The sequence below is a fragment of the Carassius gibelio genome, chromosome B16 (assembly GCF_023724105.1).
Source record: "Carassius gibelio isolate Cgi1373 ecotype wild population from Czech Republic chromosome B16, carGib1.2-hapl.c, whole genome shotgun sequence".
NCBI classification, from domain to species: Eukaryota; Metazoa; Chordata; class Actinopteri; order Cypriniformes; family Cyprinidae; genus Carassius; species Carassius gibelio.
In genome coordinates, this window is record NC_068411.1 from 26293049 (window position 1) to 26352936 (window position 59888).

Here is a 59888-nt window from a genome sequence, read left to right on the forward strand (position 1 = left end):
TTATATTTATAAATTCTTACCAATCAATTAATTTTCAATTAAACACCTTTTCCCATACAATCAGATTGCTAAACTTATAGACAAGCTAAAAAATTATAACATTATCTTAAAAATGTATAGCTTATTTGTTGAAATAATGAATTTATATATGTGTAGAGGTAAAAAATAGAAGTATTGTTGCTATATATGTTGCTGAAATTATATTTTCAAAACAATTCACATTTTTAGCTTTGTCACATTATTGTCATGGCAGTTAAGTACCTATAGTATTTAGAAAAATGAATATAATTATAAATATATATACACACAGTATATACAGTATACAGTGTGTGTGTGTGTATGTATATATAATTTGATTTATTTCAGATTTTATATTTATTTGTATTTATTTCATTTTATAGGTTTTTAGTGTTTAATAAATATTGTCTTTGTGGTGATTTAAATAATAATAATAATAATACTAATAATTGTTTTATTTTAAAAACGTTATTTGGAATGATAGTTCTAACAACACCCCCCCCCCCAAAAAAAAAAATAATTTGTTTGTTTGTTTAACTGAAAGTAACATCAAAAATACAGTTAACTGTAATGTTCATAAAATGGCCATTATTCTCTTCATTCTAAATATAATTTCACATTTTTGTGACCAGAGCATATTTCCGTGTGACACTCTCACACTCTAGCCACCTGAAGTTGAACTCAAAGCCCGGTCACCCGCCTCGCCTGGGCCTCCTCCACATGTGCCGGGGAATTTAGAAAGCTGCAAAACAAGGGACTGTGTGCCATCCATCCATGCAGAAAGCTCATAATCTTCTAATACGCACTAAGGAAGGAAAGATTAAAACATTTGGGTGTTGACAAGTGACGGGAGTCTCTTCTAGTGTGTAAAGCATTCCGAAGGCTTCACACACCAAGGGGTTCAAGATCATCCCAGGCCCTCCGCTTTAATTAAAGTAATTGGCTTTCCACATTTCTGTCTATAGACGATCAGGTATACCTTTGACTAAGAGGCTTAAAACGAAAATATTTCGCATAATTAGCTGCTATGCGCAGTAGGACTCCATCGGCTGGATCATATGTCAGACAAATGATTGATTTCAAATCGAAATCCTCTGCGTCTGCGCCACCCTGCTACTTAACAGTTTGTTTTCTGCGCTTGTTCTTTTTATTAACTAAAGAGGAGCAGCTGCGACTTTTTGGAAAACCTTCTGTGTATTGTGTCGGGTTTGAATGAAAAGACATCTTGTAGGAGTAATTGCATTACAGGCCCAGTGTGTCTCAGCTGTGGTGCCATATGTGTTTCTGTGTGTGTAGGGAGGAGGTTCTGTGCTATTTCAACAAATAATATTGTCGTAGGCTGCTGACAGAAATATCTTTGCTTTTGCGGCATCAGGCCCAATGTTAATATCTTCTGGTAAATTATGTTGGGTTTTTACTGCTCTCTCCCAGTAATTACCCTGTCTCTCGCAAAGCCTGTTGCAGTTCATTTCTCTTTATGCTCACACCCACTGACGGCCTGTGGCATAAGCCCATCACATGACAGCATGTTCTGCACATCGGTCTAATCATATGGAAGAGATGATCACAGGGCAGGAAATCGCTGAACGGGGCCAAAGGAAACAATCTTTCTGCACTGGACTAAGCCAATCATGTCCTCTCCAACCTCCAGCCAAATATTACCCACAAAGTGCTTTTGATATATCTCTGATTAAATGCTTGAATGAAAGCAGCCTGCATTTATTACCACAATGTGTGTATTCATCAGAATGTTTGATGTATGTAAGTGCCACAGATTGTAGCGAGTCTGGTAAAGCTTAGTTAAATTTTATGGAATAGTTCACCCAACAATTAAAGTCCTGTCATAAGTTATTCTCACACCTCCAAAGTATGTTGTTTTGCAAAACACAAAAGGTGTGTGTATATGTATTTGTGCGTGTGTGTGTGTGTGTGTGTGTGTGTGTGTGAATATATTGTTTGTAATATAATGATAATAATAATAAAATGTAATTCTTAAAAAAATGAATTGCTATTTTATGGCAATCAAAATCATTAGTAAAAATAAAAGGACTAACAAAGAAACTCATTCATGATTCAGTTTCACCTGACCCCTAAAAAAAAAAAAGAATCTAATGATCTCTTCATCTAATAAAGTTAAAGATTGTTTGATTATTTGATAAACTGTCTTGATGTAGTTTTGTTTTTTAATTATTTATTTATTTATTTTTTGTACTTTTTAATTATTTAAAAAAAATATATTATGGTATATTATGGTAGTGAGAATCAATATTAAAATAATAGGTCTAACAAAAAACAAAAACAAAAACTATGAAAGCTAATTTAGGTTTTACCCGAAAGTCATTTTCAAAATTATTCATTCCCCCATTCCAAAACAACACTGACCCCTAAAGAATGATATATTATAAAAAATTATAAATAAATGGAAATATAGATCATCAGTTAAAGATTGTTTTAGTATTTGATGTTGATTTAGTACTTAATGTTGAGTTTATTTAAGATTTGAATCATAAAAAAAAAGTATTGTGTTAGTGAGCAGTGAGAATCACTATTAAAAAATAAAATAAAATGAACAAAAATGAATTTAAATGGGCTTTCATTGTAGACAAAAAACCCAAAACTTGTTATATACAGTATATTTTGAATAAGATAATAATTAATAATTTTAAAAATATAATTAAAGGTAGTGAGAATCCCTATGAAGAAATATAGTTCTGACACATTTAAATTTACTTTCATTGTATAGACAAATATATATATATATATATATATTTGTACTCTGTAGAAATCAACATATCATATCTATGCATACAAAGAAAGGAAGTATGGTAGCATTTGTCAAAAATAAAGATGATAACAATGTTCACGTCTTCTCAAATAGACACAATTTGAAAGTTATCTTTGCATCTGTGTATTTTAGCTGAACCTTTATGATGATTTGAAGAACATGAAACCACCATAAGGACAAGCTGCTTTACAGAACACCCTTTCCTCTTTGCTCAAAAGCCCATAATGGTCATCCTGATATGTATCTTGGGGATAAAGCAGGGACTGCAGCAGGTGACTGTAAGATAGTGAGAGGAGAGAGCAGCTTTAATCCTGAGAGCGCTGGATCGGGATTAAAGCAAGGTCTGCAGCTTTACGTCACTCTGAGCAGGTGTGTCTGGATAGACCAGAGCAGATAGGGACCTTAAAGGAATAGTTCATGCTAAAATCATCATTCTATCATTATTTATTCACAAAAGGATCGCTTTTGAAGATCATAGTTTAATAATCAAATGAATAATACATAAAGGGTGTCGTAAAGGGAATTAGGCACAGACACACTTTTCTTGTGCTTTGCTCAGACAGCTGATAAACTCTCAGTGTGATTGATGCTCTGTTCTCTCAGATAAATGGCATCTGTGGGGCCCAGGAGGGCTCTAATTGAATTGGTTTCCAGAGAATACTAATGGGGCGTAATGTTGAGATAACTGAAGCCCTAAGAATAAGTGATCATTGACAGCATGTGTTTCTTGCCAGTAATAAACATGTCACGCAGACGGGCAGTCAGTAGCTGCAACGCAATTACCTCACTGCACCACACACACACACATACACACACACAAGATACACTGCACTCCAAACACAAAGATCTTATAGAGAATCAAAGAAACAAAACCATTTCAGAAACAAACTTGTCCAAAAGTGTGCAAAAATAGTTTGGGGTCAATAAGATTTGTAATGTTTTTGAAGAAAGTCTCTTATGCTCACCAAGGCTACATTTATTTGATCAGAAGTAATAAAATTAATATTGGGAAACATCATTATGCAGATTTGGTGCTCAAAAAACATTTACTGATTTCTTTATCAATGCTGAAAACAGTGCTGCTTAATATCTGGATATTTTCTGCTTTCATGTTAGTTTTATTTAAAGTTTTAGCAATTTTGTTTTGTCACTTTTTATTTTTTTATATTGCTATACAGTTTTTTTATTCATCTTGAATTTATATATTTTTGTTTCTTATACACACACACACACACACACACACACACACATATATATATATATATATATATATATATATATATATATATATATATATATAGGTCATTTTTGTCATGTTTATAATAATTTTTAAGTTATATATATGTATATACACACACACACACAAACAGTATATTCACACATTTTATGGTAACATTACAACATTTCTTTTGTTGTTCCATAGTTTTTATTACCTGGATTTGACTGTACTCATGCATTAAACTCTTTTGACACTCACATTCATACTTATAAACTTAGCTCAGCGAGTGAGTGAGAGAAAGTGAGCCAATTTTCACTGTCCCATGATTATACTGGCACGTCTTTAGCCCATCTGGGAGATATTTGTGCAGAGTTTTGGGGAACCTTCAGGGCACAGAAAGCCCTTTACATAAACACTGATCCCTGATTCACACTTTAGCCAGCCAGGCCTTTCATACATGTGGTCAGTGGGTGGCTTTGCTGAATCTCCTTTTGATAATAATACATTTTATGATCAAAATGAACTCAAATGTTGTGTCATCACCTTTTGTGTGTGTTTCAACAGAACAGATTAGAAGAAGAGGGTTATTTGGTGATGTATATATAAAAAAAACATTAGCAAATACTACGATTTGTCATGCATTTAATTATGCATCACTTTTAAATCTAACACAAAAATGTGAATAAATAGCCTCTCATCCAACATGCCTTCCTTCCAAGAGATGACGCAGCTGCATCTGCTTGTTGGCTTTCATGATGGGCCAAGTGTACTGGCAACCCGAGCGGCTGGACAGGAGGTGTCATCAGCTAACAGCAGAACCTACGCTCTCACCCTCCAAACGGCCAGATCTCAGCTCTGTTTGGTGAAAAAACAAATTCCCTCAGTGTGGCCACAAGCTGTGCTAACACCACAGACATTTCAGTGGCACCCCTAACCATAACTTTCAAGATGGGCAGCAAGTCTCGTTATTTTATTTAGGTTATGTCTAGCACCAATGATTCACTCAGAGGCCATGAAGGGCCGTGGTGAGATCGGTACAATGGCAGAACACAATTCATCGCTTGGCACCTGAGACCATCATAGTACAGGACTGTCTGCATCAGCTCAGCTCATGCATTATTATGTGAATTAGACTCTGATCTGATCATTATCACCTAGCGGTATGTGAGATAAGAAAAAAAGAAGTCAAAAAGTCAAGTCAAAGAGATTAAGAAATTTAGTAATCTAATATAGCTATATATATATATATATATATATATATATATATATATATATATATATATATATATATATATATATATATGTATAAATTCTTAATAATTATATATTATATATACATTAATATTGTTAAATTGGATAATATAATTGTTAATTATATATAATTATTTTAATAAAGTAATTAACAATTTTCTAATAACTATAATAATATTTAATTATTATATATGATTATACTGTTTTAAATAAAAACAGGTTTTATAATATAAAACATATTCTATTTTGGATCATCTTTTTTTTTTTTTTTTTTCTGTGGGAAGCAGACAAACTGTGTAAGTCATTGTATCTGTCAGGTTCTCATGCATGCTTTCCAGTGAAAGTAAAGTTTCTTTCTGATCCCAAGGTCTAGAAGTAAAAAGGAACAGTGAAAACAAACTGTTCCCCCTTTAGATGCCCTGCTGAGAAGTGTGCTCTGGCCTTGTTTCTTGAGATGAAGAGAAATGGTTGTGATGTCACAGCCCTAATTCTCAGCATGTTCCAAACCAAACAGATTCCTGTTGCTTTAGTTCCATCAGATCCTTGCCCACTTCAAGAACTCAATCCAACTTATTGTGGTACCATCAAAAACGACACAGTAAACCCACCACTTAATATAGGAGCACACTTTTCACACAAAGTTTTTGCACACTTGAGCCACACTTAAAATGTGTATTTGAATGCATTAAAAATAAATGGCCAAATGAAACCAAATGTCCTCTGTAAACAAATGATTCTAGACATTTTCTCAGACCTAAATGTACCTTTTTAAGCAATTTTACTATTACAAAAACAATCATTTGAGTGGCTGTAGACTCTAAATGTATTGTTTTTGGTCATTTAAAAGCCAACACACATGTGAAATAACTTGCTATTTTTTAATGCAACAACATTAATGAATTTTAAGTGTGTAACTTTAATTGTCTCATTACTTTTTGGTGCAACTGTAAGTTTTACTAACCATACTTTATATATATAAAACTTTGCGTTTAAATCAACAATTTAACTATGAATTCATATTATATAAATGACTTATAGCCTACTTTCAAAGTGTGCTAAAGTCGTCGTGCTCACAGGCTCACAGCGACATCATGCGGTTGCTCTCATCTTAACACATGGCTTCGAAGAAGAGACAGGATTCTGATTCCCGAACAAATGACTCTTGTGAGTAGGATCTTTTTAGTGAATCAAAACATGAAGTCTGATTCAGGAACGAATGACTTGTAAGAGTCGGTTCATTTGAGTGAATCCAAAAACTGCGCGCGACCACTTGTGTAGTTAAATTCTCGAACTCTTTAGATCCTGTTCTTTAATGAACGAGTCAATGAATTCGTGTCCTCGTATCATATTTCTATATGGAAAAAATATTAAGATTCGTAAGATATATTGCTATTCCGAATTCAGCCATTTATTGTTTGTTCAGTATTTATTTAATATATAGTTAGGTCCAATTACTGGATTACTTTTATGCAGCCTAAAAAGATATTCAAATCTCTTTAAACGTCTATGTAAACATACTTTTTAGTATGAACGATATTATTTGGCCAAAGTATAAAGTATAAAATATACTGTATTTTTGTAGGCTCACACTGGCAGCTGTTAACCTTAACATAAAAAATAAACCCATTAATAAGTACATTAAAATGCTTAATTGTATGTACAGTTAAGTTAACGTTACTCATAAACTTGACCACTTCAACGTCAATGCAAAAGTGTTAAACACAAGTGAACCCTACAGCTGTTCTGGAATTACTAATAAATAGCTATCTAATCGAAATACATTAACTGGACAGTAAAGAATGTGAATTTGTAATTTTTCTTGACATTTGCCCACATTACTAACCTTTTTGTAATGAAGAAAGAGAGAGAGACAAGAGTTTGCCTTGGGTCAAGCCGTCCTCTTTGTTGACTGAAGACTCAGTCGCCGTGGCAACTCTTTTCTCAACTGCCACTTAGTATGTAGAAAATGCAACTTTGTTCTCTTTGATATTCACTTATGACAATATATGATAAGTGCTTAACTTAAGACAAGTTATGCACATCAACCATAACTCCTTCAAAACTCCTTCAACACTACTGACAAAGGGCATCTCAGGAACTGCACTCCAGTGGTTTGAGTCTTACCTCTTATCACATAGGTCCTTTAAAGTATCTTGGAGAGGTGAGGTGTCCAAATCGCAACATCTCACTACTGGGGTGCCTCAGGGCTCAGTTCTTGGACCACTTCTCATCTCTGTCTACATGGCATCATTAGGTTCTGTCATTCAGAAACATGTCTTTTCATACCACTGCTATGCTGATGACACTCAACTCTACCTCTCATTTCATCCTGATGATCCAAAAGTAGCTATCTCAGCTTGTCTAACAGACATTTCTTCATAGATGAGGGCCATCACCTTCAACTCAACATTCCCAAGACAGAACTGATTGTGGTTCCAGCAAACCCATCAATTCATCACAATTTCACCATCAATTTAGGCACATCAACCATAACTCCTTCAAAAATAGCCAGAAACCTTGGAGTTATGATTGACGATCAGCTAACTTTCTCAGATCACATTGCTAAAACTGTCTGGTCCTGCAGATTTGCTTTATTCAACATTAAGAAGATCAGGCCCCTTCTTTCGGAACATGCTGCACAACTCCTTGTTCAAGCTCTTGTTTTTTCTAGGCTGGACTATTTCAATGCACTCTTGGCAGGTCTTCCAGCCAGTTCTATCAAACCTTTTCAATTAATCCAGATCGTGGCAGCAAGATGAATTTTTAATGAGCCGAAAATAATACATGTTACACCTCTGTTTATCAATTTGCAGTGGCTACCAATAGCTGCTTGCATAAAATTCAAGGCATTGATGTTTGCATACAAAACCACCACTGGCTCTGCACCCATTTACCTAAATTTATTACTTTAGACTTGTGCCCGAAGCTTGCTTCTGCAAGTGGATGTCGCTTCATTTCACAGACTTTTAAATTAAATGAGCTGCCCAACTTAATCCAAGGAGCTGAGTCCTTTTTTCTAGAATAATCTTAAAACACATCTCTTCCATCTTTATTTGACCCCCCAACTTTAGCACTCACTATTCTAATTCTGTTCTTAAAAAAAAATCTAACTACCTTTCTAATCTTTTTTTATTCTATTTTCTTTTTATTTATTATACAGTTATATAAAAAAGACATCTAACGCTAGCTTGCTCTATCTGTTTTTTTTTTTTTTTATTGTATTATTTAAAAGCCCTTGCTATGTGTACTGCGTCTAAAGGGGGGGTGAAATGCTCGCTTTCACTCAATATCCTGTTAATCTTGAGTACCTATAGAGTAGAACTGCATCCTTCATAACTCCAAAAAGTCTTTAGTTTTATTATATTCATAAGAGAAAGATAGTCTGTACCGATTTTTCCCGGAAAAACACGAACGGCTGGATTCGTGACGTGTGGGCGGAGCTAAAGAATCACAAGCGCCAGTAAGCTTTTGCGTTGAGAGCGTTTGGAAGCTGTGACATTACCGTGAGGAAAAACAAACCATGACTAACAGTCAGATTCAGCATATATTTATGATCCAGAATCAGATCCAGAGGCTGAAAATTAACAAGAGCAGCATCAGCAACAACGTCTCTATGTGGTATGTACTGAAACTGAAAATATTTGCTTAGCGGTTTTGGAAAATGACTAAGTTCCACTTTGTCTCTTTTTTTTTATTTTTAAGCTGTACATGTGGAAAGTGCAGTTTGATGACAACATCGCATGTTGTTTACTGTGCGTTCACACCGCCGGCGTCTAGAGCGTCAAAAATCGCTCTTGCCGCTCTGATCACGACGCTGCAGAAAGATTCGTGAGCGCTCAGACGCTCTGACGTAGATCGAATGCTTATTTTGAATTTAAAGCGGCCGCAAAGCAAACAGCTTGTTGATCTCGTGCAGACTAACCACAAGGAGGGTAAAGTTATAAGTTAACCTCATTAAATATTGTTGTGGACTAAATATTAAGATCCTTTACTTAAAATGAACAATCTCAGACACCTTGGTCCACGTATCACTTTTAATCTATTTTTTATGTCCCTGTACGTAAACAGGGACACATCATAGATTATTGCAAACCCGAAACAGCAATAATCAACCTGTCCTCCATTGTGATTGGGAACTAATGGTCGGAGCTGCGTTCTCTGGAATCCTCTCAAGCGGTGGACTTCTACGTTCCGATTGGTTGCTGCCCAACCGCGTCATAGATCATTACCATAAAGTTGCCCTGATTTCAACTCTCCTCGACGCTCTCAACGGCCAAGTCGCGCCGCGCCGCTCCTCGCCGCCGGCTCACATTGAAAATGAATGACTTCCGGCCACTTTGACGCTCTCGACGCTGGCGGTGTGAACGCACAGTTACTTGATGTGCTTACACGCCGATAGCTAAGTTAACAACACAGATATTTGAAGCAGTTTTACTCACCGCATGCGGTTCCAACACATGATCGTGACCCTTTTTCGTTGGGATTGCATCATCCTTAAGAAATAAACTATGTGCAAATCCGGTGTCAAACTGGGCCTTGTTTGTAAAACAAGCATCTTCGAAATGCAGGGAACAAACACAAACACTTGCACAACTCCATTGATGCTCTGTAAAAATAAACTCCATCCACTGGTCCCTTAATGCGTTTTTTTTTTTTTTTTTTTGGTAATCTGTGCAGGGTTGTCTTGTCCTGGCAACCAAAAACACACTTCTTTTGTGACTTTTCGCAACGCTCTCGCTCTGATCAGTGAAGTCTGTTGTGCTCTCAGTGCTGTGCCATATGGGAGCGCGCGCTCTTCCGGCAGAAGTGCCCTCAGAACCCATATAAGGAAATTCTGCTCCATCTAACGTCACACAGAGCCATACTCGAAAAAAACTTTCAGAAACTTGTGACAAACCGGAAGGAGTATTTTTGGAACAGAAATACTCCTTCAAACGTACAACTTAATTTTTGAAACTTTGTCCATGTTTAGCATGGGAATCCAACTTTTTAACAGTGTAAAAAAAACTCAGTGTGCATGAAATAGCATTTCACCCCCCCAACTGAGACTTGTTATAGCACTTATATATCATTGCTCTTTTTGGTTTTTGTTTTATTACTTCCAATGTACTCATCTGTAAGTCGCTTTGGATAAAAGCGTCTGCTAAAAGACTAAATGTAAATGTAAATTGTAACGGGCTAATTTAATACGTTGTCATGGTTCCTCGTCCATCCAAGCGTGAGCGTCGCGTCCAGAAGGGGGCGATGGCGACTTCATTCAACAGATCAGTGAAGTCCCACAGCGCTCAAACTGTGCAGGACTACAGATGTGAGGCTCTCGGAAGAGTCAAACATCTGGTTTCATCGCGTATCTACGCTCCTGTCGCTTACCTGCTACAGACAGAAATATGAAAACATGGCAGTTAAAGCCAGAAAATCAAATGCCAAGGACCAGAGCAGCGAGAAGGACAGGAGTCAGTCCGCGTCGGGGAAAAGCAAGCGTGCCAAAGATGGGAAGGGCTCGGCTTCCCAGAGTAAAAACGGACTTTTTCCAGGGTTAATTAGAAGCAAAGTAGGTTTGAGCCCCTCCGCTTTTGCAAGAGGAATATCAGTGTTGGTTCTCGGTAAGGCTTTGTTTCTTAGCCGCTAACGTTAGGTAGCTAACGGTTATTCACATGATTAGCATCTAGCATATTCTCAGTATTATAGAATTTCGCTCGTAAACAACAAAGTTGAGTAGAGCTCATATATCCTTTATCGATTTTATTCCTGACTAACTCCAAGTGACCAGTTTAATCTTCAGGTTTTTGGTGAATGCTCACGTTTACTAGCAACCAATCGAATTTCATTCATTTCACTCATTAATGCAACATTAATTCATTTATGGTTTGTCAGTAGATGTGAACTATCCACAGACGTTACTTGATTAAAATAGTGTAGCAGAGTTCTTTCTTTTTATTTTTTTCTAAGTAGGCGACTCTTAGCACATTTTGTAATAGCCACTGGTTCTGTATGGTCAGATAAGAGTCCTTCAGTGTGGCCACGTAGCGATCTGTCTCTGGACAAAGTCACATAACCTGATGTGTTTATTTCCACAGCTATTATTGTGGGATTTTTACACTGGTAAGTAGCTATACATCTTTAAAATATGAACATACTATTCCTATTATTGTGACTAAAATAACTAACGTTATCCTGTGTTCTTAGGTATCATCTCTCACATCTGTTTGAAAATGACAGACATTTTTCACACATGTCGTCTTTGGAAAAGGAGATGGCCTTTCGAACAGAAATGGTTATTATCCCCCCCCCCCCCCCCATATGATAACTACATAATTTACTGTGTCTAGAGATGTTAAATTGGGAGTCATTTTGCTATTACTTTGCTGTTGTCTTGAGTTTACTATCTATATAGCTCTCCTTCACCTTGCAACTAATTTAGTTAAATACTGAGCTTGAACTTTAATTGATATCTTGCTGATTTAGATCATTGTCTCACAGTGGCATATGCTATTTTGTCTTTTAAGGGACTATATTACTCCTACTTCAAGACCATCATTAAGGCTCCTTCTTTCATGGACGGTCTTTATAAAATCATGAACGATCGTCTCACTGAATATCCTCTGGTGATAAACACTCTGAAGAGGTTTAACTTGTACCCTGAGGTGACATGAGCTCTTTGGCATCTTCTGAATATCAGTGAAATCCCTTTATTTCACACTGTTTGCTTGAGTTCTAAAGTCGACCATCTTTTTTGCTCTCTTGTACTGCAGGTGGTCTTGGCCAGCTGGTACAGAGCATACACTAGCACAATGGATTTCTTTGGGATCCCTACCAAGATGTGTTGGACTATCAATAGAGGGGAGGGTCTAGATCCGGTGGAGAGCTGTGAAGGTATTAGAGAAGCCAAACATCAAATAAGTATCCATTATTTGACCCATACATCTATGTGTTGTTTAATCTTAGAGCATTTGCAGTTCAGTACATTGTATAGCCCCACACATGACATTCAAACAACTTCTTTTAGTTAAATTGTGGCCCATGAATTAAGTATTCATGACTTGTTAATTCATTCCCTTGTTCTTTATATAACAGTCATCTTTATTTTTATTTTAGAAATGTTTTCTATATTGTAGTTGTAATTAAAATTACATGCTTTAGGAATAACTCTTGAACCTCTTTTTTTGTACTCCCTGACTTTTTTTTGCAATTTTCACTCTTGGCAACACACTTATTATGAGGGAAGATTTTAAGTTTTATTGAGGTGGAGAATAAATGCTGTTTCATTCACTGTGTGACTGGCAGTCAAGTGTTTTTCATTTCACATGTATTTTACTTACTCGAGTGGCTTTTCCACAGGTCTGGGGGATCCTGCTTACTTTTATGTCACATTTGTGTTCCTGTTAAATGGGGCAATGATGAGCCTCTTCTTCATTTATGGAACATATCTGAGGTAATTCAGCCTAGAATAAACATCTAGTCCTTTAATCGATACCAAAGAAAGTGCAAATTTGAGTTTATAATTGGATTGCAAATATGTTGATTCTGTTGAAGCATCATTTCAAAAGTTAGATCATAACGTAATCGTTATTTTTTGGCTGTTCTTGTAGTGGCAGTCGACTGGGTGGCACTGTTACAGTTCTGTGTTTCTTCTTTAATCATGGAGAGGTAAAGCAGACCGTTTTCTTAAGCATCTTGGAGAATTTTTATTTTAGATTTTTTTTTGTTTTTGCTACTTAAGAGTTTTTGTGTCTCTTTTACACCCTTGAATCCCAGAGTACTCGGGTCATGTGGACACCACCTCTGAGAGAGAGCTTCTCCTACCCCTTCCTGGTTCTGCAGATGCTTCTGCTCACTTACATCCTCCGGTAACTTGCTTTCTTCCCTAAGTTTGCATCCCAAATCATAGTAATTGAATGTTTATATCCAGTCTTTCATTCACGTTCACTCTTTTTGTTCATACTTTGAGATGACTTAAGATCTTTTAAGTATAATGTGGTCAATGTTTTGTGTATTTAGGCTGCATATGTGTACATTGTTTATGATTATACACACAACCTTGGGTTATTCTGTGCAATTAAAATGTATTTTGCTTTAAGGACAAGGAACCCAAGCAAGAATACCATGATGGCTCTGGGGATCTCCAATATTTTCTTCATGCTGCCATGGCAGTTTGCTCAGTTTGTCTTGCTTACCCAGGTGAGTGATGGAAGAGACAAGAAGATCACAAACATGCTGACCCAATCACTTGTTTAATGCTGATATTGATAGGAAGTAGAGAAAGAAGCTAAATGTAACATCCACATTAACAGGGTGAAGTATTTTTACAATTTAAAATAATGTTTCTATGATAACGTAATTAAGTTGATTTTCATTCTAATATGCTAATTTAGTCCCTTAGAAAACATTATAAGTGTTGAAAGAAAATATTCAGAATTTCAGAATTCTTATACCAATATAAAGTTCAAAATAATAATTTATTTGGAACTTAAATTTTTGTTCCATGTTTTCACTGTTACTTTTGATTAATGTTATTATTCATTCTTGCTGATTGAAAGTTTTCACTTCTTCTTTCAAAACAAAAAAATCTCGTACAGACCTCAAACTTTTGAACCATGTTGACAGTTTCCTAATAGACACGTAATGCAGTTTCGCTCCAGAGACAGTCATTTGTAATGATATTTTGCCTGAAGAAGACCTAGAAAAGCCTAACATGATTGCATGCCTCAGGAATATTTTGCAATCCAATTTTAAATTTGAACTGTTATGAGAAAATTGTTTTGCAGCAGGATAGCAAGGATGTTATGACAATAATCTTTGTGTGTTTTACAGGTGGCATCCCTTTTTGCTTCATATATCCTGGGATATCTGAGTCCGACAAAAATGCAGTCTGTCTTAGTAACTCACATGGTAATGTAACGACTTTATTAATAGAGCTACAGTATTGCTCATGTTGTGTTTCTGATTCACTGATGAACTGACTGTTCCTCACAGATCTCCTTAGTCGTCTGTTTTTTTTTAATGTTCGGGAACTCAATGCTCTTGACATCCTTCTACGCCTCTTCACTGATCTCCATCTGGGTGAGTTGCTGTACTCATTAGCTACTTGCTCAGGAAAGCACACTGTGGTATAGTCGGTTCCTAGGACACCATGCTGGCTAAATGGTTCCATAGTCTGACCAAATAAGTATCCATGACTAAGTACAAAGTACATTCAAATAGATGACCTCAAACACAAACATACTGTGAAGAAACATGCCAGCTTTACTGGCTGGTCTGCTTTCATTTCAGGGGGTAATTGCACTCAGGGGTTGTTTGGTTGGTATATTCAAACCTGGACTCTTCACATGGGTAAGAGCACAAGCAGAACTGAGTAGTACTGTCTGATGCAGCAGTAAAATGTGCCTGAAGTGACTTTTTGTGTTTTTGTTAGGTCATGCAGTGCCTTGCATGGGTGGTCTCCACTGTCATTCTGAAGTTCATGCTTTCAGTGGTCTTTGGGGCATCAGATGATGTGAGTAAAATGAGAGCAGTGCTATGAAGATCAGTTAGATTTAGGGCTCTGTTGAAATGTAAATGTTGTTTTGAATTCTAGGCCCACATCAGCAGTCTGATCAAATCCAAGTTCACAAGCTACAAAGACTTTGACACGATGATGTACACGTGTGCTGCTGAGTTTGACTTCATCGAAACAGAGGTGGGTAATGTGATCTATTTCCTTGCAGTCAGTCATCATTTTCCCCTTAAAGCTCCGTTTTTATAAGACCTAATGTGTTTGCAGACTCTCATCCGGTACATCAAAACCATGCTGCTTCCAATTAACCTGCTGATTGTGGGTTTTATCGCTGGAAGGGTGAGTTGTTTTCACTTGGGTAATGGATGATTTACCCCTCCTACATTTTGGTATGCATGTCCTGCTTTGATCTATTTGCAACAATATTCTAGAGTTACAGGTTTCTGTCAGTTTGGTGTTTATCCGTTGGTTTAGTGTCAGAAGCATTTTTGTAGAAGTAATCGACACACTAAAGTTCCCTCTATTTCTTCCTCCTTTTGCTTCCTGAGTTCAGGCTATAAAGGACATTGTGTTTCTCAGAAATAAAACTGCAGAAAAGTCAGAGGATGATGAAATGGAGCAGTAAGTATTCTATATCTACTGGCATGATTGTTGTGAACATGAACCGTGAACAGGATATGTGGAAAATGTTACATAAAAGTACACAATAATTTTTTTTTATAAATTATATTTAATCAATACTTTTTTCCTTTGTTTTATCAAAGCCTCTTAGGTTCACCAAGGCTGAATTTATTTAGGCAAAAATACTGTAATATTACAGTTATATTACAATTTATGTACTTGCAAAATTATTGCAGTAATTATTTTTCTTTCATTCTTTCAATAAAAAAAAATCTTATTGACCCCTAACTTTTTAATAGTAGAATATATTTACATTTCTTTGAATAATAATGGATAATAAATTCCTAAATGTTGTTCTTCCATTTTTCAGGAGCCAGATGTTGGCGAAGGGAGTGGTAAGTGTCTGTAATTTCATGTGTAACTTTTTATGCTTCATGCTTTTTTCCCCTTAATTAATGTATATATTGCACTGTACATTCAGAAAGTATCATTTTTTTCAATTTCACGTTGCAGCCTAAAACTACAATTGTTTAAATTCATTTTGTTTTCATTAATCTAAAGAAAACCTTGAGAAAAAGTGAAAACAAAATTTTAGAAATGTCTGTAAATTCATTAAAAATAAGAAACTGAAATATCACATTTACATAAGTATTCAGACCATTTGCAAAAACACATGAAATTTAGGATCTGAATGCAAAGTATGTGACCCATGGTGTACAAGTGGCTGTATTTATCTTGTGTTGTTTGTGTAGTTGGTGTATCACAGTCTGCAGCTGGTGGCGTTTGCAGTGCTGGCTGTGCTCATCATGAGGCTGAAGCTCTTCCTCACTCCTCATATGTGCATCATGTCTTGTCTGATCTGCTCCAGACAGGTGACCCAACTATTCATTCTCCATAACTCGCCCCACAATTTCCATAACGCAAGGATCCTGATTTGAGGAAAAACTCTTAAAATGTGGTGTGACTAATGTTTCGATTTCACCTGCAGCTGTTCGGCTGGGTAGGAGAGAAGTTTAAACTTCAGCTGACGGTCGTGGGAATATTATCCATCATGGCAGTCCAAGGAGTCGCAAACCTGCAGAGTCAATGGGGCATCATAGGAGAATTCAGTAACTTTCCTCAAGAAGAGCTCCTGGAGTGGGTCAAAGACAACACAAGCCCTAGTGAGAAACTTTTGCTGTTCACAACACCTCACTTCATGTGACCAGTGTCTGACTCCTGCATCCATGCAATGTTCCTGTAGATGCTGTGTTTGCTGGTGCAATGCCCACCATGGCGAGTGTGAAACTGTCCACAGGAAGAGCCATAGTGAACCACCCACATTATGAAGACGCAGGATTGAGGTACACCTGATTTAACATACGTGTTATATATGTATTACAGTACAGTATTGAATTCTCACAATGTTTTGTCAATGTAAAGCATTTGATTTAATTTTTCCTTATTCAGAGAAAGAACAAAGATGGTGTATGCCATGTACAGCCGAAAGCCAGCTGAGGTAGTGAAGCGAAACTTAATAAAGCTGCAGGTGGACTATTTCATCCTTGAAGACTCGTGGTGCACCAGACGCTCCAAGTAAATGCTGCATACTTTAAATGAAAACCGCTGTCTGATCAGTTCATTTATCTCACATGCGTTTCTTCTTCATCTCCAGGCCTGGTTGCAGCATGCCTGAGATCTGGGACGTGGAGGATGCACAAAATGCAGGGAAAGTGCCACTTTGCACTCTCATGTGGAGGGATTCACGTCCTCACTTCTCCACCGTCTTTCACAATGACATTTACAAAGTCCTGCGAGTTCCCAAAACAGTGAGAGATATGAGATAACAGAAGTTATCCCCTTACCTTACTGTTTTCCTGTCTTTGATATGTGCGTGTGTGTGTACACAGCAAGGATTATTTTTGTAAAGGTCAGATGTGTTTCTTGAGCCCTGGACTTGGGTGTCTGTTTTGTTTTGATAAGCTGTTAGAGATGTTGGAACCGCTGTGAGAGTCGATAAGTATTGAATCACCCCTTTTTACTGAAAGGATTAGTTCACCCAAAAATGAATTAGCTGAAAATGAGCTCCATCTAAGATGTAGATGAGTTTGTTTCTTCATCAGAACAGATTTGTCCATACAGACTTCTGTTATTTCTGATGGCACCCATTCACTGCAGAGGAAACATTGGTGAGCAAGTGATGAAATGCTTAATTACTCCAAATCTGTTCTGATGAAGGAGCAAACTCGTCTATGCCTTGGATGGCTTGAGGGTGAGTCAGTTTTAAACATATTTTATTATTATTAACTATTCCTTTAATTATCGGTTCTCATGCTTGTTAAAATGATTTTTATTTGTTTAACTGTGATTTTTGCCATCAATGGTGCTGCTGTTGGCCGGTTGCATATGGTCCAGACAATTGTTTACTTAAATCATTTCACTTTTTGTGCATAAAATATTTTTACACTCTTGGATTTTCAACCTGTGACGTTTTGTAAAACTCTGTGTATAGTTTTCACATTTACATTTGCTTTGGGCAGATGCTCTTACCAAAGTGACCTATAAAAAGTTATATCGTTTGAGGGAGGATTATTATAGTCTCTAGTGTTATTATTTTTTTTTTATCTGCAAACTTACTTTTATTAGTCAATGGTTGTAAAAAAAAAATAACTGCTTGTTACTCTCTGGTGTGTGTAAATCATGATCAGTATTAGCAATCATATTTTTTAATTATGTTTTTAAAAATGTATTGCTCGGCTGTATTTTCATTTGGATCATGTTGGTTTCTTTACTGAAGTTTACCATTGCTAGTGTTGCGTTCATTTTCCAAGAGTAAAGAAATGGCAACAGACAAGGTTTTTTTCCCAATTCCAAAGTTTTGACATCATGTAGTAAAAATAGTCCTTTAAAAAAACAAGCTGAAGGACTGTAATCACTGCCGTAGTATTATTAAAGATATCAATTTGTAGCATGTGTTCTGTTGGAATTCAGAAGTGTCCTTTACATTTCAATTGGCATGCATGTAAAGTGTTCAAGAACTTTTTTTTTTTTTCGTTTTATCAGATGTGAGGAACTTTTTATTATATCAATTAAATGTTTTTTTTTTTGTTGAGTCAATCATTGGATCTTTTTGTTGTTTTTAATTAATGTTGATGTGAATTTTAAAAAGGCACAATGTATGTTTTCAACTGATCTGTATAGTATGGTCATATTTAGCGAGATGGTCCTCGCTGCAGTGGTTGGATCCAGATCCAACTCCTTCCACCTTACACGTCATATACCTAAACCCGTGTCCACCCCTAGATGTGAATCCAACCATGCCCCTTGGATCTTGTACTCTGCAGTGAGGGGCTACTGTATTTAACTGGTGAAGAGGTCTACTTTTTGTGTTTGTAAATGGTTAATAAGAGCATATATAGGTTAATAAGAGCATATATAACTTTCATTTTCTTTGATTCGTCCCTATTCACACTTCAGAAAAAAACCTATTTGGTTAGTGTTGGTGTGCTGTAAAAAAAAATTATCATTTGAAACAACCACTTTAAAGCCATGTAACATTCGGCCCTCTAGCGGTTAAAAAAATAAGTGCATATGTTATTCTGAAGGTGTGGCGGTTGCTCTTGTGCTCTGAATGTGCTTCGAGGCACCGGTGAACGCGTGGTTCATTTTATCAGAAAAGGTTTTAAATGTACCGTTTTTAATGTTCTATAGTCGTATGTATATTTTTCTCGTTCGTTATGACACTTTCAGATTGATCCTACTCGCACTCTAACACTTCTGTTTAGGGACATGACGTATGCATGCAATTTCCCGCGAAATCCGTCCTTACGGCTCTAAAAATAAACCTCTATTTATTTTTTTTTATTTTTTTTTAGCTTTATTATTATGCAGAGAAAAAAAATCCAAAATAAAAACCAAGACAAACGGTAGAATAAATACATCAGACATTTTTTTCTTCATTATTTTCTTTAATGACTTCAACATTACAAAAGACAGCTCTCTCCCGTGTGTATGTATTGTCCAAATTCAAAACTTTATGTCTAACATTATCTTAAATCTTGATTTGGCTAGTTCACAAGGTAAACAGCTATCTGAACTGGGCAGAATTCAGTGAAAGAACATGTACATTGTGCAGACAGAAGCTCAGAACACCATGGCAGCAATACTTGTTCAGAGTCTAACTGTGAGGCTAACAAAGGAAGATATGAACCGGCGCATATGACTAAAAACCATCTTCTGGATATGAAATTTTTATTCTCACCCACAGACTCCAGCATTTACTGATCACATTTAACAAGCAACTTGTTGCAAGAGTGAAAATGTACAGAACGAACCTAGTGATTTACAAATCAAGGAGTGCTTCCATATAATAGTCAGAGGTATTTCATTGTAACTGTGGGATCTAAGTGCTGTGTGAGCATGAGGGCAGTGAGCTAGCTTACTACTGCAAACAAATTACTCAATTTAACTGAACTATACTTGGCAACTCCTAAAGCTATAGAAGTTTCCACCATAAAATAAGGTAATTCTGAGTATATATATCTCACATTTCAGATTTTGTCACCTCAGAAGCGAAAAAAAAAAAAAAAAAAAAAACCTTAAAAGCCACGATTACCTTGTTTTATTTTTTATCCCATGGTGGAAATAAACTTCTTAACGGTATAAACCAGGTCAAATAAATTTGATAATGAATAAAATAAAATAACTGACAATTGCTCTTTTGACATCTATAGATATAAAAATGTTTTCAGCATGAACAAAACATAACAAGGCAACTTTTTTGTCCAGAAATGAAAAGCAGAAAGGAGGACATGTGATTTTTTTTTTCAAACAGAGTAGTGTGGGGAAAGAGTGCAAAAAGGAGTTTCCTGAGACTGCTCTAGATTAAATAAGTTGTTGTCAGGCCTACAGCTGTGATGGCAAGCCTACCTAAAGTGCACATTAACACCAGTAACAGAAGAGGAAATAAATGACAGGCCAACAACACTGCAGCAGTCCTTCTGCCAGATCATGCCTCTGCGCCGCCTACTTGACCATTAAATGACCATTAATAAATTAGTTGATTAACACATCGCAAAAATCATCCATACTAACAATACAAAAATCTATAACACTAAAAAGAGAAACAATGTAAACACATGAATGAATGAGTGGGGGGGCTCTTTTAACACAATCTCATTACTCAATTTCTTACTATTTATTTTCATAGTGCAAGAGTTGATCTGTTTGTTCTCTTTCTGCACTGTTTTCTTTTAATATAGTATTTGTAAATAAATCAAGTAATCTGTCAGACCATCATTGGGAATTAAAAAGTACAATAATAATAATAATTTACTTTGTATTTATGTCCTTCATGACAGTTTGAAGTGTTAGCTTTGCACACTCTTTTTCTAGTAGGTCAGTCATGCAGCCTAATGTCTACACCTTTGGTCTCAACGAGACATTTTCTCTTATATTCTTTTTTTTTTTTTTTTTTTTTAAAGCAGCACTCTTCAACAGCTTTTTAATATACTGAAAGAAATATATCTTAGGTGATGATTTGAAAACTGTGGCACTGTGAAGACAGTATTTTAGCGTGTTAAATAATCTTAAAAAGACTTTTGTCTTCATTATTTTGAGAAAAATAAAATAAAAATATTAAATCTAAGTTAAAGTCTGTAGAGTTCTTCATAACATACTCTAAATGTCTGAAATCATGGTGCTTTATTTATATTAAAAACAAATTGTACAAAATAAAAAAGGGTTTGTTGGTGTGATTAAAAATAGAAACTTAGATAAATATACCTGGAAGTCATTTCTCAGCCCTCTATCGGGTGTCTCTACCTTTGGCTTGACTTTGGCAGGTTGGAAGGGCACACAGAAGACTAGAGGATTCTGGGAAGGGCCCTGCATGTGTCCACAGTGAGCTCTCAAAGTCTGTCTCTCATAATGACGTCTCTGTATCCACACATGTATCTCCCTGCTCATCCTCCACATTGATCTTAATACAAGCCTTCTTCTCTTCACTGTAAAACAAAGAGAAGAGATGAAGCAAAAATTAACTCAAAGGAGGTGCCCAGCTAAATTGTTCTAAATGTTAATATTGCCATACTTGCAACTAACAGTATCTGATTCAATAAAGCACACACATTATATAAGCAAAAGCAAACCCACAAGCATTGGTTTTAAACAACCGATAAAGGCCTGGTCACACGAAGATTAAAGAACGAAAACTAATAAATTTGATCAAATCTAAATTTTGTAAATAAAAATAATTTCTAAAATAAATAAACAATATTTTATATATATATTATATGTTATATTATCTATATAAATACATTATTTTTTCCTTTATGTTATAAATAAAACAATTATGCATTATAATTATTTTCATTTATTATTATACAAAGTATATATTTGTTTTACAAATATATATTATGTATAAATACACACATACAGTGTATATTTAAAAAATATTGTATGTATAACAAGTATATATTTATATTCATATACATTTATATGATATATAAATATATTTCAAATATAAACATAACTTATTTTTCTTAAATATATACATGCATGTGTATTTATATATGCATAATATACACATACCACCAAACATATATTATGTAAACAAAAACTTTTAATGTTTTTGGATGCGATTAACTGCAGTAATTTATATATATTAATATATAAATAGTACACCAGGACTAATTTGCAATAATTAACTTAAATTATTCATAAACATACATAAGTAGTTGCACTGAATCAAGTTTAACAATATAGGTTAAAATGAAAACTGGGACAAACAGGCCTTTACTGGTTCAAATCTTACATCTATGCAGGAAAAACAGGCTGTGCGTTATGCGCAGTGAGAGGAAACAGAGCGCTATGAAAACCAGGGAAGATGTTAGAGGAACAGGGCTACCTGGCACTAGGTTTCAATAGTTTGGCACTGTCAGAGCTCATGGCAACAGATTTCCACACAGCAGTTTTGGCCATCTCATCAGATATGTTAACCACAGAGGGGTCAGTGCTGCAGAAAAGACACATCAGAGCACTTACAGCTGGTCGCACACACTGTTAACATACACATTGCTCTTCCTGTTCACCAGCACAGTGCCTGATGGCCATTTGATTAATAAAGCATGAAAATCACATCAGATAAACCAAAGACAAACCTTCCCAGCGCAGACCCTGTGTGTTATTTCAGAGAAGAGCATTTGACGTTGTTGTGATGTAGTTCATGAGTAATATGTCATGTTAGTAATCAAAGCACCTTTCAGTCAGACAAAGTTTTACTTGCTCACTTGCTGAAAGCTAAAAATCAACCTTATGGAATTGTTTTTGTTCTATAAGACCAAACTGGTTAAGATAAAAGTAACCATGAAATGGACACTAAGCAGATATGAGACAAAAGGGACTAAACTTGCCAAACAAGAACAACAAAATCAATCGTTGAGTTACCAAAACAAAATCCACATTCACAGAGCAACCTTGAACTAAAGAAGTGGTTCAAAAATGCCAAACCATTTAAACATTTGAGGTCGGTAAGATATTCTTTTTACGTTTTTGAGATACATCTTATCAAGACTGCATTTGTTTGATAAAAAAATACAGTAATAATACAGTAAACAGTAAAATTATAACAATTATAAAAACATTCTGTTCAGTATATTTTTAAATATTATTTATTTATCTGATGGCAAAGCTGAACAATATATTTAAACCAGCTTTTTGTGGAAACTGTGCCTTTTCTTATGATTATTTAATTAATAGAAAGTTCAAAATAACAGCATTTATTAGAAAAAGTAAAGCCATTAAAACCTAAAAATTTTTTTTATTTCTGTCACTTAGGATTAATTTATTTTCCCTGCCAAATAAATGTTACTTTCTTCTTTAATGTGAAATTCTTCTTACTGACCCTAAACTTTTTAAGAGTAATGTATGACTAAATTGTGTATAATCATGGCGAAAACAACAACAGGGGTTTGAGCACATTAATTATTGACGATTAATCCTGTTGAGTAATTATATAAAATATCTGACCACAATTCCAGAGAGCCATTATTAATGTGGATTACAATTTTCTTGTCAAGATATTGTCTTCAGCTGTCATTTAAAGGCTAAATGAGTCACTGCTGTAATATTACTATCCCTTATATTAATGTAATGAGAGTTAGTGCTCTGAAAATGCTCTTGTAACCTGTTAGTGAAGCCTAACAAGTGTACAGGTCAATGACACAGCTGTCTGTCAATGAGATGGCCCTGGTTAATTTATTTAGATATTACTGAGCTCTAGGTTCACACATGAACTGTCAATTACCAGACATACAAGGTAAATTATGAGCAACAATCATCATCTGAAGCTCTTCTGCATTGGGAAAGGATGAGCTGAATGAGGTGCATCAATAACTTCAGCCGATGCAGAACTGTCAGAGGAAGATTCCGACTCGTAACCACGCACTCACATCGTGATGTGCAAAATACTTTGCATTAAATAAAGGTAAGTGAGGATTAAAGCTGGAAAGAGGGTGTATGGGGCGTTAACCAGGACTCAAGCAGGCCTGAGAGTAGACAAAAGACCAACCACTCCGCTCGTGTCTTCCTCATATGAGGTGTCGGAGACTACGCTGTCAGATCTGTCTCAAAACAAACAGGTCAAAATGTACTGAATGAGGCTAACACAGGGTGTTTAAGAGAAACCCACATCAAGAAAGGCCTTAGCTCATACAGGATAGATTTCACAGGATGTATTGTATACTACAGCTGTGAACCTTCACTAACCTGACTTTAAGGGTCTTCACAGGGATTTCCAGGTGGTCCCCATTATCATAAGGGATCTCTATTCCTCCTTCAGCCTCCATCATGCGCTGTGCTTCCTGGGTAGACAGAAAAAATGTGTGCTGATAGAAATATTCAAAGTATATATTAGAAATTATCAAGAGAAGATAAACAAAGCATCATATTGATGTTCAATGCCCATAAAGGGGTAGAGGAGAACCAGCTTCAAAGTTTCACTTCACATCCTAAACAAGTACCTCTTTTGCCTTTTTCTTTTTGTCGTCTTCTTTTTTCTTCTTGCTTTCTGGCATTAGGTCATCCAACCAGCTAAGCTCCCTATTCGTGAAGCAGAAATCCAGAAGCTTCCTCACAAATACCAGAGCAAGAACCTACAAAAGGCAAATACAACACCTGAGAAAAATACATGCAACAATGGATGATGTGCATAATAATAAATAAATAAAAATAAAATTATATATATATATATATATATATACACACACACACACACACACCCACACACAGTATATATTTTCTAAATGTAATCTACAAGCATGCAGAGACGGAAATAAATTTCTTTGCAAAATTTTGGGTAAAATTTGCAGTAATGACAAGCAGCGCTGATTGTACTAAAATGTCAAGTACATAATAAGTTTGCTTGAAATTTTACTTTTTTATATTAAAAAAGCTACACAAATAATATGCAATAATAAGGATATGCTGCAAACGGTCATATACTGTACCTTCACATCTTGAGATGTGAAAAAGACATTTAATCAACATTGTAGGATTTTTCTGGACTTAAAATGCAATATTTCTACCACAAAATAACTATTTTAAACCTTTCACATTAACATTCTTTGAATTGTTTGTAAAGAAAAAAATCAGTGTTTAAAAATTCAGAAAATTCAGTTTCAATTAGTTTCAATTAAGCTGTAAATGGGACCTATGACGTACCATCATAGGGAAGACCACGGCGGCAGCAGACGCTTTGATGACCCACAGCAGCACCAGGCAGGTGAGCTGAACTATTGTGAATATGTGAACCTTCCACAGCGGCACATATCTCAGGTAGATCAGGTCAGGCTGGTGCTTTGCCGGCATCCCAAACAGCTTAATACGGTCAAAGAACTGCAGTGCAATGAATACACAAACAACATGACCACACATTCATCATAGCCTTAGTTTGACCGGCTTGTATAAACAAGACAGAAATCAATCCTGTAACTAGATCAAATATTGCGAAAATGAAAGTGTGCTAACCTGTATGCCTTTGAGTGAGGAGACACCCATGTAGAGGAACACTCCATACAACACGGGCATTGGGATAAACTATAGAGAAATAAAATATTTTTTTTTTTTTTTAGAAAAATAATTACAATTAAAAACACAGTTAACCCTGTAAAGCCAGACATGTGGTCTTTTTATTATTTTTTAAATGTATATTATTTATTTCTTTATTGCAATGGAAGAGTAAACTGAACCTTTAGACAAAATATAAAACAATAAGAATGGCATATTTGTTTTATTTTTATTAGATATACATCTCATATAGCATGATATAGTAGAATATGGAGCTAATACTCCAAGAGGAAAAAAATCTAAGGCCCTAACCAAGTTAAATATGTGATGTTATATATTTATAAATATTTACTTGGCAAAAAGTAAGATCAAATTTTGATAGCTTGAAAAGTAAATCAGTGTGATCTCCACACTGGCAATTTTTTTTTTTTTTTTGCACTACAAACTTTGTCATACCTTTAGAATGGATGTCATGAAGACAGACAGACCCATAAGTACAAAGATCATGAGCCCAGTAACCCTCTGCTCACGAATTCCCAAAAACTTGGGCTGCTCTCCCGGGGCTGAGCACTCCGACTCCACCTTCAAACTGTTGACGTGAGAGATGGAGAGGACAGTGGCAGCGACGAACCAGGGCAAGCCCATCACAGAACACACGCCCAGCATCACAGCCACCACCAGGAGGTCCAGATGATACCCACAGCCTTTCTGCAGAAGAACAGAATCATGAGCCCCAGGACGGCTGCAGTGCTCTGACAGACCGGATCAGGTGTCAGACTGACCTTGAGCTTGTGTTCTTTACGGTTGATGATGACAGCAGTGATCTGCTGATCCATGAAGATGAGGATGGTGCACAGGAGGGCAGGGATGGCTGCTGCAAACAACGTCCATGTAGGGTTATCACCCAGAGGTGAGATCAGCCAGCCACGGTTCTTAGAGGTGGGCTATTGGACAGAAGAAATACACTTTAAATAATAAACGGAGCAATTCCACGAGGGTCCTCGCACCATCGGTGCTCAGGGCCTAATTATATTAAACATAAAATTGAATGTATTGGGGATGAACAATTTTTGTGTCATTTTACTTTTCAGTCTATATTAGAGAATGCTTCATTTATTGGTATCTGTATTGTATTGCTGACATTCTTATTTCTCCTATTTTTACATTTAGATAATCTTTGCCAATATCTAATGCTCAAATAAAGCTTTTTTTTTAGGTAACACAATCTTTTGCAATCTCAAAATTAATATTCATATTTCATACTGTACATTTTAATGTTGTGATGCCCTATATTCACTTGCAGCATTTGACTGGTTTTAGTTAGTCACTAGTTTTTTAGGCAAAATAGTACAGAATTTTACTACCAGTCATAGGTGTATCCCTTTACAAAAGGAATTTACAAAAAAAATTATGCTTTAGAGTGTCCAAAGACAAAATTAACAGCATCCAAGAAGCACATACTTTTATTTTTAGTCTCACAAGAGGCACCAAAGCTGAATTTTTGCCTCGATTTGATCAAAAATAGAACAAAAACAAAATTAATGTGAAATATTCAGTGTCACTGATTTGTTGCTCAAGAAACATTTCCTATTAATATCAATGTTGAAAATAATTCTGCTGCTTTTTGAGGAAACCGTGATGCACGATGACTATAAAGTTCAAATAAAAAGCATTTATTTGAAATTGAACTAGCTTTTGTAACTTATTTCACCTTTTAATCAATTTAATGTGTCCTGAATAAAAGTTAATTTCTTACATTTCAAACATTTTAAAAATTATTACACTTTTGAGCATAACTAACGGCAATACTTGCACAAGAGTGCAGCACCTGGTTCTTAGGCTTTATAGAAAAACAGTTAAAGGAGAGAGGTTAAATCAATATCCAAAGCCCAGCAGGATAACAGAAAACAGGAACAGCTGGAGTGGTTTAGAGTCAACTGAACCCCGCTAAGTGTGTTTTCTGTTTATTTTGTATTATTTATATAAGTTTGGCCTCCATTCACATGATGGTACACTCATTTTAACTGTTTTTGATGATATAAAGCTGTGCAAGTTAAGCTTTTCGAGAAATACTGATTCCAAATCTTACTTTGTGAAAACTTTTAGGCGAATTTAGAAGAGTGGAAACCAAAGGTCAAAAGTCCAGAAACCCTAAAACCAGCCAAACATGAACTGTTGAATCTAGCTTAAGAACAAAAACAAATTAATTACAGAAAATGACATTTATAGTACCTCAAAAGTATCTGGGACGTGTAGTTTAGGAGAGGGGATGCCCACCAAGTAATCAACCATGACCATAATCATGATGGTTAGAAAAACTGCAAAGTCACTGATTGAAGAGCGGACCTGGAGGACAGAAACTAAATGTTAGAGCAAATAACACTATCAGCACATGATCAGAGCATGACTCTACGGACCTTAGTGGGGAAATAGTTCTTGGTCTTGAACTGCTTGAGGAAGGATGAAAGGAAGAAAGTGGTGAAGAAGAGAATGACAGACCAGAACAAAACATCAGGGATGTACGGGCCATTGTGTCCACAAGCAGGACCCACAAACTCGCCATGGAGGTTCTTGCAATTCTTTAAAAAGATAGAGTGAAAAAAACAAGTAATAATTAAATATATTTTATAACTTTGATGTGAATACAAGTGCATCTAAAAATTATAAATAAATAAATAAAAGACCTTGCATGTTACACCTTACAACAAGATTTTTTTTTTTTACTTTTGTTAAAAGTTCTATATGCATTTGATTCAGAAACATGCTGTTTAGAAGTTGTTTATTTATTATTTATTGATAAACTATTGTCTGGCAACTGGACAACTTTGATGCTGCACTTTTTCTCCCTGTCCAACTTATTCTGAACTTGGACATAAAAATAAAATAAAAAGTGAACAATTAAAATGTTAAGTTTATGTGTATTGCCGTTAAACATATTTCTCCTATTAATGTTAACTTTGGCAGCACTATTAAAAACACTTTGTGAAGAACAGAAATGCTTACTGGCACATCAAGGTCACTCCAGTTTATGGTGTCGGGGTTAAAACCTGACTGATTCCATGCCTGTACCATCTTCTCTGTGATATTAGATGGAGGTGAACACTGACATCTAAAAAAAGATAAGTAAATTAACTTATAATAAACATGAAGCATAATACCATAAACAACAAGGTGAATATTTCCTTACGTGTAAAATGTGAGGTTATCCAAATTGTCGTGCATGTTGAAAGGGAACATCTCCCCAAGCTGGAAGAGTTTCTCTAAGGCCTCATAGATGAAAATGATGCAGATGAGAGCAGCGAAGGCTTCCTCTGTGAATCTTGTTATATAGCACACTAGAGAGCTGGCATCTGTGGCAACCAACACGATACATAAGAAGGCCGTCCACAGGCCAATGCTAGTGCGCAGAGAGAGGTAGGACAGACCATAGTCACTGAGGAGAGACAAACAGACATGTTATACATCACAACATACCTGGATAAAATCATCTGCTAAATGAACAAACATAAACCTCATCTGTGTATTTCATATAATCAGCAATTTGTTTTTGTATAGAGAACGGATAAACAGAATTTTGATACCAAGCAATTATGCAATTTTATATTTGCACTGCTGCAAAAAAACATATAGACACTGATGGTTTTGGACATTTAAAATGTATGTTGTATTTTTCAGAGCGCTGCACCACTCTTTCCCGCACCAGTAGATGGCGCTATGGTACTTACAGCTTAAAAATCAATCTTTCATAAAAGGAAACAATCTGAATTGAATTTCACTTTTTAAACTTTAATTTGGTTGTGGCTAGAAGGGATACAGCAAAAACTGACAGCTAATTTTCTTCCTAGTTTATTGCGTTTTATTAACATCTACAACCCTAATCAAACCCCTTACAATAATGCAAAAATATTAATTATTGTTGTACAGTGTGAGAAAAATTACACTATATTGATGTGTGCATGCCCAGTAGTTTTTGCTGTATGCCTTGTAGCCTTAACACTGTAGTTGACATTGAAATTCAACCACCGACTGGAATGTGACATGTTATACTTCAATTTTATCAACTTTAACTTTTTTAAACAATAGGTAAATTGACTGGACTAACAGCATTACAGGAGTGCTGATATTTCATAAAATATCAGGGTAAAGAACTCAACATTCATTCCTTTATAAGTTTGCATGCAAAATAAAATAATCCAATTAATCACAATGATTTTCATTAGCTTTTTATTTGCGCACTGTAAGTTGGTACTGTAATCAAACTGTAAGTTTGATTTATTTAGTTCTATGAACTCAGTCCAAACTGTTAATTTGAATGAATCCAATATATTTTAGTCTTAATGAATCAAAAACTTTTTTTTTTTTTTTTTTTTTATAAATTGCCCGTTTCTCAGTACGAAGAAAATACATAAGGGAGAGGATGAGGAACACTGTGACACTCTACTGAAAGTGAGTCTCCCTCACCTGCAGAACTTGAAAAGAATCTTCTCAAAAACTAGAACTGGCCCAGTGCTTCCCAGGATGGTGAGAGGCTGACCAGAAAACAGAGAGAAGGCCACACCGGTCAGCGAAGCTCCAAACAGAGACTCAATGGCACTCTAAAACAAACCCAGACAAAAGAGATGTTATCAACGTTTCAAACAAAGAATAAACACATTCTTTGGAAGCAGAAACTATATATTTTAAAGCATAAGGAAAGATTATGCTTAATAAACACTCTTGATTCCAGTGAATCTGAATCATATTCAGACTGTCTGTTCCACTCAGATTTAATCCGCCATTATTTTTTCCAGATAGATCCAAGTCTGCAGGTCTGACTCACTATGTTGTTTTTGGTGGTTTCCCCCAGAAGGCCTCCGAAGGTGATGACAGGGGACATGCAGGCACAGTAGAGGAAAAGGATAGAGGCCAAGCACTGAAGGCTAAGAGCGTCCCGCACATCACTCCAGTAAAACGGAGCTTTCCGCTTAACGTCCAGCACCAGTCCACCAAATATCCTGTGATGAAAGAAGAAAATAAAAGGATAAATTCTATCAGGACATACTCACAAAAGCAACCAAATTCAGAGTTAAATAATTTGCAGTATTTAACTAATAATAATAGATATTGCTGTTAAATATTTGGTATTAACAATCCACGTTTTCTAATAAAACAGAAATTATTAATGACTGTTGGGTCTAACAGTGAAGTTAACCAAGTCCCCAGATTAATGGAAATAAAATTAGTAAATGTATTTGGAATTGATATTATAAGGGCATCTCATTTTGTCCTAATGGCTGCTTAGGGTGTGCTGTATTTTCAGAGCGCTCAGGGGTTCTTAAAACACATCTTAATGGACGGCTCTCTTACACAACTGTCTCCAGCTGGCCATTTAAAGCTACAAATCAAAGGATAGGCGCCACTGTTAAATATACCGCTTTTATTCAATACCTCCAACATGAAAGTCTCACAAAATTTGCACCATAAAAACATTATTACCCCCCTCCATTTAATGCTTGTTTCATAAGGTCCTCCTTCATTAAGAGACTTCACCGACACCCCCCCCCCCCCCCCCTTCTCTCTCTCACAAACACGGTGTTCAGGCAGGGTTCAGTTTGACACACATTATACATGTCCTTAAAGTCCAGACAACTTAATGGCCTAATGCAAGAGCATAACATGTCTAAGTATGTCATATAATCCCATCAGCCATATTTAGGGCATGATATAATAGAATCTCTCGGTTTTAATATATGCTCTGTTTTGCATACCTCTACCTACATTTATAGACCAACTCAACAATAATATGGTTGAGGTATGCATGAAAAAAAAGTATGCAGCCAATAAATGTTGGAGGTTAGATGATCTCTGACCGTCCTGTCCTCTGGAGTTCAGGTCCGGCGTGGTGTTCCTCTTCTTTGATAATGTCTGATAGTGGAGCAGAGCCATTAGGCGTAGAAGGCATCTTCCTCTTCTCCTGCAGACATAAAAAATGGCAACAAAACCCCCATTAACCCAGTGGCTGGCTTTTTCCAGGGACTAAACCAGCAAACTACTGGTTACCACTATCTCTGGGGTATGATTACCTGTGACGGGACACACTTTGGCGGCTCGATTCGTATCGTGGGGTCCCATTCTCCTGGAGGCAGCACTGTCACCTGGTCCAAGAACTCGTCTATGCCAGACAGAAGGTCATTCCTGTCTTTGGCTTTGTACGCTACATCATGAAAGATCTGTCATGATGATAGAGAAGACATGAAACTGAAAATGTAGTTTTGCAAACTGAACTGCTGCAATCTTAAAATTAAGATTAAGAGTAAAGACAAGCTGAGCTTCCTTCAATTACTTCTTTACAATACAATTGAAGTGAAATTTTTAAATGTTTCTGAAGTCTCTTTTGCTCATTAATGCTGCATTTTTATCAAAAACATCAAACAGTAATGTTGTGAAAAATGTTTACAATTGAAATTAGATGTTTTCTGTTTAGAAATAGAATTTGTAAAGTAGAATTTTTAGTATCATTACTTCAGTGTCACATGATCCTTCAGAAACTGTTCTAAATTGCTCAACAAATATTTCTTAATATTATCAATGTTGACCATTATCTTTGTGTAAACGGACCATTGTTTAGGATTCTTTGATGAACATTCAAAAGAACTTGCTCTACCTTATTCAGAATGGATGCCTCACCTCATCTGTCATTAAAGTAGCTATCGACCTGCCAATCTCATGGTATTGGCCCCCTTTCCCGAAAGGCCCCAACAGCAAGAAGAGAAACCTTTAGAAAAAAGTAAAAAAAAAAAAAAAAAAAAAGATTGATGAAACAAAACTTCAGGAAGTAGTTGCATAAAAGGCTTCACATACAATTCCAGCCGTAAGAGACCTACTGAAGCCATTTATGTAAAAACAAGGGATGTTTTCAGGGGTGCCGGAGCGCTACCTTGTTGGAACAGGCACTTCGGTCAGTCCGGTGAGAAGAACAGCAGGTGAGAGACGGATGAAGGCAATGATTGGACACTCGAGGAAATCAACCTCCCCCACCAAAACATTTGAAGCCTCAGCACCCGGAGGAATTTTCTTCATGAAATTCATGTCCACCTTAAGTACACAGATAAGTAGAAGATCAGATAAGCAGTGTCACTTTAGATGTTTATGTACCTCAAGAATGGTGTTTTGGTTTACCGGGAGTATGTGGTTGTAGATTCCACAGTATTACAAAACCAAACAGAAATCAAACTAGTCTATTAGCAAATCTATGCAGGATATTTGATGATATGATTTATGGTTATCATGCATTAACTAAAACAGGTTTCAAGACTGCAGGAACTAAATTTCTGCCAAACTCAGGTTACGCCAGTTTAACGTGATGATCAACGATCATTACATGAATTATAAAACACAAAAAATATAAATCATGGGAAACAATTCTACGATAAATCATTGACAATGAACAAAAGCAACAGTTGCACACCCACATAACACACCAAACCACTGACACATGAGAGAGGAATGATATTTCACAATCCACAGGACGGCAGAATCTAGTCCAGTTTGGTCTGGAGAAATGTTTTTCCTCTTAGCGAGGTCACATTTTTCTAACCAGGATCAGGATTCGTGGGAAGATGTCACTTAACACCTAACAAAATAAGGCTTCACCTGAAGTTCAGGATCAATTGCAGTAACAAAAACTATCAAATAGAACCAAGTAAAAAACCCTGTCCATCTTCCACAAGTGATTTCATTCATCCAGAACCAGATAGACATTTGTTAAAAAACAAGACAAAAAAAAATATGTCTAGAGTTTCTGTTTTATTTTAAAACAAACCTGTCATATAAAAATAAAAACTGTGAGAACTTGTTCAAACCAATACTTCACTATATTTTAACAGAAACTAACCTGTAATGGCATCTCACTAGAATACAGCAGAAAGAAAGACTGTCTGATGATCACATATTAAGGACACAGATATAGGAATATTGTGAAGGACTGCAACATCGAAAAAGGAACATTGTTCCTTCTCCTAAGAGACTTCAAACATCATTTAATCACAACACACCATACAATAATCAAAGCATGGTTAAGCACTCAAGACATCACAGAAGACCAAAGTCACAAACACAACGTCATGAAACACTTGATGAAGACACACCGGAAGACAGGTTATGAGTTATAACAGTGTAGAGACTTACAGTAGGCCTTTTGCCGCCCCCTCCCAGAGAGCCGCAACTACAGTGAAAAGGGGATTGGCTGTCCTGATACCAACCAGACAGACACAGAGTGTGTTCAGTGTGTAGAAAATACCTGCCATCTTGCCATGAGACTCTTATGGTCAGAACAATCTCACGCCAGTAATTAAACTGGTCATTTGATCCACTTACAATGTTAGTGCTTTGCACCAAAAAACAGTCATAATCTCCAATTAAAATTTGTACCCTATCCTTTACAATCTGCTTTGCTTGCAAAACCTGAATTACATTATGACATGTTAGTGAAAATAATATTTCAAAACAGTTTTCTGAGACTGAGAACTTGAGGAACTGAAAAGAAAAAAAATAAATAAAAACTCTCTCACTCTTTATTTATAAATAAGTCTATAAATAAATATTTTTTAAACATTACTATAAAATCTAAATATATACAGTGTGTGTGTGTGTGTATGTATGTATGTATGTATGTATGTATGTATGTGTGTGTGTATGTATATATACACACAAACACACACATACATATAAACATTTTATTCTGATCTATCAGATCTAATAAAACCTCTCACCTTGGAAGTCCAAAAAGTGCTTTATATTACAAGGAGAATCATGCACAAATTAACTTAAAATGTTTTATACAGGTAAATGTACTATGAAGCACTGGAATACAGAAATGCTACATGTGTAATGGCCAGTTTTCTTTTATAAGAGCTAAATGAACAGTAGATGAACCTCATCTACATGTGTTCAGCAATGTACTGTAGGATCCCAAGATCATTTAGGAATCATTTTAATCACATAGATAATTTTTATATGTGTAATATAAAATATTTAATGGTCTTTTTCTTCTTTTTTGCACCTTAACAGTTCCTGGTCACTGTTTATTTTATTTGCATGAAAAAAACAGCATCACTCCTCACTAAAGATCTCTAATCTTTACTGTCTTTCAATGCCAAGAAAGAGAAATTAATGAGAAAATGACAAAAATTTCATTTTTGTGGAACTATTCCTTTGAGTGATAACCATCAACAATATATACAATAGGCCATGATGTAGAGGGAGCTCACCTTGCTGAAGTCCACAGTGCTGTTTTCCCTGCTGCCACCAGCACCGTTCATACGGCTTTCACTGGGCTTACTGTTCTCCAGGCCCCCCGGAGCCGACTGGGGGGATGCAAGAAGACCTGTTAGGATGAGAAATGGGGAAAGTTGTGGAGGAAGACAGTGGTTAGATGTATAATTATGATTCAAAGCTTTGATATACAGGGAAGGTTAACTGCACACTCATTGTGTGGTCTGGAGTGTGGACATGCAGAGTAAGTCACATGCTTTCTGGATAACATCACATTGCAGTGTGTAAATTCATAGACTCTTTGCTGTAAGTTGGTTGCATTTTAAACATTTAGAATGTGATATTCCCAGAGAATTTGATAATTCCCATTGCATAACAAACTGTTCCTGGCTTCTGGGTGAGGATTTTTGCTTCACACAGCACAGTGATCAAAAACCATCTCCCGTTATCCTTAAAGAGGCACTGTAAAACTGTGTAGGCCTGGGATGACATTTCGTGGAAACAAGCTCTGCTGCTATCTGAGCCTGCTGCTTGACGTCAAGCAAACTTAAAAATAAAGGGAGCAAAAAGACCCTCCCTTCTATGGTCTTCCCTGTAAACACGTGGAACAGACAAATCAGTCACTGCCATTGTTTAATGTCAGTCGCTAGAGCCTGGTCAGGTTTGCAAGCACACAAGCTGCATGCTCTGCCAACACGAATGTGGCAAAGTACAAGATGGAGCATTGCCATATGACATCACCCACTCCCATTTCAACGGGCTCGGTTTACACCTCTGGAATTAAGTGTATTCCAAGAGGGCGATGACCTAAAGCGTCAAGGGAAGCTTTCTGATCCTTAGCATGACATCATTTATTACCACCTGTGAGGTACTACCACCCTTCGTAGTGTGCTTCATTTGTGGTGATTCATTTTATTGACCTGGTTTCTGGTGTGCACGTGCTCCAATAGCTAGAGTAGAAACCTGTGACCTCATTAAGTTCGGAAGACTTTTAACAGACCCAGACTTCTTGATTATGGCAACAGAATGCTTACAGGTCACGTCTAAAAGAGCCACACACTAATATCTGAACCACAATATGAACATTATGTTTCTGGACGTTCTGTATGTATTCACAGAGAAGGATAAAATGATAAAACAGTGCCAAGTTGAAATGTCTCATATCGACAGCCAAGATCTCATGGAAGCTCTCGCGAAAACTTCTGATGGATTGGTCATGGTGAAACTCAAGAAAAACAAGTGGGGACAGAGTGAGACAAAAAGACATTTAAAATGGTTCAGGGTGACAGAGGGCAGGGTGTGAGAGACAGGTTTGAGAAAGAGAAAGGAGAGAGGTTTTGCATTGAAAGTAGCATGCGTTACATAATAAGATTGTTATTTTTCAATTTATTAAAATCTTTTTCATGTATTACTAAAGTTTTGTTTTTGTAATTAATGGATTTTTTTTTTGTAAATTAATATTTTATGGTTACATTTTAATGCATAAACATACACTATTCTACTCTAAGTCTGAGCTTAGCAAGTTGTTGCAGGTTTACATATGAAATGTCTAAAATATTGCAAAATAATATGTTTTGTTCCAAATATTTGTTACTATTTTAAAACCATTACAAGGAAAGTAAACAAAAAAAAGTTTGAGGACGGAAAGATTTTGTAAAAGTTTTGAAAGGAGTCTCTCATGTACACCAAGGCTGCATTTATTTGACTAAAAATGCAGTAAAGCGGTAATACCGTAAAACATTATTATAATTTATATCACTCCTGTCTTCAATGTAATTTGAAGATCCTTCAGAAATAATTTTAACATGCGTATTTGTTTCTCAATAAACATTTCTTATTATCATCAGTGTTAAAGCAGTTGTACTGTATGATATTTTTAATGAAGCAGATTTTTAAAATTCTAAAAGTATTTAATGTCAAATTTGATGCACTCAATGCAACTTTGTTGAAACAAGTATTAATTTATTTAAAAAAAAAAAAAAAAATTATATATATATATATATATATATATATATATATATATATATATATATATATATATATATATATATATATATATATATATATATATATATATATATATATATATATTTTTTTTTTTTTATTATGTAATTGGTGACTTTTTTTCTGGGTTCAAACACTCATGACAAACATAGTGAGAGTCCGAGCACATGTTTCATGCAGGTGACACATCATGCTGATGGGCTGGATATTTGCCTGACTGCGGTAGGGGCAAGAGCTGTGCCGGCCTGCCCGGGTCATGCGCCACCTGCTCTTCCTGAGTGGCTGAAAACAGTGAGTGTGGTTCCTCCTCCTCCTCGGGTGGGAACACCACAACTTCTGGAATGTCCTCTCTCAATCCCCGTGCCACCAGCAGCTCGGGTCCCTGCTGAGAGGGTCCTGGGGAGCGGAGAGATGATGAAGCACGGTGGGCGGTGGGGGGTGTGTTTTGAGGGGTGGTGAAAGGGGAGGCATTGGGGGAGATGGAAACAGATGCGTTGGCACTCGGCAGAAGCTGGTTGAGAATGATGGAGGAACGGGAACCACGGGACTCTCTGGAGGGACGGCGTGATCTGGGGGGACTGGAGGTGGAGGAGGTACGTCTAAGGAGGGACAGACGGGAGGCTGAGAGACCCTCCCCTGATGGGACCAGAGCAGCGGGTCACGAAAGGATGAGGGAAAAGTATGAAGAGAGGAAAAGAAAGTAAACAGACTGCAGATGGAATAAAATAACATTGATGAATAAAATAAAAAGCAAGCATGTTGTTATGAGAGAGCTGGAAGTGTTAGAATGAAGTGAGGAGACGGACAGTGCAAATCAGTCCAATGATTCAACACCCAAAGACATGACCATCACACACTGATCATTAATCTTTTAATTAACTTTGCAAGCTTGTTTTTTTGCTGTAAACCATCACAGAACAACTCTGGGTAAGGCCTGTTTCACAGAAATGTATACTTTTTCCTATGAAATCAAAAATACTTAAAATTGTTTGCTTGGTTTAAAGAAAGTTCAACATGCAGTGACCTGAACATGCAGCATTTTCCATTCTGTAAATCCAGGTGATTCAAGCTAGAATTTGGGATCGGAGTTTCAACCAATGTAGATTAATCAGTTAAAAACTTTCCCATGCGTGCCATTGGAAACAGGCCTTAGGCACGCAATGACAACACCATGACTTCAGCTCTTTCTTAAGGATGTTGTGGTGCGAGTAAAGACAGGAAGTGCAGTCAACACAGCACACAGCGATGGCCTGAAATCAGTCAATGAAACATGCCATGCACATGTCAAATACGCTGAAAGAAATGGCGGATCTAGTCACATATACTTCCTGTCGGATGTCTAATAATAACTGCTCGCCACACACTCAAGGACCCTGTGAACCTCTACTTCCGTCATTTCTTGTTTTTGAGTGGAAAAAAAGTTTCAATAAGTGGTGGTTTTAATAGAATCTTGTTCAAAAGTGTTGGGTTCTTTTGAGTAAATATTCAAAAGAAAAAGTCAAGCACAGCAAAAGCTCTCACCATTCCTCTCAAGCAAGTGCGGGTCTGAATGTTTCTTGCCTATGTCGGCGAAGGAGCGTACGAGTGGGATGCGATTACTGAGTTTCTTCTCATTCTGGTGGTGATGTCTCTTCAGCACAGCATCCCGCACCTTCTCCCTCAAACTCTCATCCAGCTGCTCGGATGCCACCATGTTGTCTAATACCATGTCTGGGAACAAGGAGAGACATTCATTTTTCAGACATTCATTTTGTTTGTACTGAGATATAAGGGTTTATCTATCGGCCAAACATTACCTGTTATCTCCTCAATGGTGTTTGCTCTCATGTCCAGCATGACTGTGCCATTGAGAATGCAGCTCCGTAACTCAAACAGGCTGTGCAGGGAAAGCGTGGCGACGTAGGGCTTACTCCAACGCTCTCCTCCATCCTCTACATCCTCCTCGAACTTCAACCACCTGCACCAAATAGGATTCAAAGTTAACCGAGTATTAAAACAAGTATTCTGACACTGCCTGGTGGTCAAACAGTCAGGTTTTCTATAGTGTATATGAAGAACTATACCTTGAAAGGAATACGCACATGTAAACATCACACATAAAAATAGTTGAAACCAGCTGGTTTAAAGTCATTGTGAAAATGGCTACAAAAATCTTCTCATAGAATGTCAAGCATTATGTTGTTAGCAGATGCCACATGGTTTGATATTTTATATTTTGTATTTTAAATAAAAAATATAACATTTCTGAAATTAAATGCATTTTACATATTAAATGTTTTACACCATATTCGTAGTTATAACTGAGCTGTCATTCCTGTAGCTCAGTGGTAGAGCATTGTGTTAGCGGCACAAAAGGTTGTCTGCTAAAAAAAAAAAAAATCATAAATAAATTTAAATGTAAATGTAACTGAAAAATACTAAACTTGCTTAATCAGTCAATGCAAATAATGTCAAGATGTCCCGTTATTATGGAACAATTTGACACACTAAATTAATATAATTAATATAATTAAATAAATATAAAAACGAAATGATTAAATACACCATGGAATGTTATTAAATAAAAGTACAATAACATAATAACAAATCAATAAGAGAAAATGAGAAAACTAATTTAATGTTAAATGAAATACACTTTGAAAAATATAAAACAGGCAACATACATCAAATCAGTTTTAAATCACAAAATAACTGAATACATAAATATTTTAAATCAATACATATAAGCCTAATGAAAGGGTTATTCACACCTTATTTATTCATAATTACATTTTATTGTACTTTTATTGCACCATTCCATGACATATTAAACAACTTCATTCAAATTGTATTTAATTCAGTGTTGATGTTCACTCCATCTTTGTCTGCTAATAAATCATTTGTGCTATATCCTGTACACACAAAAACAACACCTACACACAGTGTTGTCCTTACCTGGCCGTCTCTTTCCACTCATAAGCCTGTCCGCCACGGAAAGACAGCTCATCGAGCTCCGTGAAGAGGTCATGAGGAATATGTTCCTCATCATCATCCTCAGTGCCGAGGATAAACTGGACCCTCTGTGAAGGAGTGTCTGTAGACATGAGTTAGAAAAAAACACAGCCAATGTGTCAAGATACTCAAACCAAAACAGGAAATTATTGATTAAATTAGTTGGATTGAGACGTTTTAGACTGTTATTCTTACCGTACGTTGGTGATTCTCTCCCATCCTCTCGCTCGGACTCTCTGTCCTTCCTTTTCCGATGGTGCTTGTGGCCACGGTGACGATGCCTACGTCTGCTCTGTCTTCCTAAAGGTACGTGTACACCCACGTAAACTGCCCTGTGACCTATAAAGAGAAGGGCTTTATTACTCTTTCCTGTATTGCAAGTGAGAGGAAGTCCTTTTTAAGTCCATTATGGACAGGAAAAGGAACAGATCAAATACAACATACAAACAGTGCTCCAGACACACAAGATGAATTATTAATTGTCTGATCTGTCTATCTTAGGAGTAAACCACCAGTATCCAGTATCTGAACCACATTTCTATGCACAAAAAGAAAAACAATGTTGACATAAACTGAACAAATAAATGGACCATCTACTAATACTAAGAACATGTTTATCTTATTGGTGTGTAAGAGCATTATTTTGGTTTTATTTTGAGGTTTAAAAAAGGATCTATTGCTAACATATCTTTATTACAAAAAAATTAATAAGTAAACAAAAAGAACACAAATAAACTGAAATCTATCAAATCTTTGACAGAGAGTGGGGCAGATGTGGCCTAAAGGTTAGAGAGTTGGACTTGTAACCCAAAAGTCGCAGGTTCAAGTCTAGGAGCTAGCATGAGTTGGGGCAGGTTAATGAACAGTGCTCTCTTCCACCCTCAGTACCCATGGCTGAGGTGCCCTTGAGCAAGGCACTGAACCCTCACAGTTGCTCCCCAGGCACTGGCGATAAGCGCGCTCATAATGGAAGCAACGCACTCGTTTTTTCCAGACGCGTCCGCACCGCATCGAGTTAAAAACATCTCAACTTTTCAGAATGCCACAAGCGCAAGAATATCAGACCTGAACCAGGAAGTTGGTCACCAGATCACACGGTAACCAGTTAAACCGTAACACCGGAGAGCGCCAAGATGTTTTCCTCTGAGGTGCTCGCGCATCGCAGTTGTGCTGCCGTGGTTCACCATATCGGTTTTACAAAGGGAACAAAGGGCCATTTTATTTGTCCTCTGTTTAAAGTATTCACATACTTTTGATAACAATGGTCTCTGTTTTTGTGATAGAATGCAACTTTCTCCATTCCCAGTATGCCATTACGCGAGATGTAAACAAACAGTGTGACGCGTCGACGCATTTCACGCACGTCGACGTATTTTTGTAGTCGACGTAATCGATGACGTCGACGCGTTGTTGCAGCACTAATACTGATAGATAACCAACATGGTACCGATATATCCACCCAGGACAATCTAGACATGTTTTACATTAGGATTTTTAAAACAACACCCGTAGAGTAAAAAAAGTGTTCGTACACACACATATTCCAAACTTCTGCTGAGCAGCCCTCTTAAACTCCACGTAAACCAATCTGACACTGTGAACAAACTGTGCTAGAAAACCGGTGTGCTTTTAACAAACACAGAAATAGCATCTTAACTGTCTCTGGTATGCTTTAGGGAAAGCTTAAAAGTTAAATCTGCCACCCATGCTTGACCTATTGTGTTGAAGGTAGGCTTCTGGGAAGCCAAAGCTGCTTGCGTCACAAGAACGGTGTGAACAAGGAAAGAAAACACCAAGCAATTTCAAGCTAACTTCATTCAGCCGTCTCGTAGTGTGAGGGAGGGACATGTGTGAACTCATGTGTGGTCTGTGTAAACGTCTGCTGTGTATATACCAATTTCATCCGCTTGTCTGCGCAGAGAATGCAAGGGAGGCTGAGAGGAGAGTAAAGTGTTTGTCAGTCACAACAACTCACAAAGACATCGAGACACACAGAGGCAATGCATTATCTTCACTATCTGTCACTGCTGACTTCCATATACACCGAGGTTAAAGGTCTTCAAGGACATAATTAAATAAATGAAACACTAATGGCAATTACAGGTTTTAGTTTATATGGAAAACATATTTAGACAGAGAAGGAAACAGCAGTGCAGATATAAAGCAACACATCGTGAGCAATTAGGAATTGGAGGGTGGTGGAGGTGGGTTGACCAATACTAAAGCTTCCACCCATATTATCTTGACACTCCCCTAAACACCAGCTTCAAAACAACAGCTCTGTGCAAAGCTACATGCCTGTGAAACCCCATCCTGGTCCTTACTAATTACAATAATCAGCCAAGTTACTCAGATGGCAGGAAAAACAAGAAAATGATAAAGATATCAAAGCACATTAAGCTTAGGGGTTTAAACTGGCACTAAAAAGACTTGACTCACTGATCTACGTCTGTTACGATTAGATCGTTGTATGTGTCTAGCATAAAGGCATGAACAAAGATAGCAAGAATCCTATCTGAGATCTAAAACATAAAGCAGTATAAAAAAAGAAAAAAAAAAGAAATAAATGGATCACAAAAGTAGATGTTTCTGTACACTAAAAGTAAAAGGTGACTAGGTCTGTCAAGCTCCAAAAAGGTAAATGAAAGTAGTCCGTAGGATTCATGCACTATATTCCAAGTGTTCTGAAGCAGCACAATAGCTTTGTGTGAGGAACAGACCAACATTTAAAATCATTCATTGAAAACACTGGTTTGAAAATCTTTCTTGACAGCCATGGTCACCATTTACTTGAAAAAGAGCAGCTTAAAAGTCGTTCAAAACCTTTATGAGTGAGTTTCCTTCTGTTGGACACAAAATAAAATATTTTGAAGAACGTTGGTACAGTTACTGGTAGGTATTTTATTTCATACCGCAGAAGTCAATGGCTACCATTAACAGTTTGGTTACCACATTTTTAAAACCAAATTTTTTTGGTGAACTATCCCTTCAAACATCAGGTTTAAAAAAATATTTTGTGTTTCACAAAAGTAAGCAGTCATGAAATGATATAAGTGAGGAAATTACAGAACTTTCATTTTTAAGGTGAACTATGCCTTTCACAGATTCCATTGATTAAATATTCCAGTAAATTTAACCAACTCCATTTGTGAAATATGCTTCATCATGCTGAATAAAGCATATGGCTTCCTGTGACATCCCTTAAAATGACATCGGCTGTTAAATAGAAAGTGAAAGGGGACAAACAAGAATGTTTAGGGCAGGATAATGTTTTACGTGAGGAACAGAGCATGCAGTTAATGCTGGTGGGACCAAATGCATGACCCGAGCAAGCACAGTTTAATTAATCAGGTCTTGAGCTGTTGTCTAATCCATCTTAATGCTATTAAAGTAAGCGGGAGGCCAGTGCAGCGGCCTGTACTGTACATGTTACTTTTAACAAGTTCACTCAGTACAATAATATTAGAATTATATTAAACCTGTATGACGCAGCACCTGAGGTTTAAACCAGTCATTAAACAAGAGTTCAAACAAAATAAACCTTCTAATGGACCTTAGTCTGAGTAGCCATTTTTCTCCAGACGAGAACACAAATGAAAATAAGGCTGTTATGGACAGAAGAACATGTAATTCAAATTTGAGAAGCAAATCACCAAATTAGAATGATTTCTGAACAATCTTGTGTCTAGAGACAGATTGGTTAGAGTGAAATGTGTGTGTGTATAAAACATGAATTATTATAAAATTAAATACATTAAAACAGTAATTATATTTTTAGAATCAGTGTTACAAATTTTAAATATTTTTTAATGATTTGTATCATTAACAGGAGTTTGTTTGATTTAAGTAATTGTCTAATTTGAATTATTTACATATTAATCAGTACATATCGGTCAACCACTACTTCAACAACAACAACAACACTTCACTACGACGACTTCTCCAGTACTACTCCAAATTAAATACACCATTTATATTGGCTAAAGTGTGTTCAACTCTCATTCTAGTAAGGGAATCAGTTCACAGACTAGAATGCCGTAATTGTAATATGTAGGTCAGATGTCCCCTCTCACTATGCACAAGTCACTTGAATGAGTTCTTGTGAGTTCGAGTCATTTCTTGCCTTACTCATGTTACCAAACACCAAGTGCCTCCTTTCCAAGAGGCACAAGCTTCCAGAACACATGCAGAAGGTTGACAGTGGAATCGGATCACCTGGAAACATAGCGTTCACCCGTGGGAGAGCCATCAGAGAGGAAGGGGATGGGGGAGGGGGTGGTTTAAGACACGTTTAAGGTCAAAAACCTCAATGAACTCAGCCAGAGAGTGAAATTAGGTTGAGGGGGAGGAATGGTTTCAATCATTGTGCTTTAACGCACACCCAAAGTAATGTGTGAAAACACTGAAGACATTTACTGTACTCCTCCATGTGCCAAAAGACCAGATGGTATGCTTGAGGATAAGAAAAAAACTATGCAAGTTACTATAAAGGGTAAATAAAGAAGGGGGTTATGTGAATGAAAGGACTTACTTTCAAGTTCCTCTTTTTCAAAATTTGTGTTGATGGTACAGCTGGTTTTCCCATGATCAACAACAGCTTCCTCATCATTGCCCTGAATAGAGAGAGATAAAGAAATATGAAATTATGACACACCAGAGTAAACAAACAGTTACTGCTGCCTGCGTCTAGCTATAATTGAGAATTGTGCAAGAGTTTATACCATAAGTGGGCTTAAGACTTTTGTTTTTGACAATATGCTTCTGGGCACAAAACTGAAGGGAACAGGTCACAGAATAAACAACTTGAGTTCATTTTGCGTCAAATGTACCAAAACTCTGGAACAACACTATTACCTCAGCTAACATGAACATAATAGATCAGAATCAAAATACAAACTGCACATCCACATAAATATAAACATAAATAGTGATTCTTGTTCAGGCATTGTGGCTCATATTAACAGTTAGGGATCGGAACAAACTTAAAATATTAAACTTTGGAATGGACTGTAACTGTAGCTTTAGAAATAAATAGGCAAATTAAATAACAGTAAATTACAAGAATTCTAAATAAAATCAATGATGAATGTTTGGGATTTTGTAGTTATCATAGCACTAATAATAACAACAACAACATTTATTTGTGCATTTCTTTTTAAGATGATTTATTGTAATGATACATTTCTTATTGTAACAAAAAGCTGAAAAAAGGTTGCTGCTTATCAGTTATTGGACAGTTACATTTAAATATAAAAAATATGATGAATGGCCATCAGTCACCATCAAAGCATCGTCAGGAAGTAAAAAAATAATAATCTAGTATTTTTTTTTTTTTACCTGTGCTAATAATAACACATCTCTAAAATAAAACGTGCTTTGAAACTCTATTATCATCTAACAGCTGCCGTCTCTTGGAACATGTCTTTGTGTGCAAAGAGACAGGATCTGAATCACGGTGGGGACACATTAAGGCATGAGTTTTTGAAAAATAATGATTATCTCCTATGAAGTGAGGGGGACATGTCCCCCTTAAATAATAATGGTTTCTACACCCTTGCTTATAGATGCTCCATCATGAGGGTCTAGGACACAGGACATTCCAATAATGTATCATTTTGTCTAAGGGCTTAGACTAAACTTTAAATGCATGCTACAGATGTCCACTTCCAGTCTACAATACATCTACTGCACAATATTTTTCAAAATATTGAAAAATATGGACTATGCCCGAGGTTGAGTGACATTTGGAGACTATATACTGTAAATGAGTGACTATAATTGTTATGCCACCCACTCACTTTATACAAAGACTTTTTTTATATAAAGCTTTAATTGGGCCCAAACAAAGTTAACTCCATGTCCTCCATTATCAGGACCAAGCCACAATCTACGGGCACCATAATTATTGTGAATTGCGAAATGAGAAACATTTTCCACTTGCATCCTAGAAGAGATCCTAAAGTACTCTTGGGACACAAAAGTGCACCAGACAACGTTTTTCCAAATTTCCCAAGAGAAATCTGCATGTCTGTGAGAACATTTTGCTGGTTGCTGTAGAAGGAGCTGGTGTATTAGACATGGTGATTGTGCGACATTTTTCCAGATGCGACCCAGGGTATTCTCAGGACTATGCCTGAGTCCCTCTATTGCATATTTGTTTAAGTTCCCCAAACAATAATCCAATTCCCACAGTTCCCTACCATTGTTAATACACAGGCCAAATCTCCAAACAGAAAACTAGATAGATCTGTGAGAAAATAAAGTAATCTCTTTCAATACGGTGACAAAAAAAATTAAAACTTTTCAAAACTGGCTAAACAATAAATCTCTCAGGAGTGATGACATTACTGCACAGAGGTCGAAGTGCTGCAAAGTGCTCTTCCACCATATATTATAGTTTTAATTTTTTATCCGCTTAGAAAATCGTTTCACCATACCTACTCGTGTAACTACTCTTGTCTTTAAATAGGGAAAACATGGAAGTGTTTGGGGGCTTCTAAATGCACCCTGTTTGGATCCTAAGGAATGAATGGTGCTAAGATAAACATACATTTATTAATAACAAATACTTTTATATGCGATTAATCATTTGACAGCGCTAATATATATTTTATATACATATTTTTAGAGTATTGAGTTGTTTTGAGTTTATTGGGAATTATTATAATTATAATTAACTGTCTAATTTTGATACCTATTCCAGTGACTGTGTCATGTGACGAACAGATTGTTTAAATGAACTCTGAGTGGGTTTGTGAATAGACACCCTGATGAAGGAGAGTTAGCCGCAATTTGCTGGTGCACAAATGTGTGGTTTAAAATTTTAAAGTCACATGAATAAAGGCTTTTAAAAAATGTTACACTACTTGAGTGCCTTGAATATGAGTATTTTGATGATACAAAAGAATCCTGCATACCAAAAAGCGATTTATGGATTTTTACACCCCAGCAGCAGTGTTTGCATAGTTCTGAATGTCTGAACAACTAGTTAACTAATCAGGACTGTGTTAAAAGTAATTGGAATGAATCACCTAAAAAGGAATATTTGCTTAAAATGAATGAATGTGAGCATGATTGTATTCGATGCAATTGTAAATATATGCTGACTTTTCATTTCATGACTTTTTCTAAGAAAGAAATCCTTATGCACAGATGCACAGAATGATGTCAGTATGGTAATATGTTAAAGTATATCTAAACTTTTACATAAAAATAATTTAGAACAATAAATCAACTAGTTTGATGTTGAACCACTATTTGGCTATCATTGCACATTCCAGCTCAGAACTATAAGCCAAACAATAGATGCAACTATGTCCTGTGGGCAGCTGCGTGACATGGATGATGTAACTATAGTCAGATCACATTCACAGCTATTCTTACCCCGAAACTATTTCAGGAGACATTTTTCTGAGCTCACTCAAAAGGAGCAGGGGGTAAAAATAAAATCAATCCATAATCAGCTGACATTTGCAGAATACATTGGAAATCATGACGTTAGAAAATGTGGTACAATCGTACCAGGGCTGCCAAATGTCCGGAAACATCCATGAGGTTAAATACCTGTAAGTAGTACATCACAACAGAGACAAGACCTGCAAAATGTCCACATGGACATTCATTTTTTTTTTAAACCTTACAAGAACTGGATCATCATTGTATCTCTGAGACCTTAATATTCAGTAATATTGAATTGACTACACCGTGGATAAGAAAACTGTTCTTAGCTGGGCAATGACAGTTGCATGTGGGAATTTTCTCATTTCTGTGCATATCTCTACAAACAACGCAACTGTTAGTTTAGTTACTTCAAAAACAGCAATTTTACCTCCTTGTTGCTTAGAAATATAGTGTAGCAATTCAGTGTCAAAGTTATGTTCCAGGATGTTTCTGTATGAACTTATTAACTTATTAACTGCATTATTATAATTGCAGTTATCAACAGTTCAAGCCTCGTTACTTTTTGGAACTAGCAACAGAGGCATTGGATGAGATGCGTAATAAATGAATCCTACTCACAACAGTGTTTTAAAAAAAAAAAATTTGACTTGAAAGCCTTGAAATCATCTGATCGATTTCTGTCTAAATACTTGATTTTTATTGGCTTTGCATCTTGGCAACACCTCGGGTGTGCATTATTTTTCTAACAATTCAACAGCCTGTTGTCAATTTTCTCACGTAGGCTGATGCATATACCTGCCAGCCAATCAGAATCACGTATTTAGGCAGACCATGGTATAAATATATATACATATAGCTAGACTATGCGCAGACAGTGAGATGTGAGATGAGTATGTCTCTTCCAGTACATATACAGAGAGTCCTGTGTATTTAAAAACAAAAAAAGACAGAGTCCCCTGTCCTGCCACGAGACTCTGTCCAAGCATTCCTGAGTGCCATGGCATCAGATATCACCCAAAGGGCAAAACACACGAAAGGGTACAATGTGGATTTAGAGTTTAAAACCGTCACGACACGTGACAGACAAGGTGTCTTGTAACCACTCACACGCGTTACCTCTTTCAATGAAACGACACCAGATTTCACTTCTGTAAATTAAATTTCACACTAAATACACTATACTGTGTTCACAACTCCCAAGTCAATGTTTTGAAACAAAACATAACATGATGTGTAAACACTAACAACAAGCCAAAGGATATTCAATGAGCTACATAGAACCTGAATTAGGGATGTTCATTTCGGTTATTTTTCCTAACCGAGAACCGACGCTTGTTAACTTTTAAGCAGCAAGATTATTTTAAATTAGAATATAATTAAATTAGAAAGGATCAGTGTCTGTTACCCATTAAAAATACTAACATTTGTTTCCTGGGGAATCATTTTACATGCGCAAAAAGCAACAAACAACAGCACATGAGTGCTTCTGCGAGCGGAGAAAAGCATAATAAAGCTAGGCTATAAATAGCGAACTGAAAGGATTTGTTGTGGAGTGAGGGGAACTATAATAGCATAGCTATGTTTAGAGTGTTTATCATAATGTTTGTAAACATTTTGCATCTGCATTAGGCCTATTTCTGAATTAAATAATAAAATGTGACTTATTAATAGGCTATGCGACATGTTTGTTTTTCTCACTCTCTAAGAAACAACCAATTTTATACATGTAGTGTAGCCTATTTTAACAATGCAGCAAAGCTTTTTAAATATTTTTTATAAATTACTGAAAATAAATAAATAAATGACATTTTAAAGAGTTAAACTGATTGTATTAATCGGTCAAAATTTCTTAATGGTTGGTTGACAGTTAACTGGTTAAAATGAACATGCCTAATCTGAATCATGCTCCAACATCAAGAAAAACTGAATTAGGTCAGACAGTGAGCCCAAAAACATACCGAGAATATTGTAGCTCCTCTGGTGGTCCTCATATTCACAATGTCTCCCCAGAAGTCCTGCATCATTCACAGACCCTGGGGAGGGACTTTAAAACTTTGTCACTTGGAGAAAATCCGACAGCACTTAAGACTCAAAGAGCTTAAATGATAAGATCCAGATATATTGATCATTCAGCCAGCTCATTAATACAGTCTGCTACTAGAGCTATAACGGTGAGAAACAATCAAAGGTCAACCTGAGGCAAAAAGTAGTGACAAGCTACAATCAGGATCTGCAGAAGAGGAAGTCTCCACACACTTCCTTCAAGCAGCAGTCTGCTTCTACCAAGATCAGGAGCTAAAGCATCTATGTCACAATGACTAGGAAGCAGAAGTGAGAGAGAATCCTGCAAGATGCTGCCAGTGCACGGTTCTCTTGCTGATGTCGGACGGGTCTCACTCCTGATTGCAAAGACCTAAACATAAAGTGTTATTTATATCAGAGTATGAGGGTGTGTTATTGTGAGCATGCATGTGTTTTTCCATGAGCAGGAGTGAGCGCTTGGGTTCCAACAGCACTAGAGCTATACATTGCCTGAATGTTGGGAAGCTGCCGGTACAGCGTGCCATTCCCCTGAGGTGTTAAAGGACATTCAGGGTTTGAAATAAAAAAAAGCAATATCATAGGCTACTACTAAAGCTAGTATAATCACATTATAATCAATGAATCTGTCTACACTGCACAATGAATATATTATTTACATGGTGTCAATGTCTTTTTGATTATTATGGGGTGTTCTATTTTTGTAGCATTGCTTCAGTGTAAAGTATATTGGAAGTTACATCACTGCAAGCAAATGTGTGACAAGTACCAAATATAAAATCAGATTGCTAACTAGACTAATTGAAATTCCCCTTACTGACCATTTCATTGCACTTAGTCATCATTGCATTGTCTTTAAAAACTCAGCACCTTAAAGGGATAGTTCACTCAATTCATTTTTTGCATTAAGTATTATTTTTCTGTAACAGTTTCTTCAAGTTAAACCGAACTTTTATTTTGACGGTTCGCTGTGAAGATCTTTAGGTTTCGGTCTATGATATGACGAAAATGTTTTCTCAAAAGACTTAAAATTCCGTCAATGTTCCCACACTGAAGAAATCATAGGGCCCTACAATGGCTACCAGCAACTGTTTGGTTATCAACATTCTTCAAATGGTGATATTTTGTGCTCAACAGAATAAATAAACTCATACAACTTGAAGGTGAGTTTTGATGACAATTTTCATTTTTGGGTGAACTATACCTGTAAGCTAGCTAAATGAATGTGGCAAAAATGTTAGAGAGAAGAAATTATTTACATTTCTTTCCATAAAAGCACTAATAGCAATTAGTTTCATGTACATAAGCATGTAGTAGGCAAGCACACTGATACTATGCTCAGGAAAACGAAGAACGCATACCTGTTGGCCCTGACAACAGAGTAACCTTTGTGGTCATTCAGCCAGTGAAGCTGTTAATTATGGAACCAAAAGAGTCTCAATAAAGATAAATGCACACACTACATTCACATATGCACACACAGGATTCATACATGCACACACATGATTCATAAATACACACACAGGATACACAAATGTGCACAAAATTTACAAATGCACACACAAAATTTAAAAAGCACAGAAGATTCACAAATGCATACAAAATTCAGAAATGCACACAGAATTCAGAAATACACACATAATTCAGAAATGCAAACAACATTTACAAATGCACTCAAGATTCACAAATGCACAGAACAAGATTCAGAAATGTATTTCTGATGCACACACACATATATCTTGATTTACAAACTGCTTGCGGTCTGTGAACTTCACTGCATTTGTGTGTGAATTTTGAGACTCCTCTGACTTGGCTTGACACACAAATGCATGGAATGATCAGCAACCAATCAGATGTCTCCCTTCTTTTAGCCAATCACAAGAACGCACTCCACGTGGTTGTTTACTTATAAGCCAATCACATGAACACTTTCACACAGCCTATTTATGAAATTGTATGGAAATACAGATGTTTAGATTACAATTCAGGTTTATTTTTTATTATTTTTTACAAAATATAAATTTAAAAATGTCTCAATACATATAGCCCAGACTGTGACTGCAGAAAAAAAGTTAACCATGGATTCATAAATTTGCAATAGGCAATTATTTCATTTTATCAAGTAAAAAAAAATTACACCTTTTTGAATATTTTAAGTATATCTAAATATTATTTTGGATGCAATATAGAAGTCACTTTAATTATAATATTCGGTCCCTACATGAAGAGAGAGTCAGTGGTCCGCTGAGAGAGGAAAGTGACTCTCCGGCTGCGCAAAGTGAGTCGCCGCTGCGTGAGGAAAGGGAATCGTTCGCTCAACTTCACTGGGTGAGGAAAGTGAATCGTTCGCTGAGGAAAGTGAGTCGCTCGCTGCGTGACTCGTGAGGAAAGGGAGTCGTTCGCTGCGTGAGGAAAGTGAGTCGTTCGCTGCGAGAGGAAAGTGACTCTCCTGCTGCAGAAAGTGAGTCTCCTGCTGCGCAAAGTGGGTGTCCGGCTGCGCAAAGTGGGTCGCCGGCTGCGTAAGGTAAGTGAGTCGTTCGCTAAGGAAAGTGAGTCGTTCGCTGCGTGAGGAAAGTGAATCGTTCGCTGAGGAAAGTGAGTCGTTCGCTGATTGAGGAAAGTGAGTTGTTCGCTGAGGAAAGTGAGTCGTTCGCTGATTGGCTTACAAGTAAACAATCCCCCACGTGGGGTGCATTCTTGTGATTGGCTCAAACAAGGGAGATATCTGATTGGTTGCAGATCATTCCCTGTTTAAAAAAAGGCATTTGTGTGTGGAGCCAAGTCAGAGGAGTCTCAAAATTCACACACAAATGCAGTGAAGTTCACAGACCGCAAGCAGTTTGTAAATCAAGATATATGTGTGTGTGCATCAGAAATACATTTCTGAATCTTGTCCTGTGCATTTGTGAATCTTGAGTGCATTTGTAAATGTTGTTTGCATTTCTGAATTGTGTGTGCATTTCTGAATTTTGTGTGCATTTCTGAATTTTGTAAGCATTTGTGAATCTTCTGTGCTTTTTACATTTTGTGTGTGCATTTGTGAATTGTGTGCGCATTTGTGTATCCTGTGTGTGTATTTATGAATCATGTGTGTGCATGTATGAATCCTATGTGTGCATATGTGAATGTAGTGTGTGCATTTATCTTTATTGATACTCTTTTGGCTCCATAGTTAATACCTGTAATTAAATCTGAGAAGCTACACAATCTATATGAATGGAGAGGGATTACGTAAAGAATAATCAAATAAAATAAACCATTGTTAGATGGATTGTCTGAAAGAAAAGGAAATGTGGATGCTTCAAGAATTCACTCTTTCATAATAAGTGAACTATTATTAGTTGTAGAACTGGGTGATTTTTCTGATTTTGATTGAAATTTTTTGATCGAAAAACAACAAGAGATGTCTGTAGAAATTGCCACTTTTACTGTGCTTATTTATTTTTAATGTGTGTGTGAGCACAGTCTGACCTGTGATTTTCTAATCTTAAATTTCTGATGTTTTCAGTATTTACTGTAGTAGCTTTATGGATGAAGCAGTGTGGTAAAGGAGTGTGTTATAATGCTGAATGACATTCATTCACAAGCCAGTGAGTTTGCATGGGAATATCTTTTCCTTATTTGGTTGCGCCCTGGCCCGTTACACCATAAGCATTGTAAATCTAATTCAGCTATTTATGAATACAATACTGCTGTAACATTTACTAATCTAAAAGACTTTCTCAGATAAGCTTCTAAAAACATAAACATACTAATATTAAGAATTGGCAAACTTTGCACTGCTCAACAGTCTCAACCCCTCATCTAAGATTAACAAAATATTTTATGATGCAAAACATGCACTTTAAAAGCCACCTCTGAAGAAATGCTTTGACTGTTTTTTAAATTTAATCAGATATTTTGTCATTTATAAAAATCCCACACATTCTGTGCTTATTTATTAAATATTTGCAGCTATGAATGCATGCATGGAATGCAATCCTGAGGTAGCATACACTTTTTTTTTTTTATCAATTTCTCTGATAAGATCACAAAAACATAAAATAGATTAAGCTAATGCTAATACCAATACTTATCTAATAATAAGCAAACAGATTTTGCACTGTTGAACAACCCCAAGATTAGTAAAATATATTTTAAATGCACAACAACAAAATAAATGCTTTAACATGCTAAGTAGAACTAAGAAACTACAAAGTAGTTTTGCTTTCACAACGAAACACACAGCATCTCCACAAATTGGCGGCGGCGGCAACAGCAAGAATAAAAGCTCTGCTTTGAAATGATAAATCAAATGTAACAATATTCACCCTGCTAACTTGAATGTAAATAAAACAGTTCTAAAATGATTTTTAATTCATCCTTAAGGTTAAGCATATATTAAGTGTTGTAATATTTATAGTTGTTACGATTAATGTTTCTTAAAGATGATTTAGTACTGTTCTTATGTAAATATACACAAGCATTGAAAGCCTATTGAGGCTATTAATATCTATTGACAGCGCAAATGATTTGGTAAGGGAAGGAAATATTTACTGAAGTCATTATGCATGGAAATTAAGTTTCTGAGGAATAATAGAGAGGGACAAAGGAAAGAGCACACTTACTCATACATATATGTAATGAATAATAGCAAGAGTGAGAGAATAATCAATTGTTTACTATACAAATTCATGTTAACTAAGCTGACATTTCAAGATAGTCTCCCACTCACCAAAAGGTCTTCAATGTCAAGTGTTCATATCCTGAAAGGATATCATTATGACTTCATTTAAAATAATAGAATAGAACGTCATTTTAAAAAGGTAACATTTACAAACTGAGGACACAGTTTCTGTTTTTAAATAGCTTTCTTTCTTTGCGTGAACATTTGGGCAGTCATATGCAAATCTTCCCACATTGTGATGTAGACATATGGCGTTTGTTATAATGAACCATTTTAGAGGGCATGGTTGACTCTTAACTTTTATAAAGAACACCTCTTTGGATTTGAGACTTTAGTCTCAAAGTCTGCAACTTCATAGATCTTCTCCGTGTATCAAGAGCTTGTAACACTCCAAGGAGAAAGGAAAAATTGAAATCACATCATATGACCCCTTCAACTATTTTGGTGACAAAATAACCTTTGCACAAATAAAACTGCAGTACTCTAATCTCCATTTAATCCAATCTGCATATTCTCCCCCAAAACTAAATGTTTCCAGTTCCCTCTAGGCCTAGTTAACGCACATATCGTGTCAACATAACGCCTGATCAATACGGAGTAAATTAATTGCATTTTCAAAGAATCACTCTCAACAGTTGTCAACAAGTGGGACCAGAAAGACTTGTTGGGAATTAGTTGTAGCAGAGCAACTGTGTTGACTACTGCACGCTGACAGGTCACAGAACCTCATACTACTGTCCCCGACTACTCCAAACCTGCTGAGCTTTCGGCTGTGCCCTCTGTGGCTTTATCAACAGCATTGTCTGCTGGGTCCCAGCACCCCTGAGAGCTGCTGATCCTCTAGCCAGAGAACAATGACAAACTTCCTGTCTAATCTTCCATCTGAACCAGTGCAGTAACGTTACGATACCGTACACTCAACAAACCATGAACTCTTCCCTCATCACCAATATCCAGACAGAGTGACGGCAGAGAACAGAGGACCATCATCATCCTGAAGACACCTGAGTGATGGATAGCAGTGAAGTACAGGTGAAAATCACAACAAGCCTCTTTGTAACGTAACAGGAACTGGCCATTTGCAACATTTTTAGATAAATAGAAAGCTAACTTTGTTTAGTGACATCTAAACAATATACATAATTATGCAATAACCCACAGCCATTTCCTCATCTGGATTCCAGTCTTAGACTCAGATTTGCCATTTGGACATTAAACAGCATTACATAATATTCACAACATACACTGTTGTGTAAGCTGTAAATAAATCAAAGATTAATAGATTAGCTTTTATAAGAAAAAAGTCACTTTTCTGCTTCCAAATTTCGTGTTTAATTCATTGTTAGCCATGGCCATGTCTTCATAAATTAATATACAAAAAAAAAAAAAAATATATATATATATATACATAAAAATACAATTCAGTGTACCTGCATCAACATGTATGCTTGTAACCTTATTTTCCAATGGAATAAAAATAGAATAAAAAGAAATAAACATGGTATCTGTGACTTTTTTCAGAACTGCAAGTTTATATGTAACAATTACGACTTTTTCGAAATTCTATATTTTAAATCACACAATTCTGACTTTTTCCATAGACTGTAAAAAAATATGGACGTAGTGTCTGTGACGTCACCCATAGACCCCTCAATAGTGGTTTTGAAGCCTAAAGTGTGCAGAGCGGGCCGTCGCCATCTTGGCAGCGCGTCACTGCTCTCCTGGATAACCGAAAATGGGCAAAAAGGCGGGAGCTGATTGCTGAAGCCACACCCACCTAGCGCGACGCCATTGTCAACAGCGGCAATCCACCTGTCATTCAAGTGGCCACGCCCTTAATTATGCAGAACTTTAAGGCTTAATATAATTTAAACGGATGAGTTATAAAAAAAATTCACCCCTCTCACAGTTGTCGTGAAGGGCAAAATTAGCAATATAGACCAAAATCATTTTTTGAACCAGGCTGTAAACATGTTTTTTTCTGCTGTAAAGTTGGGCATTTTAACATGGGGAGTGTATGGGACGGACTCCATTTTGCAGCCAGCCTCAAGCGGCCAGTCGATGAATTGCAGTTTTAGTCACTTTCTTATTGGCCTCACGAGAGAGAGCGGGAGGTTGCCGCTCGACTTTTTCTCACAGAAGTCTGAGTTTACATCTCACAATTCTGATTTATAAAAAAAATTAAAAATAAAAGTAAAAAAAACCTGACCTCTTTTTTCAAAATTGTGATTTTATATTTCACAATACTGACTTTTCTTCTCAGATTTCAAATTTATAATCCACAATTCTTAGCTTATATCTCACAATTGTGAGTTTATATCTAAAAATTCTTTCTTTCTCAGAATGACCTTTTGTATTTTCTATTCCGTGGCAAAAATAAGCTTCCATAAACAGACTCGCAATTGTGGAAAGAGAGTAGAAAGTAGCAAGACAGAGATTGTTATTTTGAGGTTTTGCTAATATTAACCACACCATCCTTCTGTATCAGTAATGCATTGTCTGTAGAGGGAAAAACAGCATAACAAGGACCCACTGCCTACTGTTTATATGGAAACACAAGCCCATATGTTCTGCTTTGAAAAGATAAATCAAAAGTAACAATTTTCACCCTGCTTACTTGAATGTAAATAAAACAATTATAATAATTATAACAAAAAAAATAATTAATTCATCCTTAAGGTTAAGCATATATTAAGTGTTGTAATTTTAATAGTTGTTCCGATTATTGTTACTTGTAGATAATATAGTACTGTTTTTATGTAAATATACACAAGCATTGAAAGAGCATTAAGAAAGAGCAAATGATTTGTTGAAGGAAGGAAATATTTACTTAAGTCATTATGTCTACATGGAAATTAAGCTTCTGAGGAATAAAAAAAGAGGGACAGAGGAAATAATAATAGCAAGAGAGAGAGAATAATCAAATGTTTACTATACAAATTCATGTTAACTAAGCTGACATTTCAAGATGAAGTGAAGTGAAGTGAAGTATGAAGTATTCAGCCAAGTATGGTGACCCATGCTCAGAATTTGTGCTCTGCATTTAACCCATCCGAAATGCACACACACAGAGCAGTGAACACACACACACTGTGAGCACACACCCAGAGCAGTGGGCAGCCATTTATCCTGCGGTGCCCGGGGAGCAGTTGGGGGTTCGATGCCTTGCTCAAGGGCACCTAAGTTGTGGTATTGAAGGTGGAGAGAGAGCTGTTCATGCACTACCCCCACCCACAATTCCGTCCGGCCCGAGACTAGAACTCACAACCCTTCGATTGGGAGTCAAACCCTCTAACCATTAGGCCACGACTTCCCCAGATAGTCTCACTCACCAGAATAAATTATAAAAATGAGAGGACTTCTATGTCAAGCTTTCATATGCTGAAAGGATGTCATTATGACTTCTTTGTTTAAATGTATAGAATAGAACGTCATTTTAAAAAGGAAAATATAACGGTAACGTGACAGTTGGACACAGACTGTGGACACAGTTTCTGTTTTTTCTGTTGTCAGCTAAAATCTAAATGCATACAGACACAATATAAACCAAACTCATGCTTTAATGTTTTATATAAAAAATATATATTATGTGGAAAGAAAATAAAACATTAAACAAAAGTTATAACGTATATATTTCGTGCCAGAGAGAGAGAGAGAGAGAGAGAGAGAGATTCACAGTGTACTGGGCTCGTCTTTCACCGTTATTGTGACGCAATGATCTAAACGACACTTCCTGGCAAAAGCGTGCTCACCCCAAAACAATGAAAGTACAATTCCACTGCCATACAACCTTAAAACAAACACCTCTAAAGTGCACTAAGACGACGTGGCTGCTCCTGGGTCGTTAACAACCCCGAGGAATTGATGCTTTAAGCCAGTCCGCATCCATATCCCTCATCCCTGTCCCTTTCCTTTCTTTGAAATGAACGCGCGAAGAAACGCTCCAGACTCCCGCAAAAACTCAAATCTGAGGAGACAACAACTTTATACTTACTGTGGTCAGTAGGGGTTTCATCTGTTCAGCGCTATCTTCCTCCATTTGTTCAAAATGTGTACTTTCTTCCGTCCCTCGCCGGAGACTGATTTGAATATGATATTTCGAAAAGCCCCTTCGCTCGTGTCACAGCCACTGAGAGCGTGTGAATGGTATTTTTACATATATATGGGCTTGTCAAATCCCGCCCCTTTTGAAGATTGACAGGTGAATTCATCCGCTCACTCTCGAGCGACCGGCTTTTTTGTAGCCAATAACGTCGTCGGAACGACGCTAGTATATGAATATTAATGAGAAGAGGAAGAGTTGATTGACTATTGGTTGGCCTGCAAAATCCACTGGGGAAAACAAAGAACCCCTAGTGGTGAGGATGAGCGTGTGCGTGGAAAACTGACAGTTTTGAAAGACGCATTATGCGAACTGAGAATGCATTTTTATCCTTGTGCTGAGGCACCCCCTAGTGGTTGAGAAGTTCTCTGTTGCAACATTTAATTATTTAGTTATTTTGAATGATTATAATTTAAATAAAGGCATTTAAATTAGGCTCCCTGTGTTGTTTTTATTTTTTTATTTTTTTTTGTATTTGATTTTATCTGTAAAAAAATACATTTACATTATGATGTTGAATCACTTATTTATCACTTATTTAATCGTGTGAATTATTTATTCTGAAACCGAACCAGGGACTTCAATAAAAAATATCTTTGCTTCCTCAATTGCATAATGTGCCATGCTAACTTTTGCGTTCTTTTGCTTATTGAGTTGAACCCTTTGACTTAACATTCCTCAATATCAGCAAGACTCTCTAAAAAACAGCCAGCAATTATGATATTTATTCCTATTCTGTAAAATCCTATCTGTATAACCGGAATTCACCCAGTGTTTACATGTGACGTTTCAGAAGTATTCTCTTCATATTTTGTGGAGGTGGAGTCCTGTGAGCAGTATGACTTTTTACTAGGAAAATAAATTGAAAAACAAATAGAAAATGAGTCCAGATAAACACACCACACACATCAATAACGATTAATTTCACATCTTCACATACTAATAATCTGAATGGATTTTAAGTTGGGGGCTGAAAATTTGTTACACAAATTCTCTCTCTTTCTGTGTGTGTGTGTGAGTTAGGTAAAAGCTTGACTAAGAAGCTTGTATTGCAAAAAATACCATTGCAAACTTTTGTATAAAATAGTGTCATCTCCTGTGCCATTATATTATGTTGTACTTTTAAGTTGCATTAAAAAAAAAAAAACATGATGTCTAAATCAGCTGTCTTTGCCAATACTGTTTGAGTACCTTGTGATGTGTCGCCTGAGCAACTCTTCCAGTAAATCCTGATTTTCAGATGTGAGAATGCACACAGTGACGTTTGTTTCCTCTTCCTTTTAGTTTACAGTAAAAAGAAAAGCATACTTTAACTTATGTAGGGAGCATATTAGTATATTTGCACAACTATGCATAGCCACTAATATTACTGATTATTATAGCCACTGTGGCTAACTTTGAGGCCACTGACTACAAATGTCTACCTTCTGTCTTAACTCTTTAGCCACATCCTACTTTAAGTGTGTTTAGTTGTCTGGAATCTGACCTAGTTAAAGTGAATAACTCACTTCTGTCTGGCATTTATCCAAGGTCTTTAAAAATTCTAAAGAAAAGCGACCCGAATAACTCAGTTTTGAACTTCTATAGACCAATCAAGATTAACAATGTATTAGGTTTTCAATGGACTCAAATGACTATTTAGACTACTTCTGATCTGGTTTCCAAAATAAATTACAGCACAGAGACATCACTGATTAATATAATATTCACCTAAATTCTGATGCTAGCATTTGTATTGATCTCAGTGCTGCATTTGATACCTGTGACCACAATATGCTCCTCACCAGACTGGAACAGGACCATCTGAGATATTTTCCACATTGGTCTTACACATCCTGATGTTAAAAGTGGCCTTATCATTTACTTACATTCTAAACTAAAGCTGGTGTGTCTAGTCCTGTCACTACAAAGACATTGTGTCAGAAGTGGGATTCAAACCCATGACTTTCAGAGGTCATGGCAGGATGTGAAGGATAAACTTGATGATTGCTTTCTGGTGCC

The 59888-nt window shown here is 36.4% G+C and overlaps 2 protein-coding genes across 8 annotated transcripts; one reads left to right on the forward strand and one right to left on the reverse strand.

Moving 5' to 3' along the window:
* The first annotated feature begins 10514 nt into the window (after positions 1-10514).
* dpy19l1l (dpy-19-like 1, like (H. sapiens)) lies at positions 10515-18483 on the forward strand. Of its 2 annotated transcripts, XM_052579594.1 has the most exons (22): positions 10516-10876; positions 11351-11375; positions 11460-11547; positions 11780-11917; positions 12026-12146; positions 12612-12705; positions 12863-12920; positions 13029-13120; positions 13352-13451; positions 14085-14162; positions 14247-14333; positions 14544-14603; positions 14686-14766; positions 14848-14949; positions 15034-15105; positions 15320-15387; positions 15758-15782; positions 16140-16259; positions 16376-16550; positions 16631-16730; positions 16837-16962; positions 17042-18483. In XM_052579594.1, the coding sequence occupies exons 1-22, from the start codon at positions 10669-10671 to the stop codon at positions 17211-17213; spliced, it is 2190 nt and encodes a 729-aa protein (XP_052435554.1). In that variant the 5' UTR covers positions 10516-10668; the 3' UTR covers positions 17214-18483. The 2 variants fall into 2 exon arrangements, with proteins under 2 accessions (XP_052435555.1, XP_052435554.1); XM_052579595.1 differs by lacking the exon at positions 14544-14603 and having other exon boundaries at positions 10515-10876.
* Positions 18484-19947: 1464 nt separating this feature from the next.
* slc4a7 (solute carrier family 4 member 7) lies at positions 19948-57925 on the reverse strand. Of its 6 annotated transcripts, none has more exons than XM_052579565.1 (26): positions 57780-57925; positions 44210-44291; positions 39874-40017; positions 39622-39760; positions 38484-38644; positions 38248-38397; positions 36901-37323; positions 34680-34795; positions 32348-32505; positions 32098-32185; positions 31494-31640; positions 31281-31384; positions 30251-30425; positions 29893-30026; positions 28619-28864; positions 28435-28540; positions 27849-28010; positions 27664-27777; positions 26214-26375; positions 25888-26139; positions 25393-25461; positions 25087-25260; positions 24387-24518; positions 24133-24227; positions 22274-22381; positions 19948-21371 (listed from the first exon to the last, which is right to left on the reverse strand). In XM_052579565.1, the coding sequence occupies exons 1-26, from the start codon at positions 57822-57824 to the stop codon at positions 21290-21292; spliced, it is 3768 nt and encodes a 1255-aa protein (XP_052435525.1). In that variant the 5' UTR covers positions 57825-57925; the 3' UTR covers positions 19948-21289. The 6 variants fall into 6 exon arrangements, with proteins under 6 accessions (XP_052435525.1, XP_052435527.1, XP_052435531.1 ...); XM_052579567.1 differs by lacking the exon at positions 22274-22381 and adding an exon at positions 23936-23987; XM_052579571.1 differs by having other exon boundaries at positions 38209-38397.
* Positions 57926-59888: the final 1963 nt, after the last annotated feature.

Coding starts and splice junctions, on each gene's coding strand:
- slc4a7 (XM_052579571.1), bottom strand. CDS start 57,824: ATGGAGGAAGATAGCGCTGAACAGATGAAACCCCTACTGACCACA. Junction 32,506..34,679: donor GCACTGTGGACTTCAGCAAG/GTGAGCTCCCTC, acceptor TGTGTACTTAAG/GTGGACATGAATTTCATGAA. Junction 25,261..25,392: donor CCTCACTCAAAGGCATACAG/GTTAGCACACTT, acceptor ATTGCACTGCAG/TTCTTTGACCGTATTAAGCT.
- dpy19l1l (XM_052579594.1), top strand. CDS start 10,669: ATGGCAGTTAAAGCCAGAAAATCAAATGCCAAGGACCAGAGCAGCGAG. Junction 14,767..14,847: donor TCTTTGGGGCATCAGATGAT/GTGAGTAAAATG, acceptor TTTGAATTCTAG/GCCCACATCAGCAGTCTGAT. Junction 16,731..16,836: donor TATGAAGACGCAGGATTGAG/GTACACCTGATT, acceptor TTCCTTATTCAG/AGAAAGAACAAAGATGGTGT.